The sequence below is a fragment of the Adiantum capillus-veneris genome, chromosome 15 (genome assembly GCF_014529385.1).
Source record: "Adiantum capillus-veneris isolate H3 chromosome 15, ASM1452938v2, whole genome shotgun sequence".
NCBI lineage: Eukaryota > Viridiplantae > Streptophyta > Polypodiopsida > Polypodiales > Pteridaceae > Adiantum > Adiantum capillus-veneris.
In genome coordinates this window covers 141,843,075-141,915,163 of record NC_140945.1, presented here as the reverse complement: position 1 = coordinate 141,915,163, position 72,089 = coordinate 141,843,075, and the positions used below count along the sequence as shown (strand labels likewise).

Sequence of the window (72,089 nt, the reverse complement as noted above, 5' to 3'; positions counted from 1 at the left end):
CGATGGAGCAGCAACAAAAGCAAGCAGAGGAAGCAACTACACAAGGAGAAGAACAGCATGATCAAGTTGATATGTCTCCCTAACCTTCTTCAACTGCTTCAGAACAGCATGATCACCCCATGCCAAGCCCACCACCCTCACCAGCAGATAAAGCCACAAAAATTGAGCCTAAAAAAGATTCAAAGCCTGAACAAAGAGAAGCAGCCAAATCTGCACAACAGGCCGCTACTACACAAGAGCAACACAAAGATCAAGAGCCAGAGCCAAAAAAGGGCATCGAGTCCTGCACCAGAGGACACCACAAAGTTTAAGCAAACAAAGGAACAAGATTCCAAAGAAACCCCTTCTACTTCTACATAGCAAGAAAAGGCCGAGGCATCCACGGAGCCTGAGGATGACAAAGCGGAAGAAAACCAGCCACCACAGCCTCAAGGGCAAGAACAACCAGCCACCACAACACAGCCGAGAGAGACACAAGAGACTGCCGAGACATCTAGGCAGCTAGCAAGAAATGAAGATAGGCAATCAAACAATGAAGTAATCCTGCAAGTCAACGAGTATGCCAAGAAAATGTGGGACATGATGTAAAGACTCCGAATAGCAGCACTTAGTCGCAGCACAAAGGCTAAAGAACTAGAGATGGTGATTGATGATCTCCAAGGAAAGTTAGATGACAGATTAAATGTCATCACCGATCTACAAAGGCAAGTGCAAGAATTGAAAGCTAAAGCTAAACAACATCAGCTAGCAAGGGAGAGATGGAGAAGCTCGGTGACCTACTTACAAAGTTGTCAGATGCTTGTAAAACCAAAGATGAACAGCTGGCAGAAGTTACCAACGAACTTCTAACTACAACCCTGTCAATTCATAAGATGCAAGTACAGCTAGATGTAGCAAATGCCTCCCTGCAATACTCAGAGTAGAGAATAGATGATCAAGCAACTTTCTTGCAGAAAATACAAAAAAATCCCGCAGTGGCCTTGATCAAAGGAACAGACGAGGTCTTCAAAGCATTAGAGAAAAATAACAAGGACCTTGAGTTGGAGCTAAAACTGGAGCACTCTCAGCATAGAGACGTGGCTTTAATGCGGGTGCAACGAGAAGACAAGCTTCTAAAAGAAATATCCGAGCTTAAAAGAATCAACCAACTACTGAGAGATGGCCGGCTAGAAACTCAAGAAGAAGCAGGAACTTCATAATAGCCGCAGACAGATATCCCCTCAGTTTCTTTTGCTGAGATAGAGACACAGCCAGCAGAAGGGCTAGGTGGCAAGGAGGAATTTTAGGTACAAATAACAGAAACTGATACAGTACCAATGGTTCAGTTGTCAAAAGTTGAAGAAGAGCACTAAAAAAAAAAGATTACACAAGAGATGGATGAGCAGTGGAGAGCAGCAATGGATTGGGAGTTGAGAGTTCTTCACTCCGTCAATGTTACTCAACTCACTCCCAATCAAATCAATGTGCAATGGCATCAGCAATCCCTGCCATACCCTTTGATTAAGGTGGAGTTGCTCCAAGTGAAAGAGAGATTGTGCAAAGACATGCAAGTAGAAGGCGCAGCTCAAGACCACCCAAAGTGGAGGCTGAGCCGGTTGAACAAGAATCCAAGGTATTTGATTTTGTTCACAAGAGCACCTGTGGCCCTACAAAGGATCCTACTTTCTGTCCTGTACCAAGAGTAAGGACCTAGCAAGCACATGAGGCATTAACAAAGAAGCGGCCAACCTAGTTGAACTACCCAAGATCGCATGCTCCAGAAAAGGGACCGCCGACTGAAGAATACATGGTGAAAACCCTAACGGGCGCCATGTCATTGTTCAAAATTCTATCGGATCTATCATGTGCAATGCTATATAAAATCTGCCGAATGCTGCTCACTTGCATCAAAGTTTTCCATGAGCCAGAGCAAGCAGGCACCCCGTGGATGTCATTCCTTGAGGGTAATAAAGGTTTATGCTACGATCTCGGTGGCCAACCTTCCGAAGAAGTCCTCTATGGCTTCTACGCCAAATGTATGTTCTTACCTTCTCACAATATGTTGGTGTTTGAGGAAGCAATCTACACAGGGTTTTTCACTTGGCGAACGAAGATATTTGGGCCAGTGATCAGCAACCTCACATCAAGATTTGTAGGCTACTCAGCACTGGATCTTAAAAACAGAGTAACTATGCAGTTTTTGCAGGTGCCAGATAAAGAGAGGAAGATCAGATACAAAAAGTCCCTAAATGCGCTTAAAGACCGCCTCACCATCCATCAACCCAAAGACTACTTCAGCCCATAAAGCTATGTCAAGGGACGAAACAGGCGAGGTGGGAGGAAATGTTAGCAGCAAGCTAACTCAAATACCGTTTTTGGAGCTCTCACTATAAAAACACTTATTATTTTTTATATATCGGAAATATTGTAACTCCTATTTTTTGGGTAAAGATTGTAATTGATGAGCCGGGGCTACAAGCTTCCAGATTGTATCAACCTGTCATTACCCATCTTTAGTTAGAGCTCCCAGATTATTAGTTTTGACCACCAAAAACCTTGGCTAAGGTATAAAAGCCAATTTTTGTAAGTTATTATTAAGTTTTTGGATAATAAAATACACAGTGTGAGCTAACGGCGCTCACTTCTCTCCTTCTCGCGCTTCCTACTCCCTCCCCGATTGTTACACTGCAGTCACGTTTGTTGCATTGCAACCGCAGGTAAGAGCTCTACGCATTGACGTAAACACATCACAGTATTTCGTAGCTTTGGCGTCGCCGAACTAATTTCATCATAAGTAGGACTTTACACTTCAAAATCAAAAACTAAGCATAGGTGGGGTATTGGGGCATGATTGTTAAGCATTTAGATGCATTCTAGGTCAAAAACGACTAGGTCAAAAATCCATTGTTATTAATAATCGTGATTTCGACACTTGACCTAAAGTGGGATCTGAGACTATAAGCATGTGTGCTTAGGTCTTATAAACATGTCCTAGAACTTCTGTTATGTTTGGATGTCATTTGATGCTGTAACGGATGTGATTTGTTTGCCGATGAGCGATTGGCTTTTGGTGATTTCAATCACTTGAGTGTAGCTTGAGTTAGATGCGAGTTGTTAGTTGTTTTTTGAGAGATTGACAACCTCTTGTGGCCTCTATGCACTAGTCAAGTCAGCTTCATCCTATGGATTGACAACTTAATCATGGTTCTCCCTAAATCTTCAATAAGATAGGGTAGTGAGGTTAAACACACGTCCCAAATAGACTCTGCTCTCTTCGGAGCAATAGTAGTATCTTGCACTTGAGAATTAAGTGCAACACTACTGAACTGAGTTAGTTCGAAGGCTCCATCCTCAAAACAAACGCGTTTGTACTCAACTTCTTTAATGGACTTTTTGATTCATTGAAAATCACATGTAAGCTACAGATGACTTTGTTGGATTCTGGGTGCCAGAGATGATATCCCATCTCTCCATTTTCACTATAGCCAATAAAAGTGCATTTGTGTTATCTGGGATCTAACTTTTAACAAATTTCTTTCGACACATGTGCATATGCCTCACAGCCAAATACACGTAAATCCTCATAGCTTGGAATTTTGCTAGTCCATAATTCCTCTAGGATTTTGAAATTCAAAGGAAAACTAGGTGACCTGTTGATGATGTGCACTGCTATCAGAACAGCTTCCCCCCAAAACTCTGGAGTAAACTTCACCATAGAGATCATAGAGACAACTAGCTCTTGAATCGTCCGATTCATTCATTTAGCTATCCCATTTTGTGCAGGTGTGTATGGAGCAGTAAATTGCTGCCAAATGCCTCTTCTATTGTAAAATTCCTTGAACTCTGTGGAGACGTATTCTCCACCATTGTCCGTGCGAAAAGCTTTGAGCTTTTTTCCTGATTGGTTCTCAACCATGGCGAGGAATTTTTGGAACTTTGAAAAGACCTCTTTCTTACGCTTAAGGAGATACACCCACACCTTTCTGGTAGAATCATCTATGAACATGAGAAAGTAATTTACTCCCGCTAGAGTTTTATGTGGCATTGGACCACACAAATCACTGTGCACCAAGTTTAGGGGTTCACCTAGTTTCTTGTTCAATGGCAAAGATGTCAACCTAGTCTGTTTGCCATATAGACAATGCTCACACAATAGAAAGTTCATGTAATCTAACACAGGTAAGTAGCCAAACGCTAAAGATTTTTCATTCCCTTTTGGCTAATATGCCCTAGCCGGCTATGCCACAACTCAATAGACGGCAGCTCGGCAACATAGATAGAGTGTTCATCGATACTCAAAACAAACAAAGAGTACAGGGATCCGTTTTTACTACCTTTTATCATTATAAGATTGTTCTTGCGGATCATCCAAGAACAATTACCAAAAATTGTAGTGTAGCCAAGATCGTCCAATTGCCCTATAGAAAACAAGCTCTTTGTAAACTTGGGTACATGTCTGACATTTTTCAACACAAAAGTAGTGCCATTATGCATTTGAAGTTTCACATCACCAATGCCAATAATGTCAAGCTCATAGGAATCACCAAGCTTGACTATGCCATGCATGGATGCATAAGAGGAAAACCACTTTCTATGCGGTGTGACATAAAAACTTGCACCAGAATCAAGAATCCAATTCTGTGCATAACCCTCATCATGTGCAACCAAAGCATCTGGAGTGAGATTTGAAGTGAAAAAAGAACATTTGAGGGATCTGTTGTCACCTCGTCATGAATCTCTGTGGGTATAATGATCATCACTGGAGGACGAGCATCCTCTACTGCAGTGGTAGGTATGGGAGACTCAATAGTTGAGCTCCTCGATCTTTACCATACTTTTGCCTTTGCCAAAATTATCCTTTTGCATGATTTTTTTATCTCTTAGGAAACTGCGGCAATCCTTTTTGTAATGGCCCTTCTTGTGGTAGTAGTAACACTCGACATTTCTCATTGCGGTCTCTACTTTGATTCCTGTGTCTACTAGGACTATGAGGATTTTGCTCTCTACTTTTTCTTATGTATTTGTTCCTGTCACGGCCTCTTGCTTTTGTTGAACTACCATCCATATATGCATCTCCAAGAATAGCACCATCAAGAGATTTACGTCGATCTCTTTAGTGAGCAACGCATTTGTGATGACAGCATTGAACTCTAACTTGCCAATTGGAGACGAATTGCTAATGGCTGTGCAAAAGATATCCCATGAATTGGGTAGAGAGCATAGCAAGAATATAAACTTGAGTTCGTCGCCAAAATCCTTAAAGTCCTGACATATCAGCTGACTACACAAGGAGTTGAACTCATTTAAGTGACCAGAAATTGTGCTACCTTCTTTCATGTTGAGCTTCATAAGCTTTTCCATGAGAAAAACTTTGTTGGATGCACTTTTTCTCTCCCATCTTGAACATAATCTATCCCAAAGTTCATTGGTTGTTGTCTTCCCTATGATAGTGAAGAACACTGACTCGGCTAGATACTCGGCTAGATGTAGACGTATCGTAGCCATGGCTTTTGCATCCAAAACTCCCACTGAGCTTGCATATAGTCATCATCCTCTGTGCGCTCTTTCAACTGTTTTGAAAGGCCTTTGTTTATCAAAACATCTTTCTTATGCGCTTTCCACATGGTGAAGTTGCTGCCATCAAACTTGCAAATGAAATACTCCTTTTTTGAATAAGAAGCCATCACTGACAAGAGGGTTTGAGAGGTGCCAAATTATGGCGAGAAGCTGTAGAAATTTGGGCAGAGTAACCTTTGTATCATGAGTAAAATCTCAACCAAAATAGACTCAAAAGTGCCAACAATAAAAGTCATGACTTGCAGGAAGGGAATCTTGCAGAGTCTCCTTTGTATGAGGAGTCAAAACTCAACTCAAAATACACATAAATATGCCAACTGCACTAACTGGGCATCTACTACACAAAACCACTATCGTGTGACCGCCAACTCGCGTCAAAAATCATAAATAACTGTCCAGATACATACCCTATGGTGAGGGTACCGTAAAGGGGAACTCCAGCTACCTGTATCACCAAAGGTGTCTCAACATTTGAGCACACCCGAGCTCAAAAAAAACCTCACGCTATCGACCCTCCAAAGGCTAATGGAGACACAACTGGACTAGCCACTATCTCAGAAACGGTCGGAAAAAGTTAAAAAATAGCCAAAAATGGCTCCACATGTAGTACAATGGGTAGTGTTCGCAACTCAACGTACATGAGTACAACAACGCTTAAACAGGCACCAAGAAATGCTGCATGTAGTGAGGCGGTCCGGGGCGGCCAACAAGAGAGGCGACCTCTAAACACCCCTCAAGGCTCCCGTGCTGCTCAATTGGGGCTGGGGCAACCACAAGCACAACACAACAACAAACCCACAGCCAAACCCAAACAATATAGGGGCACCACCTAGTTATGGTATGCGAACTAGGACGCAAGAGAGATTTTGGCACAACCAAGAAGATGCACCACACAACACACACAAACAACCTCACACCAAGACACACATGAAATGGACCAGAGAGAGCTAGAGCAAAGGGAAGAGAGAGAGGAAAGGATCTTGCGTAATACCTTATTTGTGACTTGCAAATGGAGATGGTTCGTTATGATGCTATCGTAGAACTTGTACAAAACTCACTCAATGCTTAGTGATTGCTAATCATTGCCAAAACACACACACACTGTCTTAGGGTGTGGGAGACCTCTCACCACAATACCCCCTTACAATGGACACAAAACTGGCAAATGAAAAACACACTAAAACACTTTCTAAAATCAAGATCAACCGATAAAAACTCAAAATACACAAGTCACCTTGAATTCACCAAACCGTATTGCACAAATGGAAGGACGAAGATTTGAACGTCGAATCACGCCTTTGATGCACCAAACCTCAATTTTTTGATGATGAAGGAGCATGTACAATAGTGGTTTTGAGATTTGTGGAACTCACGCTCTCTCACTTGCAATGTGTAGCTTGAAGGCTTCTCTCACACCAAGAGTGAAGCTCACAAGTGGTTGCTACACCTAAGTCTCTCCTCACGCATAGAGTGTTGGGGTGCTATGTGAGATGTTGGAGATTGTTTTACAAGAAGGAGAGGGGCCTATTTATAGGTTGGAGACCCCTCATTAAGATTATTGGAAATCCTAATTTACAAGCTAATAAATCAGGATTATGATTTTTTTGAATATCAAAACATTGCGGGCCTTCTTTGTCTGCTTGAGTCATGGGTGTGGGCTCAAAAGAGAGCATTATTGATGGTAGATAAGGTGAAAGTAAGTTTTAAGGAAGGGGGGAGAGAGAGAGAGAGAGAGAGAGTTACTATACATGTCTTGAGGTGAGGTGTCTTTTATGGTTAGGTCAATGCTATTTTGTGTTAGTATGTTAGTCGTTAATAATCACTAGAAAGTTAATGTTACATTTACAATGGGTAGAGTGAGTTGATTTGATGAAGGAAGAGGGGTGAATTAAAAGAGAATCATTGAGATGGTGAAGCTTTGAAGAAGCTTGAACTCACCCTTGTGTAGATTGTGGAAAAAATGACCGCTGGTCTTCTTCTTCTTCTTCGCTTCTTTCTGCCGCCGCCACGGTTGACCACCACGATGAAAAGAAGATTTGTTGATGAAAAATTCTCAATTTGCAGAAGTTATCATGGTTAAGATGCTGAATTTTAGATATTTTTAGGAGAGGTAAATGAAATTGTAACATAGACGCAATAGAGAGAGACATGGAGAGGGTGTATGTATGTAGAGGTTCATAAAAGATCTATAGCGATGAGAGAGAAGGGTAATGGTGAAGAGGGTGGGAGAAGCCATGGAAATTGCAGGTTTGAGTGAGGGAAGGAGAGGGAGGGATGTGTAAGAGTGAGTAGGTGTGTGGAAGGGTGAGAGAAGACTAAGGGCTACTTGTGAGAAAAGTCGACAGATTGGGGTCCACTCAAAAAATCATAGCTCACCGCTGGTAGCTCCAAAAATCATGAAACAATTTGAGGTGATTATTCACAGCGTGGGCTACATTTTCTCTTTTGACCACCGCTCCAAATTCGGAGTGGAGATACGTGCCAAAATTCTCACCAAAAAGCCTGTTTTTTATGCCTGCAAAAGTCTTTTAGTGGCCCCCTCCTTTGTTGAATTTGTACAATGCATCCAAGAGTGAGCCCCTCCTTTGTCATATTATAATACAAAGCATCCAAGTTGCCCTTGACCCATGCATGGAGGAGGATTATTGGTGAATAAAGAAATATATACATGGTGGGACTAGTGTATGGACTATTCATGGACTTTAGCTCAATGAGCACATGGTGTTAGAATAATGAGTAAAAATAATAATAAAAATATGGAGGAGTTATGGATATGGAAAGATATTGGAATCATATGATATGGTCCCTCCTTGAATTATTTTGGGTGAAAGAGGAAAAGGTATGCAAGTAAATAATATAATAAAAGTAACCAATGAGTAGAAATCAATTTTTTGTTTTCACGAGGGTGAGGGTGAAAATGTGGAAGTGATTTGTATAAAGGAAAAATATGAGGTTAGAGTATGTACAATATTGGCAAAAAATATAATTATGGTGTAAGAGAATGAAAGAAGGTGTACATAGGTTTAATAAAGCACACACCTAAGTAGAATATTTAAATAAAATACCAAAATAATTATAAAAAATTCTTATATTTAGGCCATATATACAATAAAATATTTACACACAAAGAGGCCATAATATACTTTTATTTTTTTATTTTTATTTATTTTTTTGGCTCAACTAGCCCAGTGACTAGCTAGCTGAGGGTTTTTAAGAAGATATGGGAAAAGCCCCCTAACTCACACACGCCTATGTACAGTGAAATGGTAGGGATAGCCATAGCGTTTGGGTGAATTTGGTACGGTGGAGTAATCTAGTATGGCAATTATGGAGAGCCGAAAAACGGCTATCATTAACCCTCCCCCCAGGATGATGGTATATTCATGTACCATCATAGAGCATCTTTTCCAAAGAGAGTGCTTCAGAGTCCTTGACGAGATCTTCATTGTTTGGCCCCTCAGAATTTTGGCTGGAGTTACACTCATGCTTCATGTAACAATACTTACATGACACAACGGCCTTTGGACAGATCTTTGGTTGATCCTTTGGTAGAAGGCGACTCAAATAGGGCTTCAAGCGATACCCGTTTACCTTCCTGGAGTGCTCTTTACCATTCAAGTCCATAAGATGATAGTAACTAGAATTGAAAGCCTTGCTTATTATGTATGGCCCTTGCCATCTAGTTTCAAACTTGGCATCAAAACGATTGTCAAGTCGATTGTCATACCTTAGCACAAGCTCTCCTTCCTTGATGCCTTTGTCCTTCAGTTTCTTGTCATGCGTTTCTTTCGCTTGTGTGGCTTTCCTCTTGTAGCACTCGTATGTTGCTTCTCTTTTCCACTCAAGCTCCACTAACGTAAGAAGTCGATCCATCCATACCTCCTGATCATCTTGTGCTCCTTTGCCATGAAGTCGCATTGTTGGAATGTTGAGCTCGATAGGCTGCAAAGCCTCTTGACCATAGACCAAGTGAAATGGTGTGAACTCCGTGGCTTCCCTATATGTGGTTCGATATGCCCACAAGGCACCATCCAAGAAGTCATCCCATAATTTTGTCTTGTTTTGCACCATCTTTCTAATGATTCCTGCAATGACACCATTAGCCTTCTCCACCAAACCATTTGACTGTGGGTAGTATGGTGTGCTATGACGATGTAGAATGTGAAGCTCTTCACAAACTTCTGTGAGCAAGCCCTTCCTAAACCCTGGACCATTATCAGAAACAATCTCCAAAGGTGTGCCAAATCTGCAACAAATGTGAGTGTACACAAACTTGCTAACTGTCCTCTCATTCACTCTTGCCACACTTTGAGCTTCCACCCACCTAGTCATATAGTCTACAGCCACTAGAATGTAGAGTTTACCATTTTTTGTCCTAGGCAGAGGACCCATAGCATCAATGCCCCACTTTTCAAAGGGTCCATTTGCAAGCACTATTTGCCTTGGGCCATGCACCAACCTTCTATTTCCATTTATCTGACAATTGTGGCAGCTTTTACACCAATGTTGAACATCCACATGCAAGCTTGGCCAAACATACCCCGCAAGCAAAATCTTCTTCACAGTTGATTCTTGGGAAAAATGACCACCACATGCCTCTTCATGCAAACCTTTTAGAATGGCTGGAATTTCCTCGATAGTTGGTACTCTTCTGCACACTTGATCTTTCCCTCTTTGATAGAGGGAGCCTTCTAGGAAGAGATACATGCTTGCCTTCTTCATGAGTCTCCTCTTCTGAGCTTTTGTGAAGTCTGGTGGAAACTCACCCTCCAAAATGTAGCCAATGATGGGAGTCAATGACTCCAATCCCTGGTATCTCGGTTGCTTGACAGTTGCTGCCACCATGATGACCTGCACTTCTTTCTCAACACATGTAACTACTTGTTGTGCAAGTAAATCGGCATCTTCATTTTGTTTCCTAGGAATATGATATAGTTGCACTTCTTCAAACTGATTAAACATCCTACGAATGGCATGAACTTTCGTCCTTAAGCTTTCATTCTTGCATGCCCAAATGCCTAAAATCTGTTTAACAATGAGAAGTGCATCTCCTTTTACCATGAGACGTTTTATCCCTTGGACAATGCACATCTTCAAACCATGAAGTAGTGTGTCGTATTCTGCTTCATTGTTGCTAGTTGAACCTGGTAGATTGACCTTCTCTTTCGTGACCACCTCTCCACTTGGGTTGAGCAACACTAGCCCTCCCCCTGCTTTCCCTGTGGCTCGTCGAAAAGCTCCATCAAAGAACAAGGTAAAAGCATTGGGAATACTTTTTGGTGGTGGCAATGGTAGAGTCTTTACTTGAGGCACCTTAATTTCCTTCTCATGTACCCTATAAGTGAGAATCCCTGCCAATTGTGCACGCACACTATCTTCTACCTTGAAAGAGTATTGGAACTCTTGCAACTCCATAATCAACTTTGAAATCCTAGTACTAAGATCCATTTGAGATGACACCCAAGGGAACAAATTTTCTGCAGTGAGAATTACAAAAGGTTTTGGTAGTAGGTAGGATCTAAACTTTCTCACCGCAAACATGAGAGAAAGCATCATGAGTTCTGCTTCTGTGTAGTCTCTCTCCAAAGCATTCATGACCCTACTAGCAAAGTAGATGGGTCGCATCCTTGTACTGTGGGGATCTTGTTGTAGCAACACAGCACCAATTGTTTCCCTTCCAACACTAGAGCTAACAAAGAATGTGTACTCCCAACAAGGAGGCATGAGTGTTGGTAGCTCTGACAAAATGACTTTAATGTTACAAAAATACTCTTCAAGCTCATCAGACCATGCAAATTCTACTTGTTGTGTCAACTTTTGCAAAGGATGAAGCAACTCCGAGGCTAAGTGAATGAAGCGTGACATATACTTCACCTTCTGAATGAAAGAGATGACCTCCTTAAGACTCTTCGGTGATGGGAGCTCAATAAGAGCCTTTGCCTTTGAAGGATCCACCTCAATGCCTTTATAGGAAACCTTGTGACCGAGCAAGATCACTTCATCCTCACCTATGTGGCACTTGTCGGGGTTGAGTTGACCTCCCATGTCGTAGAGCTTCTTTAAACCTTCTTCTACCCTTTGTAGATGCAATGATTTTGAGCTATAAATGCAAAAATCATCAATGAACACCCTAATTGACTTTCCAAAGAATGCTTGAAACACCATGTTCATGAAACGTTGGAATGTTGCAGGAGCATTTGTCAGACCAAATGGCATGACTCTAAAAGCATAACAACCCCAAGGAGTGATAAAGGTTGTTTTCAATTGATCTTCCAATGCGATACCTATTTGAAAGTAGCCTGAGTAGCCATCACACACAGTGTACTTCTCATGACCAGCTACCTCATTTAGTATCTCATCCTGAAATGGGAGGGGAAAGTGATCTCTTTTTGTTGCCTCATTGAGTGGACGGTAATCCACACACACTCTCCACTTTCCGTTTTTCTTAGGAGTGACTACAACGGGAGAGACCCACTCTGAATTCTCCACTGGATAAATGAAACCTGCTGCTAGAAGCTTTCTTACCTCCTTGAGTAAAGCCTGCTCCTTGATGACTCCTAGCCTTCGTAGCTTCTGAGCCTTAGGTGTGGCCTCTGGCTTCAACTCAATTTTGTGTTGAACAACATCTACTCCACGCACATTGGTGTAGTCTTTAGCAAAAATCCTAGGAAATTTCCTTAGCACACATTTGAACTCCTCTCTTTCATCCTTTGTAAGTGTTGTAGATAGCATACCTTCTAGCATTCTTTCATCTTCCACTTTTTCGTTCTCTTGGGAACCTACCTCCTCCAAAACTTGACAAGAGGTCTCTTGGTTGGTTGGCTTAAACCTTACCCCCATGACTTCGATGGAAGACTCCTCTTCAGTAATGCTGCCGCTACTTTCTTCTTCTGAAGTGTTATCGGTCCAACCTTCTTCCGTCTCACTTTGAGATGATTCTTCATGGAGCTCCTCTTGGCATTGCTCCTTCATGTCAAAGACAACCTTCTTATGATTGTCGTTCCTGCAAATTAGCTTTCCACTCTCCCAATCCTGCAAAGCTCGCATTTTCATTAGCCATGGTCTCTCTAGGATAAATGGGTAACCATTTCCTTTGGTAGACATGACATAGAAATCCACTGCCTTCTTAATGCCAAAGGCCTCCACAAAAACATTTTTACAAATGCCTACGCACCTAGCCTTGCTATTGTTTGCCATCTTGACCACATGCACGTGTCTCATGGATGTGTATGCCTAGTTTTTGCATGAGTCCCTCTGTCATGATGCAAATTTGTGCACCCCCATCCACTAGACCTTTCCTAACCAATCTCCCTTTTATGTAACAATCTAGCACAGGTGTAATGTCCTCATTCATTTCAGCTTGTGCAATTTTTACAACAGGCACACTCTCTTTTACCTTTCTCCTAGTGCTAACTGCCCTTGTTAAATCCCTCCTAACTTGTGGACATAATGCAAGAAATTGAGGCCATGAGATATCAGGACCCTTACCTCTCATGTCTTCCAACAGGTTGTATGGAGCCATTCCATGTCCAAGAGGAAAGTCTTGGAGGTTGATACGACATCGAGTCCTCTTAGCTTCCTTGGTCTCCTTTGACTTCTTTCCTCGTCCATGGTCACTTTGTGATGTAACTCCTTCTTTCTCCTTACCTTTCCCTCGGCCACGCTTAATGCCATTTGCTTCCATGTCAACCTCTCTTGAATTTGTCACCTCTACCACATGCACGTTTGGGTCTGGCAAAGGTGGAACTCCTTCCACTCCTTGTGGAGGTGGTCTTGCTCCATTTGGCCTTTGTATAAGCCGTGGTTGCTGACTAGTTCCTTCACCTGCATTCATCACTGGGTAATTCAAGTTAGGTCTCCCTGGCTCCCCACGGGGCCAAGGACAATTATACATCCCATGTCCAGACTCACCGCAATTCCAACATTGCAAGACTCTCCTAGGTCGTGGGTCTCGCTCTTCAGACTTCTTTGCTTGTCCCTTTGGACCTACAGCTTGTGCAAGGTGAATTAACAAGCTGCTTAAAGATTCATTTAATTTCTCAATCACTTCCGTCGTTACCTCAGGAAGCTCCTTAGATGTTGATGCTTGTGACTTACCTTTGGGTCTAAGACCTTCTATTGGAACCTCTCCCCTTAAGCACTTGAGTTTCCTATATTTCTCAGCAGCCCTAGTTTCAGCTGCATCAAAAGTAGCAGGTGCATCCGCCTCAACTTTTACCTTAAGGTCAGGAAAGAGTCCGTCTATGAACCTCTCCTTCTTTAGAAATTCTGCGCCATCACTAGGGTTAGCAACATTTCGTATCCATAGAGCCCAAAGAGGTAGAAACTCTTGCTTGTACAAGTAGTAGTCATCTAAGTCTTTTTGCTTATGAGAAACAATGTCTTGCCATAATTTTTGAGTGTTTTGGGGATCAAAGAAGTATTTCTTGAAACGATTCAAAACTTCTGTGTAATTCCCCTTCACTTCCTCAGGCAAAGAGTCAAACCAAGTGCTAGCATCTTTCCTAAGGACCACCTCAAACATTTCTACACGTTCTTGATCAGTTATTATCCTCTTGATATGGCAAGACATCTTGAAATTCGCTAAAAATAATTCTGCATCCTCTCCGGGCTCTCCAAAGAAAAGAGGATACCCAGACATTTGCCGTTGGCTTTCCATTGAATTGATTTCAAAGTGACACCCGTTTTTGTTTTTCTTTCTTAAAAAGATTTACACAATAATGTTTTCTAGCTTGCAATCTATTCTACAACAAAATAAAGATATTCACATCAAACGACCTATGATAATCAATAAGAGGTAGGATGACAGGGTTTGGTGATGCGAGAATTTCTCCTACTCTTTGGGCACCAAACATGAACACCATACGTTGTTGAAAATGGATTTTCCTACTAATTGCAATGTTTATTCTAATGTGTGGAGTGAATGGAAGGGGAAAACCTCTATTCCTGGGCCATTATCCATGGTCTATGCATGACCTAATGCTCAAAACAAAACAAAAATATAGACGTCCAAACTAAGGTCGTACCTAATCAGAGGCAAAATAAAAGGGTTTACTGAAGCGTTTATCTCGGCCAACCTAAGAGGACCTAAAATCCTACGAATTACTCGCTGAAATTGAAACTTAGTACTAACAATTATGTGTACCTTTTGCCTTGCAATGGGAACGAAAGGATCATACAAATTCTCGTGATTCATGCAACCTACTTGACTATGCTAAAGGTTGAACCTACACAAAAAGATACACAAGCCTTTCCTCAGTGGGGGCACCAAAATTGAGGCGGTCCGGGGCGGGCAACAAGAGAGGCGACCTCTAAACACCCCTTAAGGCTCCCGTGCTGCTCCATTGGGGCTGGGGCAACCACAAGCACAACACAACAACAAACCCACAGCCAAACCCAAACAATATAGGGGCACCACCTAGTTATGGTATGCGAACTAGGACGCAAGAGAGATTTTGGCACAACCAAGAAGATGCACCACACAACACACACAAACAACCTCACACCAAGACACACATGAAATGGGCCAGAGAGAGCTAGAGAAAAGGGAAGAGAGAGAGGAAAGGATCTTGCGTAATACCTTATTTGTGACTTGCAAATAGAGATGGTTCGTTATGATGCTATCGTAGAACTTATACAAAACTCACTCAATGCTTAGTGATTGCTAATCATTGCCAAAATACACACACACTGTCTTAGGGTGTGGGAGACCTCTCACCACAATACCCCCTTACAATGGACACAAAACTGGCAAATGAAAAACACACTAAAACACTTTCTAAAATCAAGATCAACCGATAAAAACTCAAAATACACAAGTCACCTTGAATTCACCAAACCGTATTGCACAAATGGAAGGACGAAGATTTGAACGTCGAATCACGCCTTTGATGCACCAAACCTCAATTTATTGATGATGAAGGAACATGTACAATAGTGGTTTTGAGATTTGTGGAACTCACGCTCTCTCACTTGCAATGTGTAGCTTGAAGGCTTCTCTCACACCAAGAGTGAAGCTCACAAGTGGTTGCTACACCTAAGTCTCTCCTCACGCATAGAGTGTTGGGGTGCTATGTGAGATGTTGGAGATTGTTTTACAAGAAGGAGAGGGGCCTATTTATAGGTTGGAGACCCCTCATTAAGATTATTGGAAATCCTAATTTACAAGCTAATAAATCAGGATTATGATTTTTTTGAATATCAAAACATTGCGGGCCTTCTTTGTCTGCTTGAGTCATGGGTGTGGGCTCAAAAGAGAGCATTATTGATGGTAGATAAGGTGAAAGTAAGTTTTAAGGAAGGGGGGAGAGAGAGAGAGAGAGAGAGAGTTACTATACATGTCTTGAGGTGAGGTGTCTTTTATGGTTAGGTCAATGCTATTTTGTGTTAGTATGTTAGTCGTTAATAATCACTAGAAAGTTAATGTTACATTTACAATGGGTAGAGTGAGTTGATTTGATGAAGGAAGAGGGGTGAATTAAAAGAGAATCATTGAGATGGTGAAGCTTTGAAGAAGCTTGAACTCACCCTTGTGTAGATTGTGGAAAAAATGACCGCTGGTCTTCTTCTTCTTCTTCGCTTCTTTACGCCGCCGCCACGGTTGACCACCACGATGAAAAGAAGATTTGTTGATGAAAAATCCTCAATTTGCAGAAGTTATCATGGTTAAGATGCTGAATTTTAGATATTTTTAGGAGAGGTAAATGAAATTGTAACATAGACGCAATAGAGAGAGACATGGAGAGGTTGTATGTATGTAGAGGTTCATAAAAGAACTATAGGAGAGAGAAGGGTAATGGTGAAGAGGGTGGGAGAAGCCATGGAAATTGCAGGTTTGAGTGAGGGAAGGAGAGAGAGGGATGTGTAAGAGTGAGTAGGTGTGTGGAAGGGTGAGAGAAGACTAAGGGCTACTTGTGAGAAAAGTGGGCAGATTGGGGTCCACGCAAAAAATCATAGCTCACCGCTGGTAGCTCCAAAAATCATGAAACAATTTGAGGTGATTATTCACAGCGTGGGCTACATTTTCTCTTTTGACCACCGCTCCAAATTCGGAGTGGAGATACGTGCCAAAATTCTCACCAAAAAGCCTGTTTTTTATGCCTGCAAAAGTCTTGTAGTGGCCCCCTCCTTTGTTGAATTTGTACAATGCATCCAAGAGTGAGCCCCTCCTTTGTCATATTATAATACAAAGCATCCAAGTTGCCCTTGACCCATGCATGGAGGAGGATTATTGGTGAATAAAGAAATATATACATGGTGGGACTAGTGTATGGACTATTCATGGACTTTAGCTCAATGAGCACATGGTGTTAGAATAATGAGTAAAAATAATAATAAAAATATGGAGGAGTTATGGATATGGAAAGATATTGGAATCATATGATATGGTCCCTCCTTGAATTATTTTGGGTGAAAGAGGAAAAGGTATGCAAGTAAATAATATAATAAAAGTAACCAATGAGTAGAAATCAATTTTTTGTTTTCACGAGGGTGAGGGTGAAAATGTGGAAGTGATTTGTATAAAGGAAAAATATGAGGTTAGAGTATGTACAATATTGGCAAAAAATATAATTATGGTGTAAGAGAATGAAAGAAGGTGTACATAGGTTTAATAAAGCACACACCTAAGTAGAATATTTAAATAAAATACCAAAATAATTATAAAAAATCCTTATATTTAGGCCATATATACAATGAAATATTTACACACAAAGAGGCCATAATATACTTTTATTTTTTTATTTTTATTTATTTTTTTGGCTCAACTAGCCCAGTGACTAGCTAGCTGAGGGTTTTTAAGAAGATATGGGAAAAGCCCCCTAACTCACACACGCCTATGTACAGTGAAATGGTAGGGATAGCCATAGCGTTTGGGTGAATTTGGTAGGGTGGAGTAATCTAGTATGGCAATTATGGAGAGCCGAAAAACGGCTATCAGTAGTAAAAGTGATCCCTGCAAGGATATCTGCTCTCAAAAGAGCTTAGTAGCACTAGGTATGCTCACACAAAAATGCATCTGTCAACGCATGTGTTCGCAGAGAATTCGCCATCGAAATGATTGCCAAATTGCCTGTGAAAGGGTTGTGTCTAGTAATCTGAAGAATCTGTGTGTAAAAAAGGCTGAAAAAATCCCTATAACCTGTAACCTGCGTGTCGGTGTCTCTATGTGCAAGTTTTTTTCGTCGGGCAGAAATACGCTAGTCGAATAGCCACCAAAGGTGTCGTAACCAAAAACTATGCCATACAGCGTGATTGGTGCACTCGGTGCCGATGCCGGGTGTCACTCCTCTATGGTAGAGGTACCTCACCGGTGTGTGGCAAGTACAGATATCGATCGCGAGAAAAATTTGTCCGCGTGAAATCGATGTCGACTCGGATGTCAAAAAATCTGCCGCAATGTGTAAGTAATGCCGAGCCGGTGTGCTAGAAATGGTGTGTGCCGATGTGGAGCATTAAATCATTGATGGTGGTGTCATTGAGTGGCCAACCGGGTAGCCGCAGACGCCTATGCTCGAAGCCGGTGTTCGGTCGTAAAGGTCAAGTCGGATCGGTGTCAAAAACCAATGCGCTAAGCTCTCAATACTCAAAAATTAAGGCCGATGTCATCGACGCTCAAAGTCGGTGTTGAGCCATCAAATCAGTTTCTAAAGATTAATGCCGAGTAGAAGCTGTCCGGGAGTAGCTCTCCAATGCCAAGAGCTAGGGTGAAGGGTCAGACAGTTGTGAGGAGAAACTGGCAAGGTGGATGTTGTTGTCGTAAACCCAAGTGAGGATGTTGTCTCTCTCTCTATCTATCTATCTCTCTCTCTCTCTAAGTTCTACTGCAGGCCCGACCTCTTGCTCGGGTGTGTGTGATCCTTGGTTCCCAGAAGCCAAAGCTCCAATTGTTATGTTGCTTGGCTTCCTTGCTCTACTCGACTAGCTGCTTATACACACACAAAGTGTGTGTGTGTGTGTGTGTGTGTGTGTGTGTGTGTGTGTGTGCGTGCGCGCACGTGTGTGTGTGTGTGTGTGTGTGTGTGTGTGTGTGTGTGTGTGTGTGTGTGTGTGTGTGTGTGTGTGTGTGTGTGTGTGTGTGTGTGTGTGTGTGTGTGTGTGTGTGTGATTCTTGCAAAGCTGTCCACCTTGCCCTCCTATGCTCGACCTGCAGATTCCCCCCAATCGTGTGCTTTTATCTGCTCATGCCAGACAATTTGTTGTTGTTGCGAGTTGCAAGGAAGATTCTCCCAATAGCCTGCTTGTTCTTGCTGCCAATTCCAGTGCTGCCAAGCAACTCGGTGCTGCCCAGATGGTCCAAGCCTTTGTCGACTGCAATGCTTGCTTCTGATTTCAATTCTTTTTCTGTGTTCCCTTGCTGCTCACGGGTTAAGCTCGATTCAAGGCCTTGATGCTCAATTTCTAAGATGACAACGATTGCCTGCTCTTCAACTCACGGACTTGCTGCTTGGTTTGGCCTTGCTTTGCTTAGCTCTCGATTTCCAAGCTCAATGGCCTCAGCCCGAGTCAGATTCGGATTTCTTTTGCTCTATCGAGATGTTCTGCTTGGTGCTCATTGCTCATGTCCCCCAAGCTCTCCTTGCTTCTTCCTTTGCTCAAGGTTGCTTCATGCGTCGGGTAGCCCGGGCTCAGGATGCGATTCCCTAAGCTCTGATACCAATTTTTGATGAGTGGAGGTGGAGTGTGCAAGAGAGGGTAGGAGAAGGGGGAAGGGTATGAATCACAATACACAGCAGGGAGTTTGGGTTAGTGGAGAGGAAAGTGAGAGAGTAGTCAACTCTCTCACTTTCTCTCCCTATATTCATTAGGTAAAAAAAGTAAACATGGGCGGTTTCCCACATCCACCTGGCCTACACCCCAACAATAAGTACGTCTGTGTATTTGATCAACCAGGCACCCTCAACGGCATTGGATGCTTGAGTTCCAGAGGAGGCATGGGTAGGTAAACGGGTGAATTATTCATTTTTCAAAGTGTTTGGGTGTGAGGCTTTCATGCACATAGATAGAAGCCTAAGATCAAAGCTAAATGCAAAGTTCAAAAAGTGTTTCTTCATTGACTATGGAGAAGGTGGCTTTGGGTATCACCTATGGAATCTTGAAGATGGTAAAATCTTTAGGAGTAGGGATGTAATTTTCAATGAACAAAATATATACAAATATTACTTGGAAAGAAAACAAACAAAAGAAACAGGTGATGAGTACATGGAGTTTAAGGACAGTGAAGACTCAAGGAGTGCAAACGGTGATAACATACAACAACGTCAATCAAATGAGGAGCCTCAACCTATTCCCCAAAGATCTACAAGATCAAGTAGACCTCCAGAAAGGTTTGTTCCTTCCTTCAACCATCTCTTGATCTCAAATTCTGGAGAGCCAGAATCATACAAAGAAGCTATGCATCACGAATCCAAAGAAGAATGGATGAAGAGCATGGAAGTGGAGATGGACTCATTACAATCCAACCAAACATGGGAGTTGGTCGAGTTGCTTAAAGGTAAGCGGGCACTGCAGAAAAAATGGGTGTATAAGCTAAAGGAAGAAGGTGGGAAGAAAAGGTACAAGTCTAGGCTTGTGGTAAAAGGGTTTTCTCAAAAGAAGGGTATTGACTTCAATGAAATATTTTCTCCTATTGTAAAAATGAACTCAATTAAGCTTGTCTTAAGCCTTGTGGCTACTCATGATTTAAATCTTGAGCAAATGGATGTAAATACGGCATTCCCTCATAGTGACTTAGAAGAGGAAATTTACATGCTTCAACCAAAGGGGTATGAAGTAAAAGGTAATGAGAAAATGGTTTGCAGATTAAAAAAGAGCTTGTATGGTTTAAAGCAAGCATCAAGACAAAGGTACTTGTATGGTTTAAAGCAAGCATCAAGACAGTGGTACTTGAAGTTTGATCGATGGATGTTGGATCATGGATTCAGAAGATGCAACTCAAATCATTGCGTCTACACAAACAATTGGGGAGATAGGAAGTTCATCATCTTAATGTTGTATGTTGATCACATGTGGATTGCAAGTGCTAACATGCAAGACATCAAAGACCTAAAAGAGGAGCTATCTAAATCTTTTTCAATGAAAGATTTAGGCGTTGTAAAGAAGATACTGGTATGAAAATATCAAGGGATAGGATGAAGAAGACAATAAAGCTATCTCAGGAGGATTACATCAAGAAGGTACTAGAAAGGTTTGCAATGAAAAATGCAAAAACGCTTTCTACACCTTTGGCTGGTCACTTTAAACTAACCAAGGATATGTGTCCAAAGACACAAGAGGAGATAGCCTATATGTCTAAAGTTCCATATGTTGCAGCGGTAGATTCTCTTATGTATGCTATGGTCTGGACAAGGCCAGACATTGCACATGCAATGGAAGCTGTAAGTAGGTTCATGAACAAATCGGGTAAAGAGTACTGGCAAGTTGTGAAGTGGATACTTAGGTATCTAAAAGGGACAACAACAAATGCTTTGTATTTTGGAGGCACTGATATTTTCTTATAAGGGTATGTTGATGCAGATATGGCAGGTGACAAAGATACTTGAAGGAGCACTACTAGATATGTCTTCATAGTTGGAGGCGCAGCAGTAAGTTGGGCTTCAAAGCTATAGAAAGAGGTCTCACTTTCAACCACAAAAGCAGAGTATGTAGCAATGACAGAGGCAAGCAAAAAAATTCTATGGCTTCACAGATTCTTAGAAGAGCTTGGACTCAAACAAAACAATTGTGTCTTGTACAGTGATAGCCAAAGTGCTATCCATCTTGCAAAGAATTCAGCCTTTCATTCAAGGACAAAGCACGTTGAGGTGAGATATCACTTCATACGCACTCTTTTGGAAGAGGGACAGCTAAAGCTAGGAAAGGTGCATACAAGTGAAAATCCTGCAGACATGTTTACAAAGGTGGTCAACGAGGACAACTTAAGCTTTTCCTCATCTTCAATTGGCATTCAAGGATAAGAAGCCAGGATGGAAAGCAGTCACAGGTTTGGTTTGGAGATCAGTCTTCAAATGGGAGATTGTTAAGTATGGAGCCTGATTTACCTCTTGTAATTTTTTGTATTAAAAACGCACATTTTTAGGGCCACCATTATGAGGAGAAGCCATCATGCATGAAGAAAAAACGCTCGCTAGAAACCAAAATTTTCATGGCCAATCTCGAGCAAAGCTCGAGACTAGCTTTGTTGGAATATTATGGCCGGACGGCGGCGGAAAGTGGTCAAAAAACGATCAGTAGTCAATGGCCAGTGGCCGATGGTCGAAAGTCAATGGCCGGTGGCCGGTGGACAATTTCAAAGGCGGACTTGTCTTCTCAAGTGTGGCCACACGTGGGCGGATTGGAGGGTCCATTTGGACTTGTCTACATAAGGACGGCTACACACAGCTGCCTCTCATGAACGAGGGCAGCTATTTTGTCCTATAAAAGGAGGCCATTTCTACACGCAGTTTGAAGTTGTTGTAACAACGTGGGTGTGAGGTGGTGAGAGTGAAGCAAGGTGGGAGCTCTATTAAGGGTATAATCCCTTTGTAACCTACTTCTTGTTTGAATTACTAAAGCCATTGAGTGGTTGCTTCCCATGGATGTAGCCCACATTGGGTGAACCACGTATATCATGTGCTCTCTCTCTCTCTCTCTCTCTCTCTCTCTCTCTCTCTCTCTCTCTCTCTCTCTCTCTCTACTATAATCTCTTGTGTGATATAATTTGTCTCTCTCCATTAAGTAAGCTACTCAAATATCTATTAGCTACGTCCTATTTCCTAACACAGTCTTGCCCTCTGGTATTTCCTCCACATTTTTTGTATCTTTTGGACTGCATGGTTCATCTGTTGTTGTTGGGCTTTTGATAAAGTTGGAAAACAAGCAATCCCAAGGTTTTCTTGCATTTTTAGCAAGCCTTCAGGCTAGTTCACTCTGTCTTGTACCTGTTATTTTTTAAGTTTTGTTCCTTACCAATCGTCACAGGGTTTTCTTACGTTTTTTGTTGCATCCCTCTGATTGATCATCTTCACATGTTGTCTGCTTGGGTGTTTTCGACTCTTGACTAGATTCTTTTAAGAAAGAATATGGTAGCTCTACCACATCCTAGGCCTCTTCCTTGGGGTAGCCTACTACTAACAAATGGTCCTTTTCGCATGTTCTTCTTTGGTGAGGGTCCCATATGGAATATCCTCCTTCATGCTTTCCAGGGGATTTTGGGTTATCTACTCTGATTGAAAGCATTCATTGGTGGGTGGAGATTCCAATGACGTTGTCGGTGATCTAGAACTTCTTCCTTTGATGTGGTCTCAGCAGGTGGTTGGCAGTCTAAACTCCTTTTTGTTCTTGGTTTCCTTGTGGAGGTAACTTCCTCAGGTTGATCCTGAGTCCTCATTCTTTTTTATTCCTCCCCTTTTGCTAGTCTTTTTGATGTCGGGCCGGTTTGTTCTTTAATTTTAGCCCTCATAGGTTTTGGGCCTGCTCTTATTTTTTGGTTTTTTCCGGTCTCTTCTTCTTTGAGCAGCCTCCTTTGTTCCTATTTCCTCTCTTCCTCTGCTTTCAGATTCCTTTCTTGCTCGCCCTTAGCCTTTTGTTCTCTTTGCTCCACTCTCCTGGTGAATGCCAACATTGGCTTCCTTTCTTGAGACGTGGGATCCAATTGATGGAGCTCAATCTTCTCTTCATTGAACTAACTAACTCAGAGCTATTGGCCCCTTTGTCTCTCACATATTTTGGTTGAGTTGTCCTTTTAGCTCTAGTGGGCAATGCACATGTGGATGGTCTTGCCACCTTCTTGGTTTTTGGTTGCCATATTATTTTTGCCCATGAGTTTGGGGCATCGTCTAGTGAATCTCGCTTATCAATTAAGCAAGTATCCATTTTGGTTAAGCATTCGGCTCCCTCGAGGTGTGGGTTGTCGGATGGTTTAGCCCACTGCTTTTTCTCAACCGCTACTACAAGTCGGTCAAAGTCCCATTTGGCTATATCTACAGGTGCATGCTTGTGTTGTGGTACTAATTTGTGGGATGTCAATGCTAAATTTTTGTTAGGCCTCGTATCATTGGTTTGCCTGTCAAAGTGGAGGTGCCGGTGTAGAACCCTCATCAAATGTTCTATCCTTCTTTCCTTGATGCTGCTAAATGTTGGCAGTTTCATAGTAGAGAAATTCTCATCACCATAGCCTTGAGGCTTACTTGGTTCTCCCCTTGGCAATTTTTTAATTTTTACTATGGAATCTGGGGTAATCCCTACAGTGGCCTTTTCTCTGTCAACCTTTGTAAGGATTGTCGTCATCCTTTTTTCATCCACCTTATTAGAGTGGTGATCAATTCACGAGCTCTTCTATAATCACCTTGGACAATTGGTTCAGAGAGGAAATCCTCAATTCCTAGCCTTGATATAGCTGTATCGGCATTTTGAGGTGTGAATGCAATGGTATTAAAGTCCTTGGGCATCTGTGGTTCCTCCCACCTCTTTCCTTTCTCGTCCTTCCATACACAATTGAAAACCCTGAGACCATGTTGAGTTTGAATGACCTCATTGACATAACAAGCTCTGGACCCTGTGATGTGGTCCATGTCAACTTGGTAGCTTTCCTTTTCTTTGATCTTGTAGATGCTTTGTTTTTGCATTTTCTTGGGAGTATACGAACCTATGATAAACAAATGACAAAAGTCCAATTTTTAGATGGATAATCAAATGTCAGTTGTTTGTATAGTTAGTGCCTTGACAGTTAGTTTGGTCAATTTCTTGAGCTTAGAGTGTCCAATTTTCACATGTGAGGTGTCATTCGAATCCCTGGGGTGGTCACTTTTTAGAACGTGTATGCTATCACGTGAGTTAACCGGAGAGGATTATTAAAAGATCAAAATGTAACAAAATGTATACATACAGAGGGGGGTGGGGGTTTTTTAAATAGGCACGTAGTGTAAATATAGTATGTATATTGAGGTATTATTAATAACCTCTTGAACGCACGTGATATAGGAAGCTTTTGATAAGTGACCGCCTCGGGTTCGAATCCCCTTGAGATGTACTTGATCATGATAAACTCCCATCCCCAAGTGGAAGCAATTGCAATAGGTGTGGGTGCATATATGTTCAAGAAACCCATGAGGCAACCGTGAACCTGCATAGTAATCCATTGAGCTTTTCCTGGCACAATAATAGCCTTTGCCCACAATGGCCTGCTGCCATGCGTTCACAATAGTCATATATATACCCCTTCCTAGATACCTCTAGGTCCAAATGCAACCGACCAAAATGTCCCATAGTGACCACGCAAAATCTGTCCACATCATTTAATGCGGTGCTCATAGAGATGATGCTCTTGTAGCATAAGAATATCAATCTCACCACCCATGAGGCATCACTAAGCACCTGATGCAACCAACCCCTTTGACGCTAGAACTCGGGTCCTCCTAATTCCTGCAACTGAGGAGCTAGATGTCAATGATCTTCCCCACCTCTACTAGAAGACGGACCTGCAGAAGGTCGTGTACCTCTTTGATTGGGACGGCTACCAATAGTCTTGTAGGTGACAAAGGTGTCTTGAAGGCGCTCCACCTCTACTGTGAGGCTTGCTTGCTCTTTTGGCATCAGAGCAAGTTGGATGGTGGGCTTGACAGGGTCGGGTGAGGGGCTTCATTTGAGTCCCTCTGTGGTGGCAGAGTAGGTGTTCATTTTTTTGTGGTAATATTAGCGGGTAGGGTGTTGAAGTGACCTTTGTTACTGCAAACCCTTACTCTAAATGGAAACCAAACCCAAGCAATAGAGGTCGACACAATGAAGGGGGGGGATTGGGAAAGAGGGGGGGGGGGGGGGGGGGGGGGGGGGGGGGGGGGGGGGGCGTTGCAGGTGATGGTGTGTGTGAGGAGGGTTGGGCGGGTAGTGGGCTGGAGCTAAAGGGGGAGAGGGAGTGGGCGGGCATGAGGAGGGTTGGGTGAGGGATAGGCACCGCGAGCAGGGGGGTGAGGTTAGTGTGTGGGGGAGGGCAAGGTGGCACGAGCAGGAGGGAGGGTAGGAGAGTCAAGGGGGGAGAGCATAGTAGCAAGCCAAGATACACTATCTAAGATGTCTTTGTTTATGGGAGTCCTCAAAAGGATAAATTAGATAGAGCATGGTACAATACATGAGCTTCATTACAATCATTAGCTACAAATTGGAGTCAAGAATTCTTGAATTTTAATTTAGCCAACCTTCAATGGGTATAGGGCAAGTATGGAATTTGTTCACATACTCATTGAACAATCAACATCAAAGTCCAAAACTTCAAAGAAAAGGGAAAATTAAAGTTGCAACAACTCAGGTCAAGGTTGATGGTCAGCAAAGTCATCAAGCGGCTACGAGTTCTTCATTGTGCAAATGCTCACAAGTACAAAAGAAGATTTTTTCAATTATTATGAACAACCCGATAGACCAAATGACTACAACCAACATGAATTGAAGGTTTCCATAGTAATCAAAGGTCCATCTAAAAAGATCATGGATACACAAGTCAATCATCCTCAAATGCCAAATGACGTCTATTTACGATAAACAACATACTATCGGATCATCTTTACGTCGGAGGAGTAGTTTTTGAAAGAGGGAAAACGATACTTTGATAAGGACTTGGAAGGCGGAGAATATGTAATTGGTGATGAACAAGGAAACATTTATGACGAGTTCTTACCACCACAGGAAGAAGTTGATTCAACACCTTCACTTGTAGTTTCCACACTAAGGAAGATTCATGTGGAGACAAAAACATTGTCAAAAGCTTCTATACACATCTTTACAACCAAAGCTAGCATAGTGGAAACAAGCTTATCCGCTCCTACAGAGTCTATGATAAGTTCACAGGTTCCAAGAAAAAGTAATTCTATGAACCAACCACCAACCTACCTCTACAACACTGCACAATAAACTCAACAAAAGGTGGGCAATTTTTAAGGATACGCTCTTCTCTCACTTATGGTTGGAACCCCTCACTCCAAAAAAATTGGCACTTATTCTCCACAAAAGTGTGTGGACAGCAATACAGGCTCATAAATGTGGAATGGCATATGTCCCAGATGTAACTCAATACCAGAAGATATTTTTCACCTATTTAATAATTGCAAAGAAAATAGAAATCGGTGCTACTATTACTAAGGCTCTGTTAATAAAGATGGATGTCATCCAAGAATATCTTACCAAAGTATTTGAGATGTATGCCCATCTTGTTGAAAGCGTTAAAGCTGTTCCTTGAAGCCTGGCCAAAAATTGTAATCTTTCTAATATAATTCTCGCATATTTTAGGAAAAAAAATATGTCACTCAGTGTCGGCATTGGGCAACCGACCAGTCGAGCTATGGCGGACGAGACGTGGACAGCGGCGGATGGCGGCGCGCCGCTCCGCATTCGCAGATCGTTAGCATCAGTGACGCCTCTCGTGCAGACTGAGGAATGTGATACATCTCTTCTTCTGCTCAGACTGAAGCGATCTATTGCTTGTGTACAAGAAACTGCGTTTTTTCAGCAGTTTCTCGTCCCATTCCTTTCAGAGCATTCCTTTCTGCGATCACCTCTTTCGGGCTGCATCAACCTCACGCTCACAAAGTCTTCACCCTGTCTTCGGGATGATGTTCTTGAGCACAATCTTAAGTCCAAAGGGATGTACTTTCTGAAGGATTTGATCAAGATATCTCTCCGCCTTTGAAAAGCTTAACTACAGAGAATGCAGTAGATTTCACCAGGGCTTCTTTGCTCTATGCATTGGGAGATGCAGTTGGTGAGTGTTTGCAAAATGTCCCACAAGATGTGCGTCAGATTGAACATCATAGACATTGATCGGCACAAATTCTGTTGCCATGGAATGTACAGGTACAGGTGGTTTATGCAGAGATGGCTTTGCCGGTGATGCTGCATGCTCTAAATTTGCCATTGAAAATACAGAGTGTTGGCGGCGTCTGAACGTTGTATTTTATGGGCTCGGTAGCATTGCCAGCTTGCTCTGATTTTACTGCTCAAAGAAAGATTCTCCTGGGTCAGAATTATCGAGGTGTATGATCCAGTGCTGACACTTTTGGAATGTATGGTGATCAACAACATGGGCTGCTTACCTGTAGCTGCCAATGAAAAGGAAGGCGGTCCATTGTCAGGCAAACCCTGTTCTACATGCCACATTGTGAGCTTTGGACGTTTGCAGGCCAATTGGGCACCCTGCACATTAAGGTAGATTGTCATTCTAGGAAACAGGATAGAAATCCCAGCCATGAACCCCCCTCAGCGCTGCTCATTCGCCGCTAATGTCTTCAGGTGGAAAGAAATCGATGCGGCCCTCTTATGTGTTACTGTATCAGCAGCTTGCAAAAGTGGTACCCTAGAAGCAAATTGTCCTTCGGATATGAGCTGGCATTTCTATGATGCAGTAGCTTATAATTCCAGATTCATGATTGAACAAAGAGTTGCTGTTAAGGGACGTCTTCGATGTAACCATGTCTATGGGCCTACTATCAGAGGGTACATTTTTAAGGAAACATCCTCATGATTGTTTTGCGTTGGAGGGCAAAACATCCTCATGATTGTTTTGCGTTGGAGGGCAATGCTAGTTCTTGCATGATTTCAGATCTTACTCAAGCTGCTATCTTGCTAGTTCTGACACTAATTCTGTTTCAAGGCAATGGAGCAAAAGCATTGGAGCTTATACTTTAATGGGGGATTTATTTTTTGTCACGCTGCTCCCGCCTAATTTGGCTCACTTCCATTTTTGTAGCTTGATTTAAAAGTGTTATTCTCTGCTGCTACAAGCAATCACATTGTTTTGCCTTGTTCTTGTTTGAGACTATTTTTATTCAGTTTTGCGCTTGCATCTTTATTGTCTGGTATTGAGTTATAATGTCACTGGTCCTGCTTTTAAACATTTATATGTTTAGTGAGACATGAGGTCGTGATAAACAGCTCTATGCAATCATATCAAGGCAGTATAACCCTTGTAAAAGGTGCAATCTTCTTATGCAATGTTTTTCTATGCTAGTTCTGTAATCGGACACAAGTGTCCTTTGGCACTAAAGTGTCTTGTTTTTTAAAACTCACTTGTCATAATTATTTAGTGAAGCTAGAAACACAATTTTCAAGCCATGCGCATACCCTAGGTCAGTTATGAGGTGAAAAATCTAGTCAAATTTTCTTCATGTAAAACCGAGTGCAATAGTGTGAAAAGTTTCAAGATGTAGCACTGTTTTATCAAAATTTATATAAAATGAATATCATTCCTCATCAAAACAAGACTTTGCATAGTTTTTGAGGTTTATGGATTTAAAAACACTTTTTAAAACAATAAATTAAGCTTCAAAACTTATTTCTTACACCAAATTTGCGCTATAAGCAAAAAACCCAAGAACCCAAATCTTGAAAATACTAAAAGTTTCGACTTTTCAAAGCCTTTTTCATCTACATGATGAGGTTATGAGGCAAAACTTAAAGTGTAAAGTATATCCATATGCCAAGACCAATCAACTATACACTTTTGAAGGTTTCAAACTCCCACTCTTCTTGTAAATTAAGTTAGTTCTAAAATGTTTTGAATTGTACTCTCTTGCAAAACCAACATTTTCTCAAAACCTATGGAAGTGTGCATATAGTTTCCCCAATTGTATCCATATGAAGTATTTGCATACAACTGACTAAGTTTAATGATAAATTTCAAAAGTGGATTCAAAATTAAGCCTAGTATTTGTTGCATTAAGAATGAGAATTTCAACGCGCAAAATGTAGCTCGCATAAATATCAAAATAATATCACCTTAAGTAATGAAGTGGTAGAGCTAGTACATATGTAGCATGTATTACATTGCCATCAATTGAATCCATAAAAGTTGCATATCGCACCCACACGACTTTATACATTTAATTCAAGTCGTAAAGGAATTTTCTTTTGAGACTTGCAAAAATATAAAGAACAAATATAATTAGTTACCCTAGATTATTGTGTGCATCCTGTACATTTTTTTCTTAGACTAGGGTACGAGTTTTAGATAAACGTCAACTGTTGTTTTGTGTAGGTGCTTTTCATGAGTGAACTTTCTTATGAGTTTGTGTACCAAATCGGAGGACTATAATTTTCATAGCTAGCATATTATAAGCTTGCAAAAGGATGTTTTTTAGATTTCTCGTAGCATTTTATTTAAATTTGTCAAAAAAAGACACTAAAGCGTCCTTTTTAGTACCAAACTAGTGTTCAAGATTTAAAGAACTGACCATTTTGATTCGATTGATTTTATGTATTTCTCAAGGGAGTGCAGGTTGAAGAACAGAGCCAGGTCGAAACCTTTGCTAAGAGTTCAATACAGAGAGGGATCTTTCATGTTCGAGTCAAGTTAAAGGAGTTTCATTATCATCAACATCTCATAAGGCAGCATAGAGAGTCACAGGCGCCAAGATTTATTCGGCTACCACTAAACACCTCATACCTCAGTAGTGCTGCTCTGGTTATTCTGTTGGGCAACATGGCCCTCTCAGATGTGGATTTCTCATGTACGTAAGGCACCAACTCGGCTTGTTTGAGTAGGAGAGGAGAAGGATAGGATTTTCATCACGTAGCCCGAGTTCGCTTGTAGTGTTCTAGGATAGGGTCAACGTGTTGGATCCTCGGATTGACATTTTAGAGGGTTGGTTCTTGGGTTCTATGCTATATAGATGGTACAACCTTCTTTTGGTGCTATTATTTGAGGATATGTGCTAGTAGTTGTGCCTAGGAAGAAACTCCTGTGCAGCATCATCTGCACATCATTCTGCTCATTTTAGGGATGAGCAACGTGTAGAGTGGGCTGGCTTGCTCAAAGCTGAAATCCCTTTGGTTGCACCGCACAGCAGCGGTTCCACGACCCAAAACATCTTTCACATGGTTGTATACCTGCTCTTTGACCTGCTTGGAAACCAAGGGAAGGTTGCAGAATGCATTCGTTGCCATGCTATGCAATGTGCAGCCTTCTGTCCTCCTCCTTTGTTGACATGTGTTAAGCCATGTTTATTATTGCCATATTTGCTGTGCTTGTCTAAAAGTTATTGTCCATATAGAGCAATCTGTCAATATGAAGACTTGATCATAGCAAGCTTGTGAAGTTTTATCTAGTTAATTATAGTGATTACACCAATAGGCTCACCCATGTCACTTGCACCCATAGTACAAACTTTTGAGAGGTGTTCAAACACACGGTCTTCATCTTCTTCAGCACCTAGTTTGAGGTAACCTTTAACCATGGGAAAGTATTGCTATGGATTTCATCTTTGATCTTCCGAGAACGCAGACAGGAAACAATGGTATTTGGACATCATTTGCAGATTCAGCAAGCAGGCTCATTTTATTCATGTCAGGAAGAAGATAAAGCCCGATCAGATGGCACGCTTGTTTATGAGCAATATTTTCAAGTATCATGGCATGCCATAGTCAATTGTTAGCGACCGTGATCCACGCATGACAAGTTTGTTCTGGAGAGGCTTGTTTGAGAATATGGGCACCACGCTCAAATTCTCTTCGTCATTTCATCCTCAAACAGATGGGCAGTCAAAAGAGGAAAATTCTACTGTCCTAGATATGCTAAAGTGCTACGTATCAGAGCATAAAGGAAAGTGGGAGCAGTATTGCCATTGGTGGAGTATGCATACAATAATACAGTGCATTCATCAACTGGCAAGGCACCTTTTGAGATAGTTGAAGGTGGCAAGAAAGTTCCTCCCATACTGCATACAAAAGACAAGATATTTGAAGCAGATAAGTATGTTCAGGACATGGATGAAATGTACAAGAAGGTCAAAGTGGCCTTGGAAAAGACTCAGACAAAGCAAAAGAAAGCAGTTGATCGTCACCGTCATGAAGTGGTATTTTCACTTGGTGATTGGGTGCTTCTACGCTTTGAAAAGGCAAGGTTAAAGAAGATGAAGGGCAAGGAAAGACTGTTTCCAAAGCTCAGCATGTGTTACTATGGGCCTTTTCAACTATGCGACATAATCAATGATGTTGCATATAGGCTGAAATTGCCTGAGAGTTGGAAGATTCACAATGCGTTTCATGTGAGTCTTCTCAGACCCTATGTGGGTGATGTGCCAGAGGATATGCCAGCCGAAGATCAGCCGGAAGTCGAGGAACTTGACGAGATCTTGGTCCCGGAACAAATTTTGGCACATAAAGAAAGAAAAGTGAAAGGCAAGGTTGCTAGGCGTTACTTGGTAAAGTTCAGAAACTATCCACCAATGGATGCTAAGTGGATGGAAGAAGGTGAACTTGCAGAGTCACCAACTGTGTTATCACTTTACCTTGAAGCCTTCGATTTGTAACCTACCTTGACCCCTTGAGTTTCAAAGCTACATGGATTGTCAGTGTAACAATGGCTTCTGAAACAAATGATGTACATAGTATTTAGAGTGAGCTCAAATCAAGTACATGTTACATGAATGTTAGAGCTGTACAGATTGTCAGTTTGGCAATTGCTCTTATGGAATGTCCAAAAGTTTGGTTAGTGCTATAGAAGTGAGTATTTCTTGTCAGTTTGTCAAAGATACATTAATTGCTTCTATTAAAGGATACATGTGTAACTGCATTCTTAAACTGTCGGTTTGGGTATGCTCGAAAGTGTTACTAGGCCCAACGTGTACTATAAGACAGTGGCAAAATATGTAGCTACCATTTTGTCATTGGAAAGTTCCTGACTCAAAGCAATGGCACAGTGTGAAGCTACCACTATGTCATTGAGACAGGATTCACACACAAGCAATACATGTATCGACAAGGTGTTAAATACACCACGGTTGACAATGAGCATGTATGTGTCGTACTGTGTCAACAGGTGTTGAATACATCAGTGTTGACTATGAGCATGTACGACATAGATGCAAACGAGGACGTTTGAGATTTCAAGAGGGGGGTATGTCACCAACGTGTGACTACTATCTATCCTTTTTGTTGATTTATTTCTTATTATTTATTTACTTTCACTTTTTGGAAACACCCCTCGGGAAATCTAACTGCCCTGCATTGCATAGCTAGTGTGGAATTGTCCAGAGGGAGTCCAGGCCTGAGGGCAAGAGAGCACTAAGATTGGACAAGGACTATGGTTAGCCAAAGTGGGGTCAATGACTAGCCAAAGTGGAATCCTTTGCTACATAGGCTACATTTCAGTTTTTGATGTGGCTGCAGTGTACAAAGAGGGTCAGATGACCTAGAAAGATACAATGGCAGCATCTCCTAAAATTTAGGGAATTGCTATTTTGGGACCTGAAAATGTATGCGCGTCATTACCTCCGGAATGACAAGGAGAAGATTTTATTACTTTGCCGCGAAGTCAACTGGGCAACCGGTCAGGATACTTTTAAGCGGCGAACCCGAAACGGGACAATGCTTGTAAATGGACCAAGTGGCACATTTCTGTGCACTTGCCTCCTCAAGGAAGAAGTGGCGCTGAATTTGAAGGGAAGAGGGCTCATTTGCAGCTTCTGTCACAGGTTAAGAGCTATGGAGTGCTTCCTTTCCCTCTTAAGTACACTGCGGTGCCAGGAGTGATGCCCTGCACGCTACGCACTGCTCTCTCTCCCCCCTATGGCAGTATGTTATGCCTTACTAGTGGGCTTTTCAATTGACCAATGTACAGTTGTGTGGATTCATGCGCGATTGCTGAGGCAAGAGCCTCTTGCACAGGTACTGGATTAGCTAGCGGCTTATCCCCCGCGGGTACAGGTGATTTGGAGAGGTTTCACGTCCGAAATCTCGTTCAATTCAAAGGGCAAGTAGCCCTACAGGTGCGGGAGCTCGAGGACTTGCTACGGATGCGACAGGCACGCGAAACGGAGCCCGAAACAGTAAATTACAGCCTGCTGTGTATTTTTGCAGGTTTATGGTTTTGGCCCTAAACGGACCCTAATACCCCCAGGAGGTTCGGGGACGCGAGGGGACCGCTGTACACGTGATCTGGCACATTTTCGGGGCTGAAAACAGAGAATTCAGCGTGCTGCAGATTCTCGCCAGGTTTTGCAAAGTGCCCGTATGCGTCGGGAAAGTCATTCAATGCGTGGGAATACTGACTGTGAAGGGTCCTAGTACAGTTATGCTGCCGAAATCGGGCCGGAACAATTGATATTCAGCCAAGCTTGTGCGGGGCAGCTTGTAGGGAACCACAGCGTTTATTCCCTCTTTTAAACAATAAAGAAATACCGAAAGGGGGCGCCTAAGTTAGGGGCCAATCTGGTGTCGGTCTTCTCATACAGGTGCAATCTAGCAACCTGTATCCCTCTCCCCTTTGTTGTGTCTTGAAAGTACAGGTAAAGTGGGCGCCAAATTAAATGGGTGAAAGCAAATAAGGTTTAAGTCTAAGGTCTACCGCCCTTTTTGAAAGTACAGGCCGGTTTCACTACCTGGGTCAAACAATATGACAAAACGGTGCCCCAATGTACGACCATAACATTAATGAGAGCATCATGAATGGGAGGGTCCTGAGAAACTTTGGGCACAATCGTGTTATCATTCATTGCATTGACAGATGTAGTGGGTGCTGTGGGTTCTTTAGATTCATTCGATTCAAGCTTAGGACATGTTCGTTTTATGTGACCCTTAATGTGACAATGAAAACAACGACCTTCCTTAGAATAAGTGCTTTGTTCTTCCGAAGTGATGTAACCTCCTACAATTCCTTGTGCTACCTTTTCATCTGGAGTAAGCTTAGGTTTAGCAGTTGTGTTAGCCTTACCCTTAGATTCATTGGAAGAATTCTTTGATGAGATATTGTTGGTAGATTGGTTAGAAGAGTTATCATTCTTACCATTCTGAGGAGTCTGCGAGGTACTTGTGGAAGTCTTGTTCTCCTTAGGCTTTCCCTTGTTGTGCTTCATCTCCTGTGCGAGAGCAATCGCTACCGCCTTGTTGAGATCGATTGAATCGAATACCTCCACATCGTACTTGATATACTCGTCCAATCCAAAGAGTAAAGCCTCTTTGCGTTCATCATCCGACATGCGAAGTTGGGTACCTAGCTACAAAACACGATTAGAAAAAGACATAACCGGCATACCATTTTGCTTGAGAGCACGCCAATCGTCCTTCAATCGTGCAAGGTATTGAGGTGGCATAAACCGCACCTTGAGCTTGTCTTGGAAATCAGCCAAACTAAAAGAGAGGGACGTGAAATCGTCGGCTGCCTCTAGGTGCGCGGCTAGCTGTGCCTCTTGCCATGCGTGGTACTAATTGATGGCATCACCGGCAAGGTACATAGCTGCCGTCAAAACTTTGCTATTTCCTGTCTTCTTAGTTGTCGCAAAATAAGAATTAAATTGATGCAACCAAGAATGAATAACTGTAGCATCCATCTTACCGTCATACTTACTGAAAGTCAACTTTTCTGTGACTGGATGGTTGGAATCCGCATCGTGGCTTGCGCCACTTGACAAACTTCCACGATCTTTGGGTGGTTCGGTCTTTGAGGCTAGGATTTGGGCAATAAATTCTTGATTGCGAAGCTCCCTTTGAGCTTCACACTCGACGTCCTTTTCTACTTTTCGTGCATTTCATTCATCGCGCTCGAGTTCGAGAGCAAGTAGATTTTCCTCTTGTTTTGCGGCAAGAGCAATGCGCTCACGTTCCTGAGCCAGTCGATTTTCTTCTTGTTGTGCGGCCAATCTTGCGTTTCTTTCGTCGCGCTCGCGATCCTTGGCTTCTTGTGCACGGTCCTTTGCTGCTTGTTCTTCTGCTTTACTTGCGAGTTGTGCCAATGCAACTCGATTCGTTTCTTGTTGTTGTGCCATCATGTCCAACATCGACTTGACCATCATCTCCATAGGAGTGAGTGCAACTCGTGGCGTAGATGGCAAAGGGGGAGGGTTGGAAAAATCTCCTGGTGGGGAGAATCCTTCGTCGCCTCTCTCATGCTCATCACCTGAATGCGAAGTATCCATGCCGCTTCGGGTGACGACCATGCACTAGGATCGTTGGTTCTTAAGTTCACGAGAAACTTGGTTCTTGAGGGTCTTGAGATTCTTGAGTTCCTTGATTCGTGAGGATCTTGGGTTCTTGAGGTTCTTGAGTCTTGAGGGTCTTGGGTTCTTGGGGTTCTTGAGGTTTTCTTTCGCTTGCAAATCGCGTTGAGAAGGATCTTCTCTTCACCCGAGTTCTACCCTTTTCTGCGAGCGCACCCCTTAGCAGCCTTGCGCTCACACCAAGGTTGCTTTTTCCCACCTCACATCGATTGGCCGGCCGCTAAGTACACCGTCCGCTCTCAATGAGTGAAAAGAGACACAAGGGGAGACTGGACAAGCCCTTCTTTCTTGGGATTCCTGTCACTCTTCAACAAAACACGATTAGGAATCGCCACACCCAAGTAAACTTGGGTTCGTGCGATCGCAACAAGCAAAAAATTCTTGTGGTTCTTTCCTTGAGTAATGCAGAACACTTCCAAAGCTCTGATACCAATGTTAGGTGCAACGGAATGAATGTTGTATTTTCTCAAGATTAGTGATCTTTATTGCTCAAGGTTCCTTTTAGTTCTTAGGGAAAGAGAGAGCTTTCCGTCTTGTAGAGTGTTGTGGTCACGAACAAAGTGAGTGGATTGTGCGTGCAAGTGAATGAGACTGAGAGAAGGAGAGAGAAGAGATACGACACCGAGAGGTTGTAAAACCCTCATCTGAAGGCCCCACTCTCGTCGGCGAGAGTTGCCTGTTGAGCGGGAAGCTCTTGTTGCCTCTTCTGCTAGAAAGTGCTAACTTTGGTTTGCTTATATATTAACTTAGCAAAATTGCCCTACCTACTTTTGTTGGAAAGTCAATTAAAAATAATAAGTGAAAATAACCAATAAATAGGAAAATAGGCTAAATGCACTGGAAAATTTCCCTAACTGATGCTAATGGATTCTGATGGGTGCATCTATGCTAAGTGACTGGGCATGCATGGTCTATAAATAGACTCACAAAAGTGCCAGATCACTACTAATTTAACTTGATCGGACTAACTGAACCCTGCTGTGGTGTAGCTTGTCCACGGACACATAGGGTTGGGATGTGTCACGTGACATAAAGATTTGCAGATTTCAACCCTTAGCATTCTCAGATTTTAGGCCCGTCTCGTCATCGTCCTCGTCGTCGTCGACAAGTCCAAGCATTGTAGAGATTTGTGCAATCATAAGTAGACCACTCTCGCCATACAGATTGGGGCCTTCGGAGGAGGGTTTTACAACGTCTCTGGTGTCGTATTCTCTTCTCTCTCTATCTCTCAGTCTCATACACTTGCATGCACAGTGTCCATTCACTTGTTTGCGATCATTGCACTCTCTCATTAAGAACGGAAGGCTCTCCCTTCCATAAGAACAAAAGGAACCTTGAGCACAGTTCGAAGCACTCATCTTGAGCAAAGTTCAAACATTCATTCCGCTGCAATCTACATTGGTATCAGAGCTTTGGCAGTGTTCAGTATCACTCAAGGAAAGAACCACTGTTTTTTTTTGCTTGTTGAGGTCGCATGAACCCAAGTTCGCTTGGGCGTGTCGATTCCTAATCTTGTTTTTGAAGAGTGATAGGAAACCCAAGAAAGAAGGGCTTGTCCAGCCTCCCTTTGTGCCTCTTTTCACTCATTGAGAGCGGACCGTGCACTTAGCGGCCCGCCAATCGACGTGAGGTGGGAAAAAGCAACCTCGGTGTGAGCGCAAGGCCGCCAAGGGGTGCGCCGGCGGAAAAGAGCAGAACTCGGGTGAAGAGAAGATCCTTCTCGAACACAGATTGCAAGCGAAAGAAGAACCTCAAGAACTCAAGAACCTCAAGAACCCAAGACCCCCAAAGAACCCAAGTTCCTCGTGAACTTAAGAACCCAAGACCACAAGAACCCACGACTTCAGTGGATAGTCATCACTCGAAGTGGAATGGATACTTCGCTTGGAGGTGATGAGCATGAGAGAGGCGAAGAAGAATTTTCCCCATCCGGAGGTTTTTCCGACCCTCCCCCTTCCCCATCTACGTCAAGGATTGCACTAACTCCTATGGAGGCTTTCGACAAGATGGTGATGGACATGAAGTTAGACCGCGAAGCATCAGAAGCAGAAAGAGAAGCAGACAGAAAGGCCTACGAAGAAGAAATGGCAGCCATAGAGCGTCAGTACGACTTGGAAGAAAAAGAAAGTCAAGCCAAATTGGATCGCGAGAACAAAGAAAGAGAAGCACAATTTGATCGCGAGAACAACAAAAGACAAGCAGAATATGCCCGCGAGAGCAAAGCGACACAAGAACAGAGCGACCAACACATGAAAGAGTTCTTGCGACTCTTTTTTATTGTGCAGGCACAGATGCAAGAGAGTCAGGAGACGGAGACTCTCTCACTCCCTTCTTCTCCCAAGCATGACACACAAGATTTGCATGATTATGAGACGCATGATGATTTGAATGATAATGATGAGCATGATGATTTGGATAACAATGACAAGCATGATGATTTGTATGATCAAGATGTGATTTCTCACAAGCATGATGATTTGCATGAAGATGACGTGATTGTTCACAAGGATGATGTGTTAGTTGATGCTTTTTCTAGCGAAGCTAACCTCGTTGCAGATTCGATCAATCACGAAGAATCGATCTTGGCTCTCGAGCCTAGGTCCAACGCACCCCTTCAGGAAGAACCGATCTTGGCTCTCGAGCTTCGGTCCAAAGAACCCTCACAAGAAGTATTATGTGTTCGCATGATTAGTACGCACGCATTGTACAAGTGTTTCATTCGTAAACGTTTCCTGTATTTTGGTCAGTGTCTTTATGTGATCCCTTTTCCTAGGCATGACATATTGTACATTGAGCACGTTTCATTCATGAATGAGCACGAACGTATACGGATTGTTCATGAAAAGCTGAAAATTATGCATTCAAGGACGTCACATTCCATGTCTCTTCCTTGGCATGACACAATTGTAGACAGAGCACATGAAAGTATGAGCACCAAGCATGGGCATTTCCGTTGTGAATTGCCACAGTTAATTGATTTAGATCAGCAAGACAAGAGTCGATCTCATTGTTTGCATGTGTGTGGTGAACGGTTTGGCACTCCGTCTCTTTGTTCATCTACGTTGCATGCACAGTCTTTGAGGAAGACAACATTTTTTTGCACTCACTTTACATGAAATAGATATGTTCATGGTTTTGTGTTGGAAATGGTTTCAGGAATTTTCAACCATGGAGATTCTTGAAGAAGAAAGAAGCATGACACTCGACGAAGTTGAAGCATCAAAGGAGCCACAGGAAACTTTGTTGTCGCTTTCGGCACGGCCCAAAGAAGCAAGCGTTGCAGACCTTTATGAAGTTCAAGTACCGCACGACCCACACATCAGAGTGGGCGGGCGAAGAGTCCCTTCCAAGATACCGGATGCTATTGGCGTCTCCATCAACGCCATACAATTCGGTACCAATACATCACTTTGAAAAGGAGGGGATGTCACGTGACACATCCAACCCTATGTGTCCGTGGACAAGCTACAGGCTACAGCACGACGAGGGTTCAATCAGTCCAGTCAGTCTAGATTTAGAAGTGAACTGGCACTTTTGTGCGTCTGTTCGCAGACCGTGCATGCCTAGACACTTAGGATAGATGCATATCCTCTAGTTGCACACAGCATGATCATAAGCATTCCCATGAGAATCCATCAAGGGAATTTTCCAGTGCATTTAGCCTATGTTACCTATTTTTGACATTTTCCACTTATTATTTTTAAGTGACTTTTGTTGGAAAGTAGGTAGGGCAAATTGAGTAAGTTTGTATATAAGCAAACCTAGACTAGCACTAAATTGGCAGAAGAGGTAGCAGGAGCACCGCTCAACAAGCACCTTCTCAACAGGAACCCCCAGCAAGGCCTAGCGTTTTTGCTACACAGCAGAGAGGCTAGCGTTTGCATCAAGACCCCAGATCAGCTAGCATTTTTGCATTTGCAGATCCCTGGCGACGGAAGACTCAACAAGAGACCTAGCGTTTTGCAATTGCAGGCCATCCAACGACAGCAGAGCCATTTTCAGCCCTAGCGTTTTTGATTTGCGGATCAGCCCCAGCATTTTGCAAATTCACCGCGAAAGAACACCAAGAAGCATCAGCGTTTTCGGTTTTCAGCCCTTAAACACCGCAGATCAAGTCCCGAACCTCGCAGATCTCACCTTCCCGCAGCAGTTCCTCGCCGCACGGTCAGTTTCAGCAAGGTTTACAGTTTCAGCCCGGAAAACGCAGATTTCAGCATCTGCGTTTTCAGTTCGCATCGTCACCATCGACATCGTCATCAACAGAGAGTCAGAATTCAGCAGATAAAGATTTGCAGATTTCAACCCTTAGCATTCTCAGATTTTAGGCCCGTCTCGTCGTCGTCCTCATCGTCGTCCTCATCGTCGGCAAGTCCAAGCATTGTAGATATTTGTGCAATCATAAGTAGACCGCTCTCGCCATAGAAAGTGGGGCCTTCGGAGGAGGGTTTTACAATGTCTCTGGTGTCGTATTCTCTTCTCTCTCTATCTCTCAGTCTCATACACTTGCACGCACAGTGTCCATTCACTTGTTTGTGATCATTGCACTCTCTCATTAAGAACGGAAGGCTCTCCCTTCCATAAGAACAAAAGGAACCTTGAGCACAGTTCGGAGCACTCATCTTGAGCAAAGTTCAACATTCATTCCGCTGCACCTTACATAGAAGGTCATGTCCCACCGTATGCAAGGCATCATGAAATTGATGTGACAGTGAAAGTGGTAGAGATGTTCTTTTATTGGCCTACTTTGAGGAGAGACGTGGATGCCTTTGTGCGAGCATGCATGATTTGCCAAATGATCTCCCAAGACACCGACAAGGAATGATGGTATATGGACCATTATTTGCAGGTTCAACAAGCAAGTCCATTTTATTCCTATCAGGAAGAAGATAAAATCTATCACAAGACGGACACCACGTGCCAATAGAAAAGAACAGACTGAACAGACTTTTAGCATTTCAATAACAACTGAACTGAGAGAGAGAGATAGAGAGAGAGAGAGAGAGAGAGACGATACGTGACACGAAGTGGCGGAATTCCACCCCAAAGAGTATTGGCCCCAAACCCCCTGATGCCCCTTTCGGTATTTCTTTATATTGCATCAACACAGTACAAGCCAATACTCCAGACTCTACACCTTCTCCAGGAAGCATACCAAAGAATGAGCCCTTAGCACATATTTAAAGGCCCTAGGCCCCAAAAGCAGTTTACATGAAAAGCCTTCAAAACTCAAAAGCTTCTGGTCCAAAAGCAATGCCAAAAAGTTGTCAACGTAAATCACAGAATTCCGTACAGCAGTCAACGCAAAACACGGAAATCCGTACAGTCTACCACGTCATCATGTCAGCACAATTTCCGGAATTTTCCTACAGCTACCACGTCATCAACTACTACGCAATTCTTTTTTTTTATGTGTGTGGGTCCTGCTTTATTTTAATCCTTTGTCACTTGGGGCCCCATCGGATGGGGTCCTCATAAGTTGGTAGAACTACTTCTTTTGTTGCTTCTTCTTCTTAGGGTTTAGGCCCCTCGGCCGACATCTGCAAGCTGGCTCCCTTCTTCAAGGCTTTTGACACGTCAACAATTTGTGACATCTCCCCTTCTTGAAAGAGAGTAATCGTCCGCGATTACAGCATATCTGCAAAACAACTCAAGTTAGCTCAAAAACTTCCGAGGGTCATTCCGAGGGACAATCAGTTTGCTCTTTTTTTGTAAAGGAGTTAGCTTCTCCTTTCCGCTCTTTTGATCAAGGAGTTTAGCTTCTCCTTTCGACCAAATCAGAACTCTTGATATTCTGGCGTAGTAAAATTAGCCATCACACCCAAACCGTACTAATCTTCCACGAGTGTCTTGATGCACTAAAATTACATACCCAAGCAATCTCATCCAATTAGGAATATTCAGTGGTTGGAACATCACTATGCAACACAAATGCTCACATATGCATGTTACAAGACATAGAAACATAAAGCCGCCGATGAACACACCTCCCGCGTAACCTAACAAGGTCCGGGCCGGGAGATATTCAAGGACTCCCTCATCACTCCTCCCGCATAACCTAAAAAGGTCCGAGCCGGGAGATATAGAGACCTTTTACAACCAAACGCCCCCCAGACCGCAAGCTGCATCGTTTGGAGGTGCTGAGAGTAACCATTGCTCAGACTTCTTAATACTCCTCCCGCATAACCATCCAGGTCCGGGCCGGGAGTCACAACAACAATTATTTTACAAGCATACAACTGAACGCTCCCCAGACATCCCGTCTACGTCGTTCGGAGGTTCGAACAATAGCAAAACAACATTTCTCACTACTCCACTCGGGAGTAAAATGAGAACCAGAGTTTCAAATCGGTAGTACCAGGACAAGTTCAAAACAGATATCGTCCATTTAGAACAAATTTTCAAACAATACTTTCTAGCTATAAAGAAAAAACAAGTAGAGTTCATTCGAGGTTTTGTTCGGACAATTGAACTTTGAGGACAAGTGGCTTGTCCTTCTGCGTCACGGTGATGGTTCAGTTCCGAACCTGGAGAGTCACATCATTCTTGTCGTGCCAAGACATGCCCAAGAGAACATCGCAATTGCCCAACTTCATATTGTGGAAATCAGCTTTTCCATGATAATCTTGAATAGTCACTGGAAGAGCACCAATGAGCGGTACCACTTTTTGAGTTTGCCCCATGGCTAGCTCAGCTTCAATTTCTCCACCCTTTGCATCATAATCAAAGTGCATCTGCTTTAAGAAATCTTGATGGATGAAGTTCTCTGTAGCTCCGGGGTCAAAGAAAATAAGGGCTTTGAAGCCATTAACTTTGCCATATGCTCGACACAATTCATTTGTACTTTCAAGGCGTATGCCATAAATATCAGGAACTAGTCCAATAGCGGGTCTAGAAGCAGGAGGTGGCGCTGGGGTTCTGTCGACCGTTGATGCGGGCGTCTGCTCCTCTGGTCTATCAGTGCGTTCGGGACAATTAGAATATTATGCCCTGTTTGAAAGCATCCAAAGCATCGGCCTTCTTGTAGTAAGGTGTCTCCTTGTTGAGGCGTCAAATGAGGCCTTTGCGGTTGATTTTCACGAGACACTCAAGAATTTGTTCGTTGTTGCCGAGAGTTGTGGTTAGTGGCTGGAGATTCTTCTGTGGTAAACTCTAGCTTCCCCTTCATCAATTTGTAGCTTACCACGGCATGGTCCATAAGTTCTTGAATGGTAGAGGCTTGCTTGGATAGACAATATTCCTGCAATGGTGATGGTAGTCTAATGGTGTATCGCTCGCATTGGGCCTCCAAGGGAACAGATCTAAAGGACACCGGAAGGTACACGTCGAGAAACCTTTGGTTATATTTGTCCATGGTTCGGTGGCAAGCATTTTCAAGTTGCCCACTCTGCCAAAATCCATACTTCAAACATAGAAGTCATGTAACTACGTGCAAAACTATCTTGAAAGCTTGTCAGGTCCTTGGAGCATGCGGTTGTGTCGCGATTGAACTCCACCATTGCATAGCATTATCTTTAAGAAATCCCGCTCCTCGAGAAATCTTGGATTCTTTTGTATAGTTCCCTAAAGCATAGATATTGTCAAATTGTTGTCAAATTGATGTAGGAACTGCAATGCTTTCTCGCGATCTTTCAACCCTGAAAAAGTGAAAAATTTGACTTTCGTGCCGCCGTCTTTGAAATCTTTAGGTTGTTTAGGCGCATATCCAGGGTATGGATAATAAGGGTATCCATATGGGCTCCAACCATTATAGCCTGGTGGCAATGGTGGTGGTGGTGGGGGCAATGACGGTGGCAAAGGCGGTTACACTGGATCAGGGTCAGATGGCTGCACCATTTTCCTGAAGACTCCCTCGATCGCGAAAAACGACTGAGAAGTTTGCCAGTTGGAAGCTCTCGTACTTTATGTTGCCGGAGTAGGAAGTACCACCTGGGGCATCAGAGGGGGTAACATGTAGTTCAAAAATTTCATGTATTCTAGTCAGCATCGTTATGTGATCCCTTCTCCTAGGCATGAGATATTGTATGTTGAGCACGTTTCTCTCATGGATGAGCACGAATGTATGCGGATTGTGCATGAAAAGCTGAAAAGTTTGTATGTCAGGAAGTCACATTCCATGTCTCTTCCTTGGCATGACACAGTTTCCGAAAGAGCACATGATTGTATGAGCACCAAGCATGGGCATTTCCATTATGATTGCCACAGTTGATTGGTTTCGATCAAACAGAAAAGATTCGACCGCATTGTTTGCATGTGTTTGATGAACGGGTTGTCACTCCGTCTCTATGTTCATCGACATTGCATACACAGTCTTTAGAGAAGACAATATTTTTTTCCTTCACTTTACATGGTTAAGGGCCCGAAGATACTTCAAGTACAATTCCAATAGCTCTGTCTACTCTTTTGTAGGACCGGTGTGCTTTTAGAAAAGCACCACGCCTCATGCTCTGATACCACTGTTACAAGACGGGCACCACGTGCCAATAGAAAAGAATAGATTGAACACACTTTTAGCACTTCAATAACAACTAAATCGAGAGAGAGAGAGAGAGAGAGAGAGAGAGACGACACGTGACACGAAGTGACGGAATTCCACCCCAGAGTGTATTGGCCCCAAACCCTAGCGCCCCTTTCGGTATTTCTTTATATTGCATCAACACAATACAAGCCGGTACTCTAGACTCTACATCTTCTTCAGGAAGCATGCCAAAGAATGAGCCCTTAGCACATATTTAAAGGCCCTAGGCCCCAAAAGCAGTTTACATGAAAAGCCTTCAAAACTCAAAAGCTTATGGTCCAAAAGCAATGCCAAAAAGCTGCCAACATAAATCACGGAATTTCGTATAGCAATCGGCGCAAAACGCGAAAATCCATACAGTTTGCCACGTCATCATGTCAGCACAATTTTCGGAAATTCCGTACAACTGCCAGGTCATCAGCTGCTACGCAATTCTTTTTTTCTTTTTGTGTGTGGGTCCTGCTTTATTTTAATCCTTTATGTCACTTGGGGCCGCATCGGACGGGGTCCCCATAAGTTGGTAGCACTTCTTCTTTTGTTACTTGTTCTTCTTAGGGTTTAGGTCCCTCCACCGACATCTGCAAGTTGGCTCCCTTCTTCGGGGCTTTGACACGTCAGTAGTTTGTGACAAAATCTGACGAGATGGCACACTTGTTTATGTACGATGTGTTTAAGTACCATGGTATGCCACAATCAATTGTCAGTGATCGTGATCCTCACATGACGAGTTTGTTTTGAAAAGGATTATTTGAGGACATGGGTACACCGCTCAAGTTCTTGTCTTTGTTTCATCCACAAACTGAGGGATAGTCAGAAGAGGCTAATTCTACTGTCTTGGATCTGCTGAAATGTTAAGTGTCAAATAATAGGACAAGTGGGAACACTGTTTGCCTATGCTTGAGTATGCGTACAACAATACGATGCATTCGTCCACATGCAAGGCACCTTGTGAGGTTGTTGAAGGTGGCAAAAAGGTTTTCTCCCATTTTGCATACAGAGGACAAGATCTTTGAGGCAGATTGATAGGTTGAAAACATGGATGAAATGTATAAGAAGATTAAGCTAGCCTCGGAGAAGACTCGGGCAAAGCAGAAAAGGGCCGCTGATCGTCACCGTCGCGAATTACTGTTTTCACTTGGTGATTGGGTCCTATTGAGGTTTGAAAAGGCAAGGTTAAAGAAGATGAAGGGCAAGGAACGGTTGTTTCCTAAGCTCAATATGCATTACTATGGGCCTTTTCAAGTGCTTGATAAGATCAGCGATGTTGCTTTTAGGCTGAAATTGCCTGACACTTGGAAGATTCATAATGCGCCAGAAGATATGCCATAGGAAGATAAGCAAGAAGTCGATGAACTTGATGAGATTTTGGTACCTGAGCAAATTTTGACACATAAAGAAAAAAAGTTAAGGAACAAGTTGCGAGACGTTATTTGGTGAAGTTCAAGAACTATCCACCTATGGATGCAAAGTGGATGGAAGAGCATGGATTGTCGGAGTCACCAAATGTATTGCAGCTTTACCTTGAGGCCTTCGGATTACAGCCTACGTATGCCCCAACCCAACCTGTTCAGAGGAGTAATGATGAAGCTAGCACATCAAATGTACATACGGATTCAATGCAATAGAAGTGTGCATCGCTCTTCAAGTATTAAAGGTATTATGCTCACTTCTATCATAGATGGAAATGACAAAAGTATGAAGGTCTCATTAAGTCATTTGTACCTATGAGTTATGACCTTTCTTGCGGGTACATGCGATGATAAAAGCGTGCTAGCAACACAAGATCATCAATGGAATGTAGATATGGCATGCAATCAAGGACGTTTGCGATTTCAAGAGGGGGGGTATGTCACGAGGACGTGGCAACTGCTAACCTTAGTTGTTGGTTTCTTTCCAATAATTTTTACTTTTTGGGACCCTCTCTTTGAAGTCACAAATGGCCGGACATTGCATGGCCGGTGTGATCGGCCGACGACAAAGTTACACCCGCAGTTGGGAAGGGCAAGTCGCCACGAGATGGTCGGGCCAATCGACACTGAAATCCGAGCAGTAAAAGGATACCTACGTTGAGCTCAATGTCATTTAGGCCCCATCCCTACACTTATAAGTCGGTGGGTACTAGGAATTAACTCTAAAGAGGCAAATTGGACACATGGCAGCTCTGCAGCAAATTGCCAGATCCATCAGCTAGAGGGGACGCCCATTTTTAAGAGGGGCTAATTTTGCACTTCAGTGTGACTACGAGGTGTGTGTGAGTAGTGGGTGCAAGTGATCACAACTTTAATGGAAAGCTTGCCTTCTCCCTTGCTCTATGTAGCTCAACGATTTGCTCTCGCGCATCTCTCTCCCCCCTTTGGCACATATGGTAATGCCCCACTAGATGGGCTACTTAATTGACCATGTACAGTTCTGAGGGTTTATGCGCGTTTGTCAAGGCAAGAGCCTTTTGAACAGGAACCGGATTAGCTAATTGCTAATCCCCCACAAGTACGCACAGTTCCATCGCGAAGGATTGCGAAAACGAAGAGTTTTCTCGTATGGAAGGAAAGTGTCCTTGACGTGTACTATTGACCTACAGAGGGTTTTGCGCCGTTACGCTGACGAAATAGGGTCAAAAACCTACAATTATAGCCATGGACAGGTTTGGATAGCTTGGTGAGAGATAAGTGAAAGTGTTCAGGTCGTTTATTCGCAATAACAATAAAGAAATACCGAAAGGAGCGCCAAGCTTTGGGGCCAACAGGTGTCGACGTCTGCTTGGTAGCGCTCAAGCTTCCAAGCCGTGTGTGTTTCAAGTGTCAGTTCTTGTTACAGGTTTTTATTTAAAAAGTTTCTCTCTGTCCTAAAGTCTAAAGTAAAGTTTTGGGTGAAAGCCAAAGTCTACCACCCTATAGGCCGGTTTCAAAGGCTCACAAAGTGCCAAACTACGACTCACGCTAGATTGTAGCAGAAGCTTGTGCACGTGGCTCAAGTGTAATGCCCACGTGACATCCCCCCTGTTGAAGGTGAGACACAATTGCCGAACCTCTGTCTGTACTTTTGATGTTGAATGCTTCTAATGCTTGTGGATGCATAAACGGATGATAACTCCTCCAAACTTGTGGATACTGCAGATATAGGTATTGTTGCGATACCATACAAGTTACTAGGGAGCCTTACTAATGTCGTAGAATACTGGCCTTGATTCTAACTCTGCCTTGCAAGCAAGTGCTACCACTCAAATTGTCAGGTGCAACGAAAGTGTTTTTTTAAGATTTAGTTTGGATCTAGTACTCCGCACAAACACAAGGTTACTAAACTTCACTTAAAAAGAGTAACTGAACCGAACACAATGAAGGGGAGGGGGGGGGGGGGAGAGAGAGAGAGAGAAACGACACGACATATTGGGTCCCAACCTGTAAGGTGCAGCGGAAGTGAAAATTGATAGTGCTCAGGATGAGTGCTTCGAACTTTGCTCAAGGGTTCCTTTTACTTACGAAAGGGAGAGCCTTTTGTTCTTCTTAGAGAGAGAGTGCAAGTGTAATGATCAGAATGATACTGTGAATGAAAGTGCTAAGAATGAGAGAGAGAGAGAGAGAGAGAGAAGAATACGACACCTCACGATTCTCAACCCTCCTCCAAGGGCCCCCTCTCTATGGCGAGAGAGGTCTATGCTCTAGATTGCACATATCTGGTACAATGGTCTAGATGCAATGGACTTGCCGACGATGTCGACGACGAGGACGGGCTGAAAACTGAAAACGCTAGGGCTGATATGCTGGAATCTAAAAACGCTGATATGCTGCTGAATGCTGACGCTGTGTCGGAGAGGATGGCGATGACGATGACTCGACGACGCTGCGCTGAAAACGCAGATGCTGAAATCTGAAATTTGCGGGCTGAATTGGAAAACACTGGCTGAACTGATGGGGTGATGAGGATCTGCGAGGCTAAGGGCTGAAATTGCAAGTGCAAGGGCTGAAATCTGGAAACGCTGTGTCTAATCTGCAAGTTGCAAAACGCTAGGGCCGATCTCCAAGTTTGCAAAACGCAAGGCTGATCTGCAAGTGAAAACGCTGGCTGATCTGGGACTGTAGAAAACGCCAGATGCTGAAGCTAGAACCGCTGAGGATCCTGCCGGTACTGCTGAGGAGAGGCTCTGCAAGTTGCTAACTTCTTTTGCTGCCCCTTCTGCCTGTGAATGGCGCCTCCTTGCTCCCTTTATAGCTGCCAAGAACGGTCGAGCATGCTCCCCTACAGCCCACGACCTTGTCATTTGGCATTTAATAATTAATTGAATGATCATGAAATGCCTAAATTGCCTGCCTCAAACTTTCATGATATTTTGGGTATACTGACTTGAAAATGCAAATGTAAGGTGCTACTGGATTGTGCAATCAGAGGATATGCAGCTAAGTGCCTGGACATACACTGCTTGCGCACAGGCTCACAAGGGTGCCAGAACACTTCCTAGGCTAACCTAAACCCTAGAACTTGTATAGGGTTAAATGTGCACATGACACAACCACCCCCCTTGCTCTGTTGCCAAGCAAGTACTTGCTTTCTTACTCGCACAATGTTGTAACAATGATCCTAGATACTGAGATGCTTGACAGATGCTTGATTTTGTTGAGGTACTAATGGGTACTCACTATACATACTTGGTACTTGAGAGGCTAAGTGTTGAATTCTCAAAACGCTGATGCATGGGGGCTGAAATCTGCAACTTGATGCAATAAAATGCTGAAAAGTTGGTGCTTGTAGGTTGAAATGCTAACGATGCTAAGGCTTAAAATGTGGAAGTGTTGCTGGTCAAAACGCTGGTTGAAAGGGGTGAAAACGCTGAACTCATGCTAGGGTGCTAGGTCTTGTACTGCTGGTTCTTCTGCCTCTTCTTGCGCTCTCAAGGGTTGCCTATATAGGCACTTATAAACTGGGTCGAGCAGTAGACAAATCAGCCCATGATTTCACTTGTAAGCAAAAAGTCCTTTATAATTAAGTGAGCAGATAAGAGGTGGTGCGGTTCACATGCGCTCGACTTGGGTTCACATGCGGTGTAATGCTAAAGCAGATTAAAGCTAGCACCTTCTGCATGGCATTAAGGTGTGGATAAATGCTAGCAGCCTTCGTATGGCATCAGTCATGAATTAAAGCATGCAGGCAGATAAAAGTGTGCATTCTTGCTAAGCGTGTTTTGACATTATTTCAGCTTGCTTAAGAAGCACTGCCCAAGGCAGTATCCGAGATTGTGCTTACGAAAGACCCCCCAGAAAGAGACGCGTCTAACTAGTGATTAGTCACATCAAAAGGAGAGAAAAAAAAATTACGTATGCGCAAAAACGAGATGTCGACCTCTAAGCAGGCAATTCAGTGGAAATGCCTTGAATCCAAAATAGAAAGTAAGCGGCTTCATTATGGTCGTTTCCTTGTATCTCCCTTTAAAAGGGGTCAAGCCAGTATTGTAGGAATTGCCATGCGTAGAGCTTTGTCACAAGAGATTGAAGGGACAAGCATAACACGTGCAAGATTTTGCGGAGTCGTGCACGAGTATTCCACAATAACGGGTCTTCAAGAGACAATACATGATGCTTTAGTTAATCCGAAAGAGATTGTGCTTAGGGGCGATTCAAAAGAAGATATTCAAGAGGCGTTTTCATCTGTAACAGGTCCTAAAGAAGTAACTGCGGGCTCACTATCGGACTCGAACCGATAACCCTTGAAACGGAACAGATTTTAAGTCTGTCGTGTTTACCTTTTTCACCAAGTGAGCAAACTTTGAAAGCAAAGAAAAAAAACAAAAAGGTTATGCATAAAATGTATTCATGAAAGGGTAAAGTGAAGAAAAAACGTATGCTAGAATGACTAAACTATGCAAAAGAGGGTATGCAACTATGACCTGCCTGGGCATGCACGTCCTGCTAGAGGCTCACAAATTGCCAAGCTAGATCTGTCATGTGACACATCCAACCCTATGTGTCCGTGGACAAGCTACACCATAACAGGGATTCAGTCAATCCAATCAGTCTAGATTAGAAGTGGTTTGGCACTTTTGTGAGTCTATTCGTAGACCGTGCATGCCCAGTCACTTAGCATAGATGCATATCCTCTGATTGCACACAACATGATCATCAATATTTCCATCAGAATCCATTAGAATCAGTTAGGGGAATTTTCCAGTGATTTTAGCCTATTTTCCCTATTTTTGACATTTTTCACTGATTAATTTAAGTGACTTCCCAATAAAAGTAGGTAGGGCAATTTGGGTAAGAAAATATATAAGCAAACCAAAGCTAGCACTCTTGGGCAGATGAGCAAGGAGCACAATAGGCCTTTGGCAGCAAGTACTCCCCTCTCTCTCAGCAAGAACCCCTCAAGCACCCCATCAGCCCTAGCGTTTTTTATCATCGCCAACCCCCCCATCTTGCTTGGCGTTTTCAGCCATTGCTTGACCACGGTAGCCTTTGCATCTAGAATTTCCTGTTGCCAGTAGAACCACCAGATCAGCAACAGTTCCCTTAGCGTTTTCAGCCCTAGCAACAACAGTCAAAACAGCGTTTTTGCAGCAATCGACACAGCGTTTTTCAAGCCCTAACATCCCTGCAGATACTCGGCGCTTTTCAGCCCGAAAACAGCAGACCAAATCAGCGTTTTCAGCCCTTAAAAACAGCAGCCAAATCAGCGTTTTCAGCAGCCCGAATCAGCTCAGATTTTCAGCAGATAGCGTTTGTGGACCGCAGTTAGAAGGTTGCAGATTTCAGCCCTTAGGTCGTCGTCGCCATCCCCGTCGTCGTCACTGACACAGTCCCAAGTTGCATCAGTTTCCATGCATCATAATTGTACCACTTTGTGCAATCATAAGTAGACCACTCTCACCGACGAGAGTGGGGCCTTCGGAGGAGGGTTTTACGTCTCTGGTGTCGTATCTCTCTTCTCTCTCTATCTCTCAGTCTCATACACTTGCACGCATAGTGTCCATTCACTTTGTTTGTGACCATAGCATTCTCTCATTAAGAATGGAAGGCCCTACCTTCCATAAGAACAAAAGGAACCTTGAGCACAGTTCGGAGGACTCATCTTGAGCAAAGCGCAAACATTCATTCCGCTGCACCTAACAAGATCTAAGCTAGACTAAGACTGACGCTAGACTATAGCAAAAGCTTGTCCACGTGGTGCAAGTGTAGTGTGCACGTGACACGAATAAACCTGTCGTGAAAACATTGCGGGTGAAGATGAAAGGTAAGGATGCTCGAAGATATTTCCAAGGGTTACTTGTCGACGGAAGTGGATGCACGCTACATGCGAATGCAAATGCAGATGAGGGTTAGGGATCCTGTCTCCAACTCCTTCAATATCCGCATACAAGGCAAGCAACTCTTGGTATTACTCTTTGTATTCAAGATCTCGATTTTCGTGTCTCCAATGTCGATCTTCGTTCAAAAACATAGCGATGAAGATGGGAGCGGGGGTCGAGACGCGAAGCTTCTTTGACAAAAAAAACTGAGACACTCTTTGGGTTCTTGGTTCTGCTTCGGTTCTTGGTTCTTTCCTTGAGTCCGTGAAGCCAAAGCACGCAGAGAGTTCTAATACCAATGTCAGGTGCAACGAAAGAGTTTAAGGATTCAACTCGGATCTAGTACTCCGCACAAACACAAGGTTACTTACTTCACTTGAAAGAGAAATTGAAATGAAGACAATGAAGGAGAGAGACACAGAGAGAGAGAGATAGAGAAAAGAGAGACGACACAGCATGTTGGATCCCAACCGCCCTCAAGGGCACCCTTGCTCTATTTCCAGAGCAAGTACTTGCTTTACTTACTTGCACAATGCTGTTACAATGATCCGAGATCCTGAGGTGCTGAGATGTTGATGGGTACTTGGTGTAGATGCTTGGTATTGCTGAGATACTAGTGGGTACTTGCTATCGATGGTTGATACTGTGATGCTAAGGCTGAATGCTGAAAGCGCTAATAATTCCGAGGCTAACTTTTGCAACTTAGTAGCTAACAGGGCGGGAATCTTCATGCTGAAAACGCTGATTTGCAAGCTGAATTGTGATGGAAGACGTTGGCTGATGCTGATGTTCCATACTGACAAACGCTAGTTGAAGAGGCTACGAACACTGAGGTGCTGATGATGGCAAGGCTGGCAATGAGGTTAATGGGCTGAACTAAGGTGATGCGGTATTGTAGGGTACTATTGACTTATGCTTCTTGCCTTCAGAGAAGAACCCCCCAGGTCACCTATATACCTCTATCATGCTGGGTCGAGCAGTCACAAACTGAGCCCCACAACCATGACAAATTAATGCTTTAAAAATGTCACTTATTAATATTATTGACTTAAGGGACTGTTCGTATGCCTATATGCTGAACTGACTGTACTGTGCAAGAGAGGGTATGCAACTACAACCTTCTTGAACATGCACGTCCTGCTAGAGGCTCACAAAGTGCCAGGCTAGGTCCTAAGCTAAACTACGACTCACGCTAGACTGTAGCAGAAGCTTGTCCACGTGGCTCAGGTGTAATGCGCATGCGGCAACCAATTGCCGGAAAGAGCTCACCACCACTTTCCAGCCTATAAAAATACTCCCCCAAGGCACTATTGTATAGGCCCTTGGCCTTGCTTTTACAATCCAAAAAGCTCAAGTCTTTTCATAATCTCACAGTCAACTGTTTTTTCTACCATAAGAATGCCTTGTCGGGCTTCAACAGCCCATGATTCCCACCACAAATCGCAACACAAAATCTGTCGCAAAATGCGGGATTGTATGGCCTGATCTACTTTTTTTTGGTGTGGAAACCGGGCGACTCTATCTTCGGATCTTAAGTCGTGCCACAGCATCAATTTATAACACCCGGAGTATGTCTTCACCTCCTCTTGCCAAAGAACGCAAGTAATCAGCCAGCCGATTGTAGATTGTCGGCTGAAGGCCAGAGGCTTCCCACAGCTCGCAAAAATGCTAAGGGACAATGGGAGCAAAAATTGCCACGGAAGGTCCTAGCCTAGCGTTTTTCAAAAACCCGCAATTGGCCCATTGCTGCAGACCTGAGAGAGGAAGGGGGATCCGCCAGGATTGCTGAGCCTAGGACTCTGCTACCACATGCAAAAATCTGATCACCTGAATGCGCAGCCAGATCTGTGTATTCGCAGCCAGCTTTCAGCCCTGAATGCTCTCACATTGGGTGTGCAAATCAACCCCAGATTACGGTCATCTCCCTAGAGTCACATCAGTCCATGGATTGAGATATATCATCTGTGTACGTCCAATTTATACAATAGAAATCAAATGACATTCCAGTGATAGGGGTGGGGCCCTTGAGAGGGTTGGTTGGGATCCCACTTCTTGTGGTGTGGTATTTTATCTAGAAAAACTAATTTCTTACTCTAACCTATAGCAATAAGAGTGGCCTAAAACTGTGTGGCTTTAAAACCTCTTGCTGAAGCTAACAGGCTATCCAACGTTATAGAAACCATCGTGTGTGATTAGTGGTTTTATTGATTGAGCTGAAATCTATATGATACTTTCTGTAGGGAACAATAAATCAATTGTGGTAAATAAAACCTACATAGTACGTTTCCCCAAATGCTCTTGAAACATGCACTAAAATCTTGATCTTAATTTAATAAGAAAATTGGCATTAAATTTTATATGTTGGATGTCTCATTTCTAATGGCTCAAAGAACATTGTAATATCAAGTGTTTTGACTTTCAGAATAAAGTTTCAAAGTCACCTCCTGCTGTTGCTACTACTCAACCCGCGCTCTCCCCTGGAACTAGTAGCCCACAACCCAAGCCTCTTTCTGAAGAGTAGTAGCAGACTTCATCACTTCCAAGCGACGTGAAAATGATCGTCCTATGCCTTTAGTGGATATAGTGAAATGTGAAACTCAGTAAAGTATAGTGCAACAACACCACAGCTAATTAACAGTTAATTAAGGTTGCAGCTAAGGGCTAAAAGGCTCACATTTCCAATGAAATGAGTTGTCGTGAGGTGGCTGAATTAAAAAAAAAAAAGTTTCTAGAGGTTTAAGCACCTATCACTGCAAGAGCCTCACATGAAGCCTTGATGCGGCTCACATCATGGATATCCTGTCCCACATGCCTCTAAAAGCGCAGGTGCACATCAACTAACGGAAGGCAGCAGCTACCAACTACACATACAATTATAGCTGGCATATGTTCATATAAACCCACATGTTCTGTGCCTAAGTAAACAAGGTATTCATAGCGAACAAGGAGAGCATTCGGCAAGGCGTACCTCGGACCAGAGCACGGTTCCTTCTGATAAGATTTGACGGTTGAAGATTGGATGGGGTGACCCCGGTGGAGCCATTCCAAAAATTGGCGTGTGGCAGGCCCTAAGTAGAGGCCTGCCAACACGCACAAACGGTTAGCGTGTTCGACTTCTATGGGTGTTAGCACGACGGACCATCGCTGAACGCTCATCAGTCCGTCATCTCTCAACCCTCGAAGAGGACGTCAAGTTGAACGCTTGCAAGGCCCGTTACTTTTGTAATCTCTTGGAGAGCTTGTCTTCAAATGTGGGATTATTAAGCTACATGCAGTCTCATGGTGCACTTTTTTCACCTGGAACTCGAGTGCACATATCTTTTGAAACCCACGAGCTGCAGCAATGGCATGATTGGTTGGAACGATTGGAACACCTTGTGGGTGCAGTGGGCAGGCCGAAACATCCCTGGGGTGAGTCACCATCCCAAGTAGGTAGGGTTGATATGTTGCCTTTTCCCAGTCTGAACTGGTTCTTCTTCATCGGTCCACTTATGTTAAAGGGATTATAGGCTGGTCAATCTGCTAAACCCATCCTTACTTGGTTGGCCTAAAATATTTTTACAAGCCGAGCCTCTGAACATAGATAACCAAGGAGAATACACTTGTGTGACTTTGAGTTCAGCTTTTTTCGAACTCTTTAGGCACATGTGCCTATCCCACATAGTAAGACAGGTAAATGATCGTAATGTGACTTCTTTCTAGACTACTGCTCCTCTAAAATATGAAGTTCAATGGCGTACTAGGTGACTTTTTAATGATATGTATTGTTGTCAATATTGCCTTTGTTCAAAAACCTTGAGTCAGATTTGTCATAGAAAGCATGGATGTGACTCACTCTTGAATTGTTCTATTAATTCTTTCTGCAACTCCCATCTGATTGGATGTATAAGGTGTAATAAGCTGCCTCTTCATACCTCTATTGCTGTAGAAATTCTCACAACTCCTTGGAAACGTATTCTCCACCATTATTAGTCTCAAGCGTTTGATCTTCTTGCTAGACTAATTTTCTACCAATGCTTATAATTTTTGGAAAGTAGAGAAGATTGAATCCTTATGACACAAAGAATAAACCCACACCTTTCTAGTGGAATCGTCTATGAAAGTCACAAAATAGCTAACTCCCCTAGAGGATTGATTTGCATAGAATTGCAAACATTGTTATGGACAAGTTGTATTGGCTATAAACACTTCCTATTCAAAGGCAATGAGGTGTTCCTAGTTTGTTTATCATAGATACAATGCTCACACATAGAAAAATCTAAATAACTTAACCTATGCAAATAACCAAAATGAGCTAGTATTTATCATTCCCTTTTGGCTCATATGGCCTAGCCGGCTATGTCAGCTATGTACAATCCTCTTTTACACACAAGACAAACATAGAGCAAAGCACTCCATGCTTCTGAACTTTGAGAATCATAAGATTTTCCTTCCTTTTGAACATGAACCATTCCCAAAGGTGATCATGTAACCCAAACTACACCTTGTTACTTGAACCTTCGCTCTTATATGTATCATATAGCTTGGTCCCATATGGCTTTAGTAGTAGCTTCACCCACTATGGTGAAATACACAGACTCTGTGAGGTGTAAACATATAGTGAATATAGCATTGGCATCAAGCATCTTTCACTACCTATCTATATAGCCATTGCCTTCTTGGCGCTCATCGATTGGCTCCAATTGGCCCTTTTGGATTAACACATCTTGGATTTTCTCTTTCCACATAGAGAAATTTCTGTCATCAATCTTTATAATATTGTAAATGTTCTTCTCATAAACGGATGCCATATCTGGGATACTTGAGCACTATGTTGAAAATGCCAAAAACTATGGCGATAAAACAAAGCAAAATTACGGAAAACCTCCTCTTTAACAGGAGCAAAATCTCAAGTTGAAACGGTGCTCAAAGTGTCAAAAACATAGGTAGATTTGCAAGAAAAAATTGGCAGAGTCTCCTTTGGGAGTGAAAAAATCAAAGCCAAATATGCATTAAAAATTAATCGACTCAAAGGAGTAAAATTGGGCATAAACTATCAATTGTCATTGACAAACGCGGCGTCAAGAAAAACATCACATAAGATATATGACCTATGGCAAGGATAATGTAATGGAAATCCAGTAACCTGTATCACCGATGGTATCTTAACATTCGAGAATATCCTAGCTCAAAAAAAACTCACGAGGGTCCTCCAAAGGATAAGGAGTAGACACAAAACATTAGCCACACTCTCAGAAAGGGATCTTCCGGTCCAAGTCTTATTTCAGTCAAGAAATTATCAAAAAACACTAAAAAATGGCTCCACATGGTATACAATAGGCGGTGTCTGTCACTCAACATACATTAGTGAAAACTGTTAGAATTAGGGTTGCAGGAAAACACACACATCTTGGAGAAGATGAAGGAAGCTCAAGGCACACAATAGAGAGTGTTTTACTTAGTGTGCGACGGAAAGATAGATAGCCCTAGAGTGATGGGCGTGTATACAATGCATGGGGGAAAAAACCTCCTAAAGAGGGGAAAAATGCCCCGACGGTCCTACTGTGTTCACACACATCACTACATGTATATGGTAACTAATCCCCCCTGAATTGATGCGGTGAACGAGAGCTGGCACATGAGTAAAGGGAAGTGTCATGCTCTAAGGACATGATCAGTCCACAAAGGGGAGTAAGTCCAAAGCTTTGTGGAAAGCTTTGAACTTCTCACAAGACAATGCCTTTGTGAAAAGATTTGCAAGGTTGTCCTGTGTTGGCACATAAGCCAATTTGATTTGCAAGGTTGTCCTGTGTTGGCACATAAGCCAATTTGATCAAATTGGCACATAAGCCAATTTGATCTCTCTTGCTGAGAGCCTCTCCCTGACATAGTGGTAATGCATCTCAATGTGCTTTGTGCAAGCATGAAAAACTGGGTTTCTCGCAACTGCCAATGCATTGTGACTGTCAGTGTACATAGTGTTGGCAATGTCATGTCCAACACCCAAATCATCCATAAGGCGTCTGAGCCATACACACTCAATCGTAGCTGTGAAGACTGCCCTATACTCAGCCTCACAACTAGAAGTGGCCACATAGGTTTCTTCTTGCTCAACCATGATATACATGAACTGCCAAGCATGAAACAAAAACCACTTGTGGACACTCACGTGTCAAAACAACAAGCCCAATCTGAGTCCGAAAAAGCATGTAAGTCTGACGGAAATGATCCCCCCTTGGGATAAACCAAGCCAATATGTAAAGTACCACTCAAGTAGCGGAAAATCCTCTTGACAGCCTGCCAATGCTTAGACCATGGGCTATGCATAAATCTGCTGACCTGTGAAACTGCAAACTGAATATCTGGCCTCGTGTTGCATACATAAATGAGGCATCCAACAGTAGTTTGGTAAAGAGTGACATCTGCAGGATCACCAACATCATGAAGACTCAATTTCAAACCTGTTTCCATGGGAGTGGCAATAGGCTTGCAATCCTCAAGCCCAAACTTACATAACAATGTTTCTATGTAACTTTTCTTACACAAGGCAATACCACCATCACACTGCTTAAATTGTATACCCAAGTAATTATGTAGCAACCCCAAATATTTCATCTTGAAAGTAGCATTCAAATCAGCCTTATTTCATCAGTATGTCTCTCATTTTGGTCTAGTGATCAACAAATCATCTACATAAAGAACCACAATGGGAAGTACATCACCCGCACGCTTTACATACAATGTGCTTTGTGTTGGACTGTTATGAAAGCCTCATTTGACCAAATGAGTGTCAACCTTCTCATATCAAGCACGAGTAGATTGCTTCAATTCATACAAAGCTTTGTTACATTTGTATACCTTATCCTCTTGTCCTTTTCTTGACAAAACCGCGAGGCTGCGTTACATAAACTTCCTCAAATATGTCACCATTCAAGAAAGTAATAATAATGTCTTATTGATGTACATCCCAACCAAAATGAGCTACCAATGCACATAGAAAACGTACAGTAGTCATATGACAAGTGGGAGAAAAAGTCTCTTCATAATCTATGCCTTTTTGTTGTGCATAACCCTTTGTAACAAGTCGAACCTTATAGCGATCAATCTCACCATTTGGCTTGCGTTTCAACTTGTAAGCCCACTTAGTACCAATGGCCTTTTTTCCAGGAGGCAAATCACATAAAATCCATGTGTCATTTTCTATAAGTGTATCATATTCTAATTGCGTGGTAGCCATCCAATTTTTTGAATTTTGTGCTTCATCAAAAGACAGAGGTTCCTCAACATCATGTAAGCTAGACACAGCCAAAGCATAGCAATCTGATGCATAAGATGCATGGTGAGAGCCTGAACGAGTGCAACTAAACAAAGATGCATCCAATTCATTGTCATGCAAAGTATGTACCAGCCATTTAGGCATGCTTCTAGCTGCTCATTTTCAGCCCTTTCCTCCTCATCAAGTACATCATGTACATCTGCATCAGTAATAGGCTGATCTGTAACATTTTCAGAAACCCCCATAGGCTGCACATTTGCCTCATTGGAATTTACATTCGTACTTCCACCACTAAAAAGAGGCAACAAAGTGTCATAAATGTCCTATGATCGAGCTCACATTATTGTCTCTAGTACATGACAGCAAGGGTTGAACACAGGCCTTGGGCGCCCGGACATTGCATATTTTTACCCTAGGTATATAAGGTAGTGTGTAAAAGAAATTAGGGTTCTCAAGTCATTTGTGGAGAGCACTCTTTGGTTAGAGCTCTTGAGGTGTGTGGCTATGAGTCCTTGAGCTTCTCCTTGCTCATGAGACTTGATTAACACTAATCAATTATTCATTCTCTCTCACTATGCCTCTCTCTTACTTCTTATGATTGCCTATGATGCTTAGATTAACTAGATCTTAACTAATTAGTGGTTAATCCCTCTCTAATCTTGTGTGATTGCCCTCTTTTACTTGTGTATGCATGTAGGTTTGATTGGAGTGTGGTGCTCGATAGATCTATGTGTGTGTACTTGCGATTAGTGTGTTGCATGATAGGATTAGTGTTGTGTCCGTCTTGCAATTGTAGTGTCTGTGATTGGGTTGATTAGAGGTGAAGAGAGGTGGATATGGAGATTGCCCTTCATTGCGGCTTAGCTCCTCCTTAGGCCGAGAAGCTCGCCTCATAGAGTTAACCATTTGTGTTGCTTCCACAAACACAACATTCCGTGAAACCAAAATAGGCTTTTTTTGTGGATGATACAACCTATAACCTTTTCTTTCAGCACTATAACCTACAAAAATACATTTGACAGCCTTATCATCCAATTTTTTGCATTGTGTTTGTGGCACCAGAGCATATGCCAAACAGCCAAAAACACGCATGTGCTCAATAGAAGGCTTTCTATCATTCCATGCTTCATATGGAGTAATAGACTACAAGGCTTTCATAGGACACCTGTTTAGTACATAAGTGGCACACATGATGGCCTCAAGCCAAAAAGAATGCGGCAAATTTTGACTTTTGACCATAGATTGTGCCATTTCCGTAAGTGACCTATTTTTCCTCTCAGCAACACCATTTTGCTGAGGCGTATAAGGCACTGTATATTGGTGTTTTATTCCACGACTAGCCAGAAATACATTAAATTCATGAGACATATACTCCCCCCTCGATCCGAACGGAGGGTGTCCATAGTACATATTGAGAAATTTTCAGCCATAGTCAGAAATTGTTTAAAACACATAAAAACTTCGGACGTCGCTTTAAATGGAAATACCCATGCATGCCTAGAGTAACATCAATGAAAGTCACAAAGTAAAGGTAATTCCCCAAAGACGGAGTTTGCATGGGCCCACAAACATCACTACGCACAAGCTGCAACCTGCATGTGGCCCTAATTGAACCATCCTTTGGAAACTTAGAATGCTGCATCTTACCCAAAATACAACCTTCACAAACATGTTTGATGTCATAATAATCAATATCTAATTCTCCTAAATGAATTTCTCATGTTAAACTGATCATTTAATATGGGGAAGTGCCAAGGGAGAAAAAGCTAGAATATTGGTTAAGCTAGCATACCGGCCACAATAGGGATCCAAAGGAGGGAAAATAGGGATCCAAAGGGGGGGCCATCTGCAAAAGAGCCATGTGAAACAATGGGATAAAAAGACCCTAAGGTTCAGCCCATTAAGACTTCCAAAATGTTAAGGTTCCAAAATTCAAAGGTTATGTCCAAAGGTCAACCCTAGGGGAAATTGGATGCTTTGTGTGTGACCAAAAAGTCTTTTCAAATCCCTACATAGGAGGGGGCGAGCCTTGGGAGTAGGGTATGAGAGAGAAAGTCACACACACACACACACACACACACACAGAGGCTCCCTTTACACAAAGGGAATTAGGGACACATGTCAGCTCTCTAGCCCAGATGCCCACAAGGTGTGCCCAATTCCTATTGGATGGCCTTGGAGGTGAGAATTAGGCTAGATTAAATCTAGTTTAATTAATTTAAAAACACTTAATAAAAGAACCAATGAAAATTAAGTCCTCTAGAAGACTATTGGACAGTCTCCCAAGGGGTCCAATAAGCATTCAGCAGCCCAATGGCTTGCCTGATTCCTATTGGCCAGGAGGAAAAGGGGTCCAATGAGAGTTTAGTTTAATTATTTAATTACCTAAAGCTCTCACAAAAGGAGAAAGGGGGACACATGTCAGAAGGCTATCACTTATGCTGCTTAATTGTGATAGGCTAGCCCTGGGGAGGTCCAATGGGGAGCCTGCAAGAGCAAATAGCAAGAGGGCTCACCCAAGAGAGAGAGAGAGGGGGTTGATTTTTGCAAGGCATTATCACACACACACTCACACAATCTCATGTGTGAAGAAAGAGAAGACTATCTCTTCCCAAGCTTTAAGGGAGAGCTCATCACCTACTCCAAGCTTGTGAGATAGAAGCCTACATCGACACACTCTTGGCTTGTGGATGCAAATCCAACCAAGAGCCAAGCTTCAATGCATGCTCATCTCCTCTACCAAGCTAATTACTAAGCTAAATCATTGCTAATATGAGTGATTATGTGAGGAGATGCACATCTTTCTCGTAAGATACTCCTTCTTCCTCTCAATCTACTCTCATACCCTACTAGCTCTCACCATCTTCGAAGGTGTGTGAGGTCTTGGGTCTGAAAATGGGGATAATTAAAGTTGTGTTTGCTAAGTGTCTTGCTTAGTGCATGAAGCTTTCATCTTCATTGCACTAGCTAGTCTTGAAGGAACACAAAGAATTGTATTGTACAATGTCTCTCTTGATGGGAGAAACCATAATACAAAGCGTTTTGGAGGGGGGACCGGCTCCATGCAAATCCGGTCCTCAACTGTTGTCAATAGCTTAATTTCTCTCTTTTTTGAAAGTATTGTCGATGCTATCTAACTAGGTGTTATGTTTTTTTGTTGCTCTCTCCACCCAAGCACTCTTGTAATTCTCATTAGGTATCTATTCTAACGAAAGGCCCACTATGTTCATGCTAATTTCCGCTACACACAAGTTTTTAGGCCATTAAATGTTCCATTGGTATCAGAGCACAAGGTTTCTCTTTTCTTGCTCAAGAAGGGAGGTCCTCAAGCTAGCTATAAATGGTTGGTATTATTAATTGCATGTGAGTAAGTAGAATAGGGATTTTTCAGCCTTGCAGTGTGCCTGCCTTTGTACAGTTAACGGGGCATCGCCGTCGAGAGCTATGGTCTTAATAGTGGAGTCCTACGGGGCTTGCCTACGGCTTAACCACTATTGAGCTATTAGAAGCTTGACAGGAGCCGGTGCTGTTTTGGTGTCGAAAGACCCTCTCTTCTATTCCTTGCAATTAATGGTATTCGAGCTGCGGGTACAGTAGCTTGAGTGCTTTTTCTAAAGGGGTAAAGAGGAGTAGCAACTAGGGCTTGAAGTGCCAAAGTACACCTAAAAAGTTTACACCTAAAAGTTGTTAGAATGGCTCACAATAGTAAAGAGAGTGAAATTAATGTTGATAACTTTGATTTTGCTCATGAGCAAGCTACTAATGATGCTTCAATGCTTGTTAACTATCTTGTTTCTAGGCTTCAACAAGCCATGGGCAATCCATCTCTCCAAAGTGAAGTGCAACGGTAGCTCCGTGCTCACGGGATTCTCCAAGCTCATCACCATGACGAGAGAACACCTAGGAAGCCTCCTTGTGAGACTCCCAAAAGAGGTCTCTCTCCAATTCGGAAAGAAGAAGAGAATCCGTACGAAGGGCTCAAGAATTTACTTCTTGATGATGCATCTTCTTCCCAAAGGAGAACTCAAGAGCCTCCACCAAAGGAACGAGAAAGAAGTGAGTCTCCCGCCACCTCGGCGGAGATGGCTCCACGAAGACGGCGGGCTAAACGCTCTCCATCACCACCAAAGCGGAGAAGACCATCACACTCTTCTCCATGCCATAATTCAAAGAGGGATGATAAAAAGCAAGAGAAGAAAAATGCGAGAAAGAGGACACCCTCTTCTCCATCTTATTCATCCTCTTCCTCTTATGAAAGTGATGGTGAAGACAACGAAGATCAAGACAAGAAAAAGGCGAGAAAGAGGTCACCCTCTTCTCCACCTTCTTCAAATTCTTCACCTTCTGAAGAAAGTGATGGTGCAACCTTTGAACCATCAAAAAGAAGAGGCCATAGGAAATCCTATGCCGCATGGAAGAGGTCATCCAAGCTGAAGAAGTTCAAAGAGGGAGGGAAGAGCATCTCTTTTCTTACCTATGATGGCACCTTTGGTGCTACGGACAAAGTCTTGGCCTTATCCAGTAATTTGATGCGGCGTTTGGAGATGAGGGCTTCACAGAGTCCTCTAAGCTACGCCATGTAGTTATGCACTTTCAAAAGTCCGCCAGGCAATGGTGGTCTAGCCTATGAGCCAATGGTGAAGCTCCACGAACATGGAAAGCTTTAAGAGCTTCCATTATGAAGCAGTTTTTGGCCACCGATGCCAAAGACAAAGTACTCACCGAATGGCGAAGCTTAAAGCTCTCTCCCAATGAATCCATCCACAAATATGTAGACAAGTTTTGGGACCTACAACTCAAAGCCACTGTCTTAAAAAAGTTGGATTTTGGAGAGCAAAAGCAACAATTTTGTGCGGGCTTAACCGAAGAAATGGCGGAGTATGTCAACTCCCAAAGGCCACGTACCATATCGGCGGTAATACACCATACTATGGTGGCCTCTCGAATCAATTTCCAAACGGGGGCTAAAAGAAATAATAAGCCCCCGAAAAAAAAGGGTTCCAATGAGCCTAAGGGGAAGGACAATGTCCAAAAGTCTCCTAAGGGCAACTCCAACAAAGCTAAAGAGAAGGGAGTTTACAAAGGTAAGAACAAACTCTCTCCTGAAGAGCTTGAGCGTTATCGCAAGGATAATTGGTGTTTCAAGTGCGGCGAACAAGGGCATGCGTACCGCGCTTGTCCCCAAAAGAACAACCGCCAAGATCCTCCTAGAGCTTCCTTGGTTGAAATCCAAGAGGAGGAGACTCACCAAACTCATCACAAAGGATCTCCTCTATGCCATGCTTGGGGAAAGGTAAGAGAACATGATGCTTTTATTCTCTTTGACCCTGGTTCTACTCACAATTTTATATCTATAGAGTTGGCCACCAAGCTAGGCATACAATCCTACGAGATGGGAGATGTCCTACCCGCAGACAGTGCCTTCAAGGGGCAAGAAGCTTCAGTCACTCCCTTAATCGGGAAATTGAGGCTTCAGGTCCAAGGCTATGTGGACAAAGAGGACTTCTTTATCTCTCCTCTCAAGCATGAGGATGTAATCCTAGGGGCACCATGGTTTGACCGCCTAGCTGCCGATGTTAAATTTCCTGAAAGGAGAATCTCCTTTAAGTTCAGGGAAAAAGACATGTATATAGATGCTAAGGAAATGGGTAACACTATTCCCATTGTACATACACCAGCTTTCAACAAGTCAATAAAGAGCTCTATTTCCGTGTACATGATTTTTGTTTAAGATTCTCAAGATGAACCTAATGCTTTAACAAAAGAAAATAAAAGCAACCAAAAGGAATTAGAGTTTCTCAAGGGGTTTCAAGATGTTTTTATTGACGACATCCCTTGTGAGCTACCTCCTAAACGAGGTAATGATGACCATGAAATTGAAATTCTTCCACGAAGTTCACCGCCTAACAAACCTCCTTATAGAGTTTCTCAAGCTCAACAAGAGGAGATTATGCGGCAAGTGCATGAGTTAGTTGAGAAGGGCATGGTTAGGCCTAGCTCATCTCCATTTTGCTCACCTGTGCTATTAGTGCAAAAGAAAGACGGCACGTATCGTATGTGGGTCGACTATAGAGCACTAAATAGGATTACTATCAAGAATAGGAAATCCCGTTCCATGGGTAGAAGACCTATTTGATAAGCTACAAGGATCGACCTACTTCACTTGGATTGACCTAAAAAGTGGTTATCATCAAATAACGATAGTTGATCAAGACATTGTAAAGACCGCATTTCGTACCACATTTGGTCTTTACGAATACATTGTCATGCCTTTTGGCTTGACCAATGCACCAGCCACATTCAACCGCTTGATGGAGAAGCTGTTCAGGCCTCATCGAACCTTCACTGGAGTGTTTTTTGATGATATTATTATCTACTCTAATTCATTAGACGAACACAAGCAACACCTCCAGGTAATATTTCAAGTTTTGAGAGAGAATAAACTTTATGTTAATCGAAAGAAAAGTGAATTTTTCTTGCAAGAGATTCAATATTTAGGTCATATTATCTCTCAAGATGGCATCCAAATGGATCCATCAAAGTTAGAGGTAATAAAAGGATGGCCTAAACCAAAGAATCTTCATGAACTAAGAAGCTTTATAGGTATGTGTGCATACTATAGACGCTTCATAGAAAAGTTCTCACAAATTGCGGGACCATTACATGACCTAACAAAGAAAAGCGTTAGGTATACATGGTCTGCTAAGGAGAACAATGCTTTCGAAAAGCTTATCTCTCAACCTGTGCTTACACTACCGGATCTCTCAAAACCATTTGGGACCTAGTTAGATAGCATCAACAATACTTTCAAAAGAGAGAGAAATTAAACTATTGAGAACAGTTGAGGACCAGATTTGCATGGAGTCGGTCCCCTCTCCAAAAGGCTTTGTATTATGGTTTCTCCCATCAAGAGAGACATTGTACAATACAATTCTTTGTGTTCCTTCAAGACTAGCTAGTGCAATGAAGATGAAAGCTTCATGCACTAAGAAAAACACTTAGCAAACACAACTTTAATTATCCCCGTTCTCAGACCCAAGACCTCACACACCTTCGAAGATGGTGAGAGCTAGCAGGGTATGAGAGTAGATTGAGAGAAAGAAGGAGTATCTTACCAGAAAGATGTACATCTCCTCACATAATCACTCATATTAGCATAGCTTTAGCTTAGTAATTAGCTTGGTAGAGGAGATGAGCATGCATTGAAGCTTGGCTCTTGGTTGGATTTGCATCCACATGCCCAAGCGTGTGTTGATGTAGGCTTCTATCTCACAAGCTTGGAGTAGGTGATGAGTTCTCCATTAAAGCTTGGGAAGAGATAGTCTTCTCTTTCTTCACACATAGACTGTGTGTGAGTGTGTGTGTGTGTGATAATTCCTTTCAAAAATCAGCCCCCTCTCTCTCTTGGGCGAGCCCTCTTGCTATTTGCTCTTGTAGGCTCCCCATTGGACCTCCCCAAGTCAAGCCAATGGCTATTAAGCAGCATAAGTGATAGCCTTCTGACATGTGTCCCCCTTTCCCCTTTTGTGAGAGATTTAGGTAATTTAATAATTAAACTAAACTCTCATTGGACCCCTTTGTCTCCTAGCCAATAGGAATCAGTCAAGCCATTGGGCTCCTGAATGCTCATTGGACCCCTTGGGAGACTGTCCAATAGTCTTCTAGGAGACTTAATTCTCATTGGTTCTTTTATTAAGTGTTTTTTAAATTATTAAACTAGATTTACTCTAGCCTAATTCTCATTGGTCCACCTCCAAGGCCATCCAATAGGAATTGGGCACACCTTGTGGGCATCTGGGCTAGGGAGCTGACATGTGTCCCTAATTCCCTTTGTGTAAAGGGAGCATGTGTGTGTGTGACTTTATCTCTCATCCCCTAGAAGAAGGGCTCGCCCCCTCCCATGTAGGGATATGCAAAGACGTTTTAGTTACACACAAAGCATCCAATTTCCCCTAGGGTTGACCTTTGGACACAACCTTTGAATTTTGGAACCTTAGCATTTTGGAAGTCTTAATGGGTTGAACCTTAGGGTCTTTTTAGCCCATTGTTGCACATGGCTCTTTTGCAGATGGCCCCCCCTTTGGATCCCTATTTTCCCTCCTTTGGATCCCTACTGTGGCCAGTCTGCTAGCTTAACCAATATTCTAGCTTTTTCTCCCCTGGCACTTCCCCACATTAAATGATCAGTTTAATATGAGAAAATCATTTAGGAGAATTAGATATTGATTATTATGACATTACCTCTCTCTTGAAATCATAGTCGTCCTCGACTATGGTGTAGAGAAGATAAAGCATATTCATGAGTCCTTTTCTTTGCGGGTAGAGGATCCCTATGTTACCCTACGACATCATTCCACAATGGATGACTAGTCCATTTGGCGCTTGAGAGCCTGAGGCTGCGGTAAGCAAGTCCTAATTCACCATGGGAGAGCATATCCATGGATTTTATCTTTGGATTGCCTAAGTCTATCCATGGGAATACGAGAATATGGACGATAGTAGACAGGTTCAGTAAACAAGCTCATTTTATACCTGTCAAAAAGACTATCAAAGCCCATCAAATGGCAACCCTCTTCATTTCACAAATTTTCAAGTACCATGGCTTGCCAATGTCTATAGTGTCGGATAGAGATCCTAGAATGACCAATAATTTCTTGAAGGGTCTCTTTGAGAATTTAGGGACAAGGCTAAACTTCTCTTCGGCCTATCATCCACAAACGGATGGCCAAAGTGAAATAGCTAACCTAACCATTCTAGATCTACTAAAAGCCTATGTAATGGAAGTAGATCAAAGATCCCAATGGGAGAAGTACTTACCCTTAGTGGAGTATGCTTACAATAACACTGTACATACTTCCATGGGAAAAGCACCTTTCGAGGTAATTGAGGGAAGATCAAAAAGTCCCTTGCTACTTAAGGTACATGGGAAGATCTTCGCTGCAGATGAGTATAGCCGAGACCTGCAAGAATCTTTTCAAAAGATTAAGGATGCTATCTCTATCTCACAGAAAAGGCAAAAGGCTGCTGCAGACAAGCACAGAAGAGCCCAAGCCTTTAAAGAAAACGATTGGGTCTTATTAAAGTTTCCCAAGGCTCGATTAACGCACACGACGGGCAAGAATCCTACGGGACAGCAAAAGTACTATGCTAAACTAGCAAAAAGGTACTATGGTCCCTTCCAGATTCTTAGGCCAATCAATGAGATGGCCTATCAACTCAAGTTTCCCAATCATTGACACATACACAATGCTTTCCATGTGAGCCTATTAAAGCCTTACAAAAGAGAGCCACCTCAAGAACCAACTATTGAAGACCCACCGGAGATCGAGGACCAAGAAGAAGTGCTGGATCCCGAGTCCATTCTCCGACATGAAGACAAGGTACTAAGAGGCAGTAAGACTATCCGACGATATCTTATTAAGGTCCCTTCTAGATTCTTAGGCCAATCAATGAGATGGCCTATCAACTCAAGTTTCCCAATCATTGACACATACACAATGCTTTCCATGTGAGCCTATTAAAGCCTTACAAAAGAGAGCCACCTCAAGAACCAACTATTGAAGACCCACCGGAGATCGAGGACCAAGAAGAAGTGCTGGATCCCGAGTCCATTCTCCGACATGAAGACAAGGTACTAAGAGGCAGTAAGACTATCCGACGATATCTTATTAAGTTTAAGAATTATCCTTTTGAAGATGCTAGATGGATGCAAGGCATACAATTAAAGGATAACCTAAACCTTGTCAATGCTTACAATGCTTCACAAGAGTAAGCAAATGTAAAAAATGAACAAAGTTTTTGTCTTATAAGACTCTCTTTTTCTTTATTGTGCACAAAAATGAAGTAGTATGCATGCTTAGATCAAGTTTGCGGAGACGACGTCTCCCAAACACCAAGTAGAGCTTGTCACTTTACTATGGAAGATTGATAGGACTAATGTGCAGACATGCTTGCGGCAGCCTCAGGCTCTCAAGATCCAAATGGACTAGTCATCCATTGTGGAATGATGTCGTAGGGTAACATAGGGATCCTCTACCCGCTAAGAAAAGGACTCATGAATATGCTTTATCTTCTCTACACCATAGTCGAGGACGACTATGATTTCAAGAGAGAGGTAATGTCATAATACTCAATATCTAATTCTCCTAAATGATTTTCTCATGTTAAACTGATCATTTAATATGGGGAAGTGCCAGGGGAGAAAAAGCTAGAATATTGGTTAAGCTAGCAGACCGGCCACAGTAGGGATCCAAAGCAGGGAAAATAGGGATCCAAAGGGGTGGCCATCTGCAAAAGATCCATGTGAAACAACGGGCTAAAAAGACCCTAAGGTTCAGCCCATTAAGACTTCCAAAATGCTAAGGTTCCAAAATTCAAAGGTTATGTCCAAAGGTCAACCCTAGGGGAAATTGGATGCTTAGTCTTTTCAAATCCCTACATAGGAGGGGGCAAGCCTTGGGAGTAGGGGATGAGAGAGAAAGTCACACACATACACAGGCTCCCTTTACACAAAGGGAATTAGGGACACATGTCATCTCCCTAGCCCAGATGCCCACAAGGTGTGCCCAATTCCTATTGGATGGCCTTGGAGGTGAGAATTAGGCTAGGTTAAATCCAGTTTAATTAATTTAAAAACACTTAATAAAAGAACCAATGAGAATTAAGTCCTCTAGAAGACTATTGGATAGTCTCCCAAGGGGTCCAATGAGCATTCAGCAGCCCAATGGCTTGCCTGATTCCTATTGGCCAAGAGGCAAAGGGGTCCAATGAGAGTTTAGTTTAATTATTTAATTACCTAAAGCTGTCACAAAAGGGGAAAGGGGGACACATGTCAGAAGGCTATCACTTATGCTGCTTAATTGTGATAGGCTAGCCCTGGGGAGGTCCAATGGGGAGCATGCAAGAGCAAATAGCAAGAGGGCTCGCCCAAGAGAGAGAGGGGGTTGATTTTTGCAAGGCATTATCACACACACACTCACACAATCTCATGTGTGAAGAAAGAGAAGACTATCTCTTCCCAAGCTTTACTGGAGAGCTCATCACCTACTCCAAGCTTGTGAGATAGAAGCCTACATCGACACACTCTTGGCATGTGGATGCAAATCCAACCAAGAGCCAAGCTTCAATGCATGCTCATCTCCTCTACCAAGCTAATTACTAAGCTAAAGCTATGCTAATATGAGTGATTATGTGAGGAGATGTACATCTTTCTCGTAAGATACTCCTTCTTCCTCTCAATCTACTCTCATACCCTGCTAGCTCTCACCATCTTCGAAGGTGTGTGAGGTCTTGGGTCTGAGAACGGGGATAATTAAAGTTGTGTTTACTAAGTGTTTTTCTTAGTGCATGAAGCTTTCATCTTCATTGCACTAGCTAGTCTTGAAGGAACACAAAGAATTGTATTGTACAATGTCTCTCTTGATGGGAGAAACCATAATACAAAGTGTTTTGGAGGGGGGACCGGCTCCATGCAAATCCGGTCCTGAACTGGTGTCAATAGCTTAATTTCTCTCTCTTTTGAAAGTATTGTTGATGCTATCTAACTAGGTGTTATGCTTTTTGTTGCTCTCTCCACCCAAGCACTCTTGTAATTCTCATTGGGAATCTATTCTAATGAAATGCCCACTATGTTCATGCTAATTTCCACTACACACAAGTTTTTAGGCCATTAAATGTTACATTTGACAAGTGCTTCAAGAGGCGGCAAAGAAGCAACCATATCAGATTTTTGCAAACACATAAAAAAACTGACAAAATTCAGATGCCCAAAACGTGCATGCCACAATTTTGTATATGAAACAGCCATTGAATCTGCAACTGCCTTTGCAAAATTCTGTCCACACTTGCCATACAAAGTGAGCTTATACATCCCATCGCACAAAGACCAGATGCAACAATTTCATCACCAAAACTTAGATCATGAATTGTACATTTGTCATCCACAAATTTGACTACAAGTCCAAGTCTAGCAAGTGCAGATATAGACAAAAGATTCTTCTTGATCCCAAGTACGTAATGTGCATGAACAAGTGTGAAAGAACTTCCATTTGCAGCAGCAAGCACAATCTTTCCAAACCCCTGGACCGGATAAGAGGCATTGTTGGCGCAAGTGACTGAATTCCCATGAGGGACAGACTCAAGAGAGGTGAACAATTCACGATGTGAGGTAATGTGATTTGTAGCACCACTATCAAAGTACCACACATGTGAATCTGTAGCAACTGACATGCATGCATCATGGATAGCAGGATTGTAAGTGCACTCTGCACTAAAAGCACATTCTACATCAACATCAGCATCACAGTCTCCTTCCACATAAGACTCAATAATGGCTGCATTTATAGTGGAACCAGCATTTGCAGTGGAACCACCCTCTTTCTTCTTAGCCTCTTTGGCCAGGACACTGCTTGATCAAGTGATCATTAGCTTTACAATAATGGTAACGCATCTTCTTTTGGCCCTTATCACCAAAATTTCCAGATGAATTACTGCCAGCAGAAGCATTAGGAACATGTGATTTTCCACTCGCAAAAGAACCATAAGAAGTGGCTGCATTGCTGTTACCACCCTTTCTTTGAGCAGCAATAAAAGCCTCTTCAAATGCACGCTGTCTAGTCCTGTTTTTTCTGGAAAGTGACTTTTGCAACAGCAATGTGCACAATGCATCAAACTTGACAACTTTAGGATTTCCTTGGGTCATGAGTCTCCAAGTACTAGCAAAAGTCTGGTAAGAGTCTGGCAAGGCATCAAGAACAATCTGCACAAGGGAACTGTTTGAAATGACTTCACCTGCAGAAATAAGTTGCTCATTGATATCCTTGACACCAGCAAGGAAAGTGTCTGTATCATCTTCCTCATGCATAATCTTTGACTCCAGCTCTTTACGCATCAATGCAATTTTTACCTCATTACAGCTTGCATAAAGACCAGCTAGAATATCCCGTGCCAATTTTGCTGAATGAATGTGAGGAGTAATGGTGCGCTTCATTGACAACACAATCAACGCATGAGCTTGCGCATCCTTTACATCCCAATGAGCTTGTTCTATCGTAGGCAAAACAACTCTAACAACAACAATCCTTGCAGCAAGACCTGCAACATCCTCAACATCGCCTACATCCTTAGAACTAGGACGTATATCAATGCCCTGCACAATATTCAAGATGTCCTTTGACACAAGAACATGTAAGCCCACATAGGATAATTGTCCCCATCTAATTTGTCCTCAGCAGCAAACATCTTGAACACATCTGTGTTGTTGTCAACCATGGTAAATGCTACACCTGATGTGAAAACTACCCAAAAAGAGGAGAATCGAAGCGGGAACAACTCGTGCTATATAGCATAAACCGTAGAAGACTGTACGGGACCTGTTATGCAAAAAACGGCACTGACAAAAATTCTACACAAAATGACAAAATAGCCTGTGCAGTACTGCTTGTAGTGGAAACGGAGGCCGAAATGAGCCCGAATAAGAAATCTGAGAGCAGACATAGCTTTACGAGCTTATCCAAAAATTTTGTCGACCTGTGAACGCTTGAG

At 42.8% G+C, this 72,089-nt stretch overlaps 1 protein-coding gene across 1 annotated transcript; it reads right to left on the bottom strand.

The window, feature by feature from the left end:
- Nucleotides 1-26,631: 26,631 nt before the first annotated feature.
- Nucleotides 26,632-54,487, bottom strand: LOC147441590 (uncharacterized). The gene is made up of 3 exons (XM_086483164.1): nt 54,261-54,487; nt 27,612-27,711; nt 26,632-27,511 (listed from the first exon to the last, which is right to left on the bottom strand). The coding sequence occupies exons 1-3, from the start codon at nt 54,333-54,335 to the stop codon at nt 27,384-27,386; spliced, it is 303 nt and encodes a 100-aa protein (XP_086339290.1). The 5' UTR covers nt 54,336-54,487; the 3' UTR covers nt 26,632-27,383.
- Nucleotides 54,488-72,089: the final 17,602 nt, after the last annotated feature.

What these genes read in the sequence shown, in the direction of transcription:
- LOC147441590 (XM_086483164.1), bottom strand. Translation starts at nt 54,335, where the DNA reads ATGGCTCCACCGGGGTCACCCCATCCAATCTTCAACCGTCAAATCTTA. An exon ending in GAACCGTGCTCTGGTCCGAG is followed by an intron (nt 27,712 to 54,260) that starts GTACGCCTTGCC and finishes CTTAATGTGCAG; the next exon opens with GGTGCCCAATTGGCCTGCAA. An exon ending in CTTTTCATTGGCAGCTACAG is followed by an intron (nt 27,512 to 27,611) that starts GTAAGCAGCCCA and finishes TTCTTTGAGCAG; the next exon opens with TAAAATCAGAGCAAGCTGGC.